At 41.5% G+C, this 71,334-nt stretch overlaps 3 protein-coding genes, 1 long non-coding RNA gene and 1 pseudogene across 7 annotated transcripts in view; 3 read left to right on the plus strand and 2 right to left on the minus strand.

Annotated features, from left to right (window-relative positions):
• The window catches only part of LOC112267134 (roundabout homolog 2), a 65,060-nt gene extending 39,118 nt beyond the window's left edge, over positions 1-25,942 (plus strand). For 2 of the 3 annotated variants that reach the window (XM_024445246.2, XM_024445247.2), the window contains exons 3-26: positions 2,924-3,081; positions 3,481-3,601; positions 3,705-3,843; positions 7,393-7,520; positions 9,315-9,439; positions 10,578-10,749; positions 10,975-11,180; positions 12,633-12,714; positions 12,990-13,164; positions 17,465-17,631; positions 17,883-18,004; positions 18,139-18,355; positions 18,637-18,755; positions 19,456-19,639; positions 19,907-20,125; positions 20,454-20,496; positions 20,755-20,897; positions 21,122-21,544; positions 21,764-21,902; positions 22,784-23,181; positions 23,563-23,679; positions 24,060-24,239; positions 24,552-24,691; positions 25,239-25,942. In XM_024445246.2, coding sequence (XP_024301014.2) covers positions 2,924-3,081; positions 3,481-3,601; positions 3,705-3,843; positions 7,393-7,520; positions 9,315-9,439; positions 10,578-10,749; positions 10,975-11,180; positions 12,633-12,714; positions 12,990-13,164; positions 17,465-17,631; positions 17,883-18,004; positions 18,139-18,355; positions 18,637-18,755; positions 19,456-19,639; positions 19,907-20,125; positions 20,454-20,496; positions 20,755-20,897; positions 21,122-21,544; positions 21,764-21,902; positions 22,784-23,181; positions 23,563-23,679; positions 24,060-24,239; positions 24,552-24,691; positions 25,239-25,250 — 3,929 coding nt within the window. In that variant the 3' untranslated portion in view covers positions 25,251-25,942. The remainder of the gene's footprint in view (positions 1-2,923; positions 3,082-3,480; positions 3,602-3,704; positions 3,844-7,392; positions 7,521-9,314; positions 9,440-10,577; positions 10,750-10,974; positions 11,181-12,632; positions 12,715-12,989; positions 13,165-17,464; positions 17,632-17,882; positions 18,005-18,138; positions 18,356-18,636; positions 18,756-19,455; positions 19,640-19,906; positions 20,126-20,453; positions 20,497-20,754; positions 20,898-21,121; positions 21,545-21,763; positions 21,903-22,783; positions 23,182-23,562; positions 23,680-24,059; positions 24,240-24,551; positions 24,692-25,238) is intronic. The other variant, XM_024445248.2, reaches the window with a different exon arrangement.
• Positions 25,943-40,549: 14,607 nt separating this feature from the next.
• Positions 40,550-42,794, plus strand: LOC112243183 (lens fiber membrane intrinsic protein-like). Its single transcript, XM_042297450.1, has 6 exons — positions 40,550-40,925; positions 41,010-41,070; positions 41,357-41,544; positions 41,904-42,053; positions 42,207-42,341; positions 42,616-42,794. Exons 2-6 carry the CDS (start codon positions 41,063-41,065, stop codon positions 42,675-42,677), a joined length of 543 nt encoding a protein of 180 aa, XP_042153384.1. The 5' UTR covers positions 40,550-40,925; positions 41,010-41,062; the 3' UTR covers positions 42,678-42,794.
• A 506-nt stretch (positions 42,795-43,300) lies between these two features.
• LOC121838692 lies at positions 43,301-48,744 on the minus strand (annotated as a pseudogene).
• Positions 48,745-49,930: 1,186 nt separating this feature from the next.
• LOC112267136 (heat shock cognate 70 kDa protein-like) lies at positions 49,931-58,843 on the minus strand. The gene is made up of 9 exons (XM_042297449.1): positions 58,689-58,843; positions 56,827-57,036; positions 56,526-56,731; positions 56,200-56,352; positions 55,500-56,055; positions 54,891-55,093; positions 54,464-54,662; positions 50,631-50,863; positions 49,931-50,459 (listed from the first exon to the last, which is right to left on the minus strand). The coding sequence occupies exons 2-9, from the start codon at positions 57,029-57,031 to the stop codon at positions 50,271-50,273; spliced, it is 1,944 nt and encodes a 647-aa protein (XP_042153383.1). The 5' UTR covers positions 57,032-57,036; positions 58,689-58,843; the 3' UTR covers positions 49,931-50,270.
• Positions 58,844-67,425: 8,582 nt separating this feature from the next.
• Positions 67,426-71,334, plus strand: part of LOC112267137 — a 4,909-nt gene continuing 1,000 nt past the window's right edge. The window contains exons 1-6 of one of the 2 annotated variants that reach the window (XR_002956056.2): positions 67,426-67,637; positions 67,759-67,856; positions 67,993-68,073; positions 68,220-68,379; positions 68,718-68,969; positions 69,094-69,203. This is a non-coding gene — a long non-coding RNA (uncharacterized LOC112267137). The remainder of the gene's footprint in view (positions 67,638-67,758; positions 67,857-67,992; positions 68,074-68,219; positions 68,380-68,717; positions 68,970-69,093; positions 69,204-71,334) is intronic. The other variant, XR_002956055.2, reaches the window with a different exon arrangement.

Consider the following 71,334-nt stretch of genomic DNA (forward strand, 5'->3'; position numbering starts at 1 on the left):
CATGTCTTCTCTTCAGTTCCCTCGACATGGCTGGGTAGTGATGGTGTCTGTGCTCCTGGTCTTGTCTCCACACCGGCCCTTTACAGACGGATCTCTAAAAAGAATTCACCACTTTCAATTAGCCCTCAGCTCTCTGAAGCTTTTCAAACAAGCAGCCAGCTGAGTGGGGACTACTGAACAGACTGTTGGGAGGGGAAGGGTGTGTGCTTTGTCAGGTAATAGCTCATCCATCAATTGTCTAAAGGGGGTTCTTTAATTGTGTTGGCGTCTCCTTTTGTTGGGTTTTGGGGGCGGGTGGGACGGGAGCTCAGGGGGTTCCGTTATACCCCTGAAGGGACAGATGTTCAGGCAGCGCGTGCCTGTAAATGTTCCCTTAAACCGCCCCCCTGCCTATGTACTTAACTCACCCCAGACTGTAGGGGTGCAACTGCTACTATTTGGATGAGCTGATAGGCCTTGTGTATCTTAGATTCAGATGAGGTGGATATATTACAATCTGAGACAGAAAAAACTCCAGTTGGATGTGATGAGGAATTCTGACAAGCTTTTTAATGTTCTGAACAAGCCTTTACTTTTGAAACAAATAGGAAACAGAAATCGACTTTTCTAAAAGTTTAAATGTCACGTCAATGACAAGTCCAGTCTCAGCTGAGGAATTAAATGTGCTTCATTATAATACAGAAAAAATGCCTCCAAATGATCAAAAGTAGAGATACTGCTGCATTTGAACAGGCAGCGACTTCAGGCAGCCAGAGAGTGTGAGACAGATTGTCTCATATTGGGGGGCTGGCGAGAGGGGGGAGGTTGAGCAGACAGATCGACAGATGACCACTTCAATCATGACAGCGGATCTGAAACGCAGCCGGCTCAGCGACGGCTCAGCCACCATTTGTCTGCTTCTCAGAGATTGGAATATTCATAGCAACACGTTTCCCAAGATAATTGCAGCCTTTACAACTCAAGATAGAGGAGAGAAAGTCTCTATGCTCTAGATGGCTGTGATAAACTAAATGAGATGGTAGTCAGTCAGTCACTGTAGTTGTGAATATAAATGCCATTTTAAAAGACACAGGTAGCTGCAGTGTTGATGAGGGATCTGTCAAACACATCAGGGGATAAGTGATGGGGGTAGTGTGGTTTAGCTGGAGAGACGTCCAGTTGACAGACAGGTGATGAGTTCACTAATGTGTTTAGTATAGATTAACTGATGTTTGAGATTGGTCTAATTCACAGCATATTTGCAGTCCTAATTTATTTGATTGGGTGTTGATGCATTACCGTGCTAACAGATGGATAATTTGACAGGCAGGTAGATGGTCTTGGTCTGATTGTTTACTTTGTAAAATGCCAACCTAAGATATTTATAAAGGTATAAGAAGATATGTTATTCTGGAGTAGTGTGTGTTGGTCAAGGAGGAAAGGGTACATAGGAAGGGTCACCTGCAGACCCTCAGATTGTGTGTGTGCATTTTCAACACTGGAATAGTAGTGCTGCACAGGTTTCTTGAGGCCTCGGCCAGGCATCAGAGCACATACAGTTTCTTTCCTCTGTCAATCATTGCTGGGATTTAATGACAAAGGTTGCTGCCAAGTCAAGCCTCTCATCCGGTCTTCCTTTGCAGAGAAAAGGCTGCTAAACTCACTGTGTGACAGTGACATAAAGATCATGTCCCCTTTTTTAGTTCTGTCGTCGTTGTGTCACTGTCAGATTTGTAGTGTGGAGATGTGAGTTAGCATAGTTTCCAGTGTGAGGCAGAAGCATTGCATTAATGTGTGATGCCATTTTTCTCTCTGACAGGTTAAATTATTAATGTGTTTGTATTTGTTTACTCTGTGTTGGACTGAGAGATGTGCATTATTCATCCACTCTGACAGTAGAGACTGCAGACTAGGATGCGGCACAGGAAACATCAAAACACTGCACAACAAGGAAGTTGCCAGGGATTTGAACAGTCATGTACAAGCACAAAACACAATGTACTGCTTTCACCCAATCAGCTTGTTTTCCTCTCGTCTAACCTTCAAACAGAAACTCTACGTATAAAATATGCTCAAATTGATTACAAGGACAATATTTGAGATTACTCTTGTGATGACATTGACCGAATACCGCATTGGAGATGGATGTGTACTCCAATTCTGATGTATATATCTCATATAGTTTGCATTTGAAAGACAACATATTCTCAATAACATACACTACCATTCAAAAGTTTAGGGTCACTTAGAAATGTCCTTGTTTTTGAAAGAAAAGCACATTTTTTTGTCCTGAAAGCTGTTGTTCTGATTAAAGAAGCAATACAACTGGCCTTCTTTAGACTTGTTGAGTATCTGGAGCATCAACATTTGTGGGTTTGATTACAGGCTCAAAATGGCCAGAAACTAAGAACTATCTTCTGAAACTCATCAGTATATTCTTGCTCTGAAAAATGAAGGCTATTCCATGTGAGAAATTGCCAAGAAACTGAAGATCTCATACAACACTGTGTACTACTTCACAGAACAGCGCAAACTGGCTTCTTTAATCAGAACAACACTTTTCAGCTGTGCTAACATAATTTCAAAAGGGTTTTCTAATGATCAATTAGCCTTTTAAAGTGATAAACTTGGATTAGCTAACGCAACGTGCCATTGGAACACAGGAGTGATTGGTTGCTGATAATGGGCCTCTGTACGCCTATGTAGATATTCCATTAAAAATCAGCCGTTTCCAGCTACAATAGTCATTTACAATATTAACAATGTCTACACTGTATTTCTGATCAATTTGATGTTATTTTAATGGACGTATAAAGGTACTAAATTAATAGATAAAAACAATCTGCCTCTGTATTTTTCCAAATGTGTTTACCTACCAGGTCAAATAAATGTACAGTAATATGAATAGATAGACTAAACCATGTCTATGCTCTCCTCTTCCCAGTCCTGAGGGATGACTTCCGCCAGGCCCCCAGTGATGTGGTGGTCGCAGCCGGTGAGCCAGCGGTCCTGGAGTGTGTTCCCCCCCGCGGTCACCCTGAGCCCACCGTCTCCTGGAAGAGGAACAATGCCCGCGTCAGCAGCAAGGATGACCGCATCTCTGTGAGTCTCACCTATACAGTTTTTCACGGCACTGTATGACCCCTGAACTATGACCCCTAGTTTCAGCATCAAGCTCATTAGAGTTAGAAGTAAAACCCTCTAGAGTTTGCATACACTAGAGTTCCAACCCACTCAAGTTCCAACCAAACCTCACTGAGCTCAGGGCAGTTAAATCCCAAGTCAACCCAAACTGTCTCAAAGGCCATTAATATAATTAATGATGCATGCTGATGATGGTGGAATCCTTAATGATACATGCTGATGAAGGTGGAATCATAAATTATACATCCATTTGAAGTGCTGATGTCAGATGGTGGAAGTACTGCCTCTCCTCTGAAAAGCCCAAAGGCTAATACATGGAGTGATATGATGACCTGTCATCACTGTCTTGTTTTTCAGATGCGTGGGGGCAAGCTGATGATCTCCTACACCAGGAAGAGTGATGCTGGCATGTATGTGTGTGTGGGCACCAACATGGTGGGAGAGAGGGACAGTGACCCTGCTGAGTTGGTGGTGTATGGTGAGTCTCTCACACCTGTGTGCATGTGTGCGTGTGCTTGTGTGTGTGTGTGTGTGTGCATTACGCTGTCTTCAGGTGTGTAACTCTGGGTCTCTCTATGTAGAGCGTCCTGTGCTGATACGGAGGCCGGTGAACCAGGTGGTGATGGAGGAAGAAACCGTTGATTTCCTGTGTGAGGTACATGGAGACCCCGCCCCCACGATACGCTGGCGTCGAGAGGAGGGGGAGCTCCCCCGCGGGAGGTGAGGACACATTGACGGACAGGTCCACTCACTAATAAAAAATAAACTGATTGATTGATTGACATCTGAAGAGATAGACAAAACACTCAGTGACACATTGATTGATGGAGTGCTGGAGGTACAGACTGACAGAATGAGGAAAGCCCATTCACCAGGAATGCACAGGCATGTACACAGATACCTGTGCAGAGCTCATGCCCTTTTCCTCTTCCAGTCTCCGAAGTGCCCTTTTTGGTGGTGGGATAATCTTCCGCAAAATGTATTTGTTGTATAAATATTGTGTCATTGTTGTTCGGAGCCCACTACCCACAATTCGTTGTGGCGTCATCAAGTTTGCCACCCCCCTAGTTTAAATTTCAACATTTGATTAACACTTGATAACACTTGATTTTGCCTCCATCAATAATATTCGCTCCGGTTGGCTGATACACATAGCAGAGAGAGGCAGAAAGATGTAGAGAGGAGAGGCTGCATCCACGACCCTCTGACCCAACTCCACCTGTTCTTCAGTCGGGAGTTGCACATGTATGTCAGGGCAGCAGCAACACAGGCAGTCCAGACTCTAGCTAACCACCATATACTAAAATATCAACACAAGCAACTGACAGCCAGCCATATATCATGAGTTAGAAGATTATTAATATTATATAATTAAGTTATTCTTATTATTTGATATGAGCTTTGAATATAAATCATAATCAGTAAAAGAAATCACTCTAGGTCACTAGCAGATTTCCATCAATCATCAATATCAATGATCAATTGATAGCCCATCCTCTTTTTCAATGTTGTCGTGACTTTACTTTCATTAATCTGATGACTGTTATTTATCGAATCAACTAACTATGTTTAATTGTTACCTGACTTAAATTAATCATGTAACAATGCACTCATTAGGAGTTTGGGGCATCATGTGAGCGGTTGTTTAAAGAGTTACCATCTCACGAATTAACTCTAAAGGTCTTTACCTATCACATCCATAAAACAGTCAATGTATTAAATCATAACCTCTTATCATATCATCATACTGAACAGTCGTAACCTCATGCATCTGCAAAAAACCCAGCCTTACTTACTATAAAAATTGGTTTAATTATTTATTTACTAGCTAACTAAATAATAACACAGAATAAACATACCCACTTAATGCATGAGGTAAAGGTCCCTAGTGGACTGACACAATATGGTGGCTTTTTACACAACAACAAGGAGAGAGAGAGAGAAGAAGAAAGAGACACTTATCGTTGTTACATTTTTGAAACTTTTCTCACAGTACTCATATACTTTGCACACAAACCTCCAATCATTTGAAGTAAGAAATCATGAATGTATTCACTGGCCTTTCAGCGGCACGCTTGTATGGCTCTGATTGTCCGAAAGTGGTCTTCCCTTTCCCGTCTTCTACTGTTGTTCACTCTGGAAGATGCCCTTTGGAAGGTGGCTAGCCAGCCATGTCGACGGTTCCCATTGGTGATGAGAGTAGTAGAATATGGTGATTTGAGAAGAGTAGTAGGGTGGTCCCACTTAAATGCACTTTTCTAGATATTTGACGTTGAACAGCTAATTAGCCGTACCAGTGATTGTCTGGAAGGTGAGCTTCTCGCCTCTTCGCCGTGTTGATATTCAAGGTTCAAACCACTCTGGACGTGAGCTGCAGCTCTACATGCCTCTCTGGTCTGGAGGTGAGTTTATTTTCTCCACCTCGTGCTGAGGTTCAATGTTCCAACCATTTCAAATGTGTAGCTACCGCTCCATGCATTTCTGGTCTAATGTTAATTTCTCCACCAATTATTTTATGCACTCTGGCCGAAAGGGATGGCCCCGTCAGGCTGACACGCTCTTTGACCTCACTCTGGGCGTAGCTACCTACCATGCACAGTTTATAGGGGAGAGATTATCCTATGGCTCCTAAAATCACATTCCTATCTTGACAAAAAAATAATGTTCCATATTTCATATAGAACGTTAAGGATGGAGACTTCATACCTGTAGTGTGTATACTTTTCAAGTTACAGTATTTCCTTGAAAACCTTTTTAACGTCATTACAAAATAACAACCCATATGACATGATTATTCCTGAGATCACCACTGACCATTCCCCACATTCTTATATTAGAAATATGTCCCAGTATTCACTTTTAGGACGTGTTAGAGAAATCAAATCGAGTTTCGGCGGGAAGACTGTCTGGTCGACAAAGCACAATCCTTGGTGGATTTTTGGAGAGGGACAATGTAAATCATGTGTTTAGGAAACACTGTAACTAGCTTGCATACAATTTGTGATGAGCAAGTGTGTTGCAGAAATAAATAGGGCTATGCTTATTTTTTTGCTACAGAGGCATTCGGTATAATTTCAAGATATGAATTATAAAAGTAATGTTTTTTTAAGCGGTGGGTCATTTTGAGCACATGTCCTCTGAAAGGTCTGTGCATGGCCCTGGGGATGCATATGGGTTTAAAGTATATGACATATTGATTGATGCAGTGCTGGAGGTACAGACAGACTGACAGAATTAGGGAAGCTCATTCACCAGGGATACATATGGGATTAAAGTATGTGACCAAGAAAGCACAGCTACAGTAATTACTCATTTATTCATGCCTTCCCTTCCCTCAGCCAATACAAATGCATGAATTGAAGGCCAGTGAGGATGCGTTAGTTAACATGTGACGCTACGACTTGACTATGCAGTTGAAAGATCATCTGGGGGACAAAATATAAATATTTATATTATTATGATTATGCTGTAACTATGGGGAGGGGCGGTGGGTGGGTAAGAAAATAAAAATACTTTAATTACTCTAAGGTGGTCTCATGGTGGCGGAAGTGACTCACTCTGCCCATTCTGATTGGCTATTTGACCCTAATACAGTTGACTTGTAAATCTCTCTCTGAGTCAACCCTAAGTTATAGGGTTGACTCATCCTTTCTGTATTTAATTGTTTTTTTTTTATCTACAGTTTCAGATTACTTCATACAGTTACATTTTGATGGGTCAGAGGGTCAGGTACATTCAAGGTCACTTTTACATAGTTCAAGGCAGTGCTTCTCACACCTGGTCCGTCTCCAAAATCTGTCTTGCCTACTACTTACTAAAACTACATACTGTGTACTAATCGTACTACATACCATTTAGAACATACAAATGCAGTAAGCAACAAATATCATCTTACTGGGCTCATCCTAATGAGAATGTGTCGTCTAATGCACAATTGCGATGATTCCCTCCATTCGTTCATTTGAGTACAGTGCGTTCCTTATCTCATTATTAACTGATTATAAACGTGAGTCTGGAATGACGATTCTCTTCTTTAAAAGTGTGCATTGAATTCTACTAGATGAAAACCCAAAATGAGTATAACGTCCTGGCATTCTAAAGCTTACTTGAGTCTCGAAATTTCACATACTATAAAACATTCTATTTTCGCATACCTAAAATTCCTACTATTTGGAACAGAAGTATGGGTATTCTGACATGGGCCTGGTCTTTCTGTCTCGATGGTTAAATTTGTGAAAAGCTTTTTGACTCTGTGTGTCTCTGTTCCAGGTTTGAGATCCACAGTGACAACAGCCTACGTCTGACTAGGGTGAGAGGAGAGGACGGGGGAACTTACACCTGTATGTCTGAGAACAGCGTGGGCAAGACAGAGGCTTCAGCCACGCTAGAGGTTCATGGTAAGAAACAAAGATTCTCTCTCTCACTCAATCACACACACTGATATGTGTTCTCACCCTTCTCATACTGTACAGTACGGTCACACACTTATGTCCACTTCATTTGACAGTGGTCATTTAGAGTTGTCAGAGCTCTGCCCATCCATCCGTGTGTGTTGGAATACGTGTTGTCATATCAATGTATTTGTGGTGGGCTTTCTTCTCTTCAACTCCACTGACAGAAGCTTATGCTAAACCGTATGGATTACTCCCTCTGACAGCTGTTTGGGAGATGGTGCAGTTTAACACACTGCCAAAAAGCAGGACCACTATTAATAAGAAGTGTGTGTGTGTGTGTGTGTTGGCTGAGTGGGCAGCAGGGTAGACTTCATCCTCCATTGCTTTTGTCAGTCCTGATGAAATCTAAACCCTACCTCTTCAAACAATGCCTTCCCTTCCTTCTGTTCTGTGTTTCATTGACTATGTAGTAGATGTCATGTTTACATTTTACTGTAGTCAGCCATCTCATTCCGTTGTATTTCCCCCACACCATTCTGACTTTGTAGATTTTTTTCAAATACATTTTTAAAGCTAGGGGGGTTATAATATTTAATGCATTCAGTATCATCAGCACCTAATGGTTTAAAAGAGCCTGTAAACATGACTTACTGCATGGTCAGGATTCTAGTCTACTGGCCTGTTGCAGCACTCAGGCAGTGTAGTAAGTAAGCCTGTACTCTGACACAGTGACTTAATGTGTGCCAGATTAAGGCTTGGTATCAAACAAACACATCTGCTGTACTCTTATTAAAGAAGTGTGTTGAGATATGAGGTCACAAAGTTCAGACATTCACTTTGTTTGTTACCACAGAAACCCATGATTGCTGAATGCAAAATTATTCCAATGGAAAAATACCACTATTCATTTATATTGTAAAAAAAAAAAAAAAAACGAAATATTAAAAGGTAACAGAACTGCCAATACATGATCACTCTGATCATGACTCTATTTGAAGTGAACATAAACCACATTAATGTTTAGTAACATGGTTTCTCTACACGGTTCCCTGTCATAGTTACATCCCCCCTGCTGGCTGGTTAGTGATGTTAGTGTAGTGAAGTCAGTCTCTCTCTGTGGCTGTGTGTGCGTGCTCCATCTCTGATGTGGGAAGATCTGCTGTGTTCTCCCTCAGAGTGAAAATCAAGACACGACACAGATGACTCAGTTCCCTTGAGGATTTAGCCTGATCCCGTGTGTGTGTGTTGTGTGTATGAAGACAGGGAAGAAGCCTGCTGAGGAGAGCAAACAGCAGGAGAGCTCAGAATCTATGGAATTGGAGTCAATGCTGTCATTGTGCAGTCGAAGTCTATAGGAAGACAGGATGTGGTGGGATCAGAAGCAAGCTGTGGCCACAACACAACCTGACTGCCAGTTCATTTCCAATGATATCACTCCAAAGTAAACCCACAAATACCATCACAATAGTTTAAGATTGGAATTAGATTATGACTCGTCTCAGTATAAAAGATGGGCATCAATGTCTTCACTCGATAATGTGAAAATGAGAAGGCAGATTAATCAGAAAGGGAAACCATATCAACTGGCAGAGGGTTAAAGAGAGTTAAAGACAGCCGTTAAATCATGGAGTAAAAAGGGTAGTTCTATATGCTAAATGTTGAATAAATACTGTTCTGGAATTACATAGTAGATATTGATTATGCAGAGGAGGCAGGAGAAAACTGTGAATTTAAACGCTATAATTTAAAGCCTAAAATCTGAATCTTCTAACCGAGTGTCTCTGCTCTACTCTCCAGTGCCCCCACAGATCACCATTAAACCCCAGGACCAGATCTCCGCTCAGGGTTGCAGTGTCACCTTCCGCTGTGGCACCAGAGGAAACCCCTCACCTGCCATCTTCTGGAAGAAAGAAGGAAGCCAGGTAAAAATGATGACACTTCCTGACAAACAGGAAGTGAATGGTCAAGAAAGACTTCCGAAATAAAACATTTTTAAAAATGACTAATAAAATTCCAACTATGTACTGCAGAAACTACAACATACATTGTCATAGATAAATGGCACTTTAAACTGATCAACAAAGTAATGATGTTATGTCACATTTAAGTAGGGTTTTGATTTGTTTTAGCCTTATTTTGATCAGCAGCATACAAATAGTTTTCTCACCATGTTTGTTTGGTGGGCACTCATTTGATTTCTCTCAGCTTGAAACAAGCCAGGGAATTGTTCGATTTAACAATGCTTTTCACACATTTTTTTTGATTGCCCATGCTCTTAAAGAGACGTTGGCCGAGGTGAAATGAGGGAGGGAGCTCGTTTGTATTTGGCTGTGAGAGGCAACAACCAATAGGTGTTGGAAGGAATCACAGGAAATGCGTTGGCGAGGAAGTCACTGTTACCTGCAGACAGATGAAGAGAGGGGGAGGAAGGGTAGATGAGGGGAGTGACTCAGATGAGCTACATCATCTGGGAGAGGAGCTGCCTCCTTGGGAAATAGGCACAGAAACACTGTTTAAAACCTTCTATCATTATAACTTACTATAAATACCTAATGATAACATTCTGATAACAGCGGGGGAACAATCAAGATCACTTAGTCTAGATGGTTCTAGTAGAGAACATAGAGGAGTTAACCCTCAGATCCGCCAGGCAGGGGGAAGATGGCATGAGGCTCTCTGAATAAGTTTAAATGTGTTCCAGTCTATTTGATAGTTGATGTGCCTGGTCCCCTGTTTGTGAAGCGGTTTGCTGTACTTTTGGGATTATCTTGTGACCTTATAGCCCTGGTCCTCTCACTCAGTCTAAGCCTCTTAGAGGAATGAAATGGAAGGCTGTCCCTTCCCCCTATTCATGCCCATCTCCCCCTCTCATCACTCTGGCCGTGTGTAAAGCATCTGTCAGCTCACATCAAGCCAACAGACCAAACCAAAATTCTGTAGTTCTCCTGCTATTCTGTATTGTGTTGGAAAAGTGATGGCCATATAATGACTGGATACACCATCTCTCTGATTCATCACTAGCTAAGATGCAAGTTTTTCTGTGTGTGTGTGTGTGTGTAGATGCTGTTGTTTCCTGGCCAGCCCCTCTCCCAGTCCGGTCGCTACTCTGTTTCCATGAGTGGTGAGCTGTCCATCACCGACGTGCACCTGGAGGATTCTGGGTATTATATCTGCCAGGCCATCAGTGTAGCAGGAAGTGTCCTGACCAAAGCCCTGCTGGAGGTGGAAGGGGGTGAGTTTGAGGGATGGAGGGGGTTACTTTGGGACGAGGAAGGGCATATGGTACTGGGAGAAGAGCCCAGGAAAAATATTGATATTACAACACACATACCTGTATATGGATGGGAAGATAGCCTTCGACAGCTCTACATAAACACTGTCAAATAAAGTGGACATTAGTGTGTGTGACAGGACCCACTGACATAATATCCTGTCTGTTCTTCCCTCTCACCCATAGGTCCTTCAGAACGTGTTCCACCAATCATTCGTCAAGGCCCAGCCAATCAGACGTTGGGTCTGGGGTCCATTGCCCAGTTGCAGTGTCATGCGATTGGTGGACCCTCACTAAGGATCATGTGGGAAAAGGACGGGGAGAGGATTGTGGGGGGTGACCCCCGCATGACCCTGATGGAGAACGGGACACTGCAGATCACTAATGTTGAGGTACGTGTATGATGTCATGGAATAAAAATATGGCTGTGATCTGGTTGTCTTTTGATCCTCATTAATAAATTAGTATCGCACGGCTGTACAGAAATGCCTGCCATCCATCATTGTTACATTTTCCAAAACCAGAGGGCAACCAACAAATGTTATGTTCTCCTCCATTATAAGTGCCACTCTGTACCACTCTGAAATCAAGGTGAAACTGAATTTCAAACCGACCTCTCTGGCGCGATTACCTGCCTATGCAGTGTGTAATTGTAATGTTAATGAAGGGGCTTGTTTGTAAATGTAAATGTGTTCTGCTTTGATGAAAGAGCAGTCCATGGCCCTTTTGTGCTGTGGCCTCACCTGGAGGTGAGCGTGCGGAGCGGGGAGAGCAGCCTGGTTTGTGCTAATTGACTGTGGTCACGCATGATTAACGATTTCAAAGCCTTTAATTACATCTCTGGCACAACTCTCTCTCTCAGCAGTGGTGCTCAGCAAACTTGGAGCATTAACACAAGGTCCAATGCATCATTGAGGCAGGGGAAATCTGCCATGTCACTGCGCTCAATGGAACAGAAGAGATGCATTAGCTTGGCATGGAGAGAGAGAGGGAGGGAGGGGAATGGAGAGGACGAGATGTAGCGGGAGAAAGAGGGGCTAAAAATATTTAGCCTAGCGATGCCCCCTCCTAGTCTTCAATATTTCAGCAGTGGTTAAACTCAGAGTTAATCTGTCCACATACTACCAATCCATAAACCAGAGGTTGATGCTGTGGTGAATGATCAAACATGAATTTATGTTGGTTACAGTAGACTGGCACTCTGCCAGCCCAGTGTTAGTAACACCATTAGGACAGTGGAGAACATATTGCTTCTTTGTTCACTGCATATATATAATGTATATAATACAGTACTGTGGAAAGGGAGAGCAGGTAGACCAGGGGTGTCAAACTCATTCCATGGAGGGCCTAGTGTCAGCTGTTTTTTCCTTTCAATTTAGACCTAGACAGTCAGGTAAGTGGAGTGACTTACTAATAAGTGAGCTTCATTCATTAATCAAGTACAAGGGAGGAGCGAAACCGGTAGACACTCGGCCCTCCGTGGAATGAGTTAGACACCTGTGAGGTTGACCATGCACATGGGGAGATGAATCACATTTCGACTGCTGTTCTCTCAGGAGTGTTCAGCACATATGACTCCTTCTACTACTGTGGCTGAGTGATGTCTGCTTTGTGGCAAAGTGGCATTTCATAAAATATTTTAACTTTACACTTCTAAAAGTGAGGCTCAGGACGGCGGCAAAGCAGTGAACAAGGAAGCAATTAATAAGTAAAAAGAGGAGATCCGCTGAGATTTGCTCCACTCGGATTAACAAACACAGAAAGTATCTAAAGCACTGTGGTTCCAATGTTTTGGGTCCCCTCTCCTCATGAAAGGGAGCTAAAATGCACCTTTCTGTTGCTAGGATAAGGATTCGGGAATGTACACTTGTGTGGTGTCCAGCGCCACGGGCGAGTCGAGCTGGAGCGGGACACTCACCATAAGAGGTAAACACACACACACACACACACACTCACCTTGGCACCTCACAAAACCATACAAACCCCATTGGTTTCAAATGATACAGTAAATGTACATTATACTTTATGGAAACCTACTTTCCTGCTTTAGCTACAGTATTCATCACTACTATGTGTAGATAAATAGAATTGAAAAATAAACAGTCAAACTCAGACTATATCCCGGTATTCCAAGTTACCATTATCACACACAACCACTGTGTCTCATGTTATCTAATGGCATATCCCTGTTTGTGTCCCAGAGGACGGAGCCCCTGGGTCATCAGTTCCCCGGGTGTCAGAGTCCATCCAGCTGCCAGGGCCACCCCAGAAGCCTGTGGTGACGGATGTGACCAGGAATACAGTCACCCTCACCTGGCAGTCCAACCCCCACGAGGGTGGGGCCGCTGTCACCTCCTACATCATCGAGGCCTTCAGGTACGGTATGACATGCAGAGACATATTTAGAAACCGCATTGTCCCACCTCTCTTAATACATGGCTCTGCAGGGTACTATATAAATAGGGGATTTCTATTTCAATGCTGGGTACTGGGGTCTTTCTAGGTCTGTTGCTATATCAGTTGTGTCCTTGATTTGTATTCACATACAGGGATTCTCCATTTGGTTTAACATGCATGTGCAACAGTGGCAGGAAATAATGATGTTATAGGAAAACGAGCCATGGCAGATTAAATCAAATCATAAAGCATTCTGGAGCAGAGAACATAGAATCAGTTGCATGAAGAAAAAAAGCATAATTTTCCCTGTGGTCCTGGACGGCACCGACCTGGGGCTATGGAAGGAGAGACTAGCCAGAGAGCTCTTATCACAGAGGCAGAGAGGGCAGAGGCTCTGGGCAGGCAGAGCCAGACACACATACAGGCCAATAAGCTGCCTGGCACTGAGACTGACAGCACAGTTTGAGACAAGACATTCCCATGGGTAGCTGTTAGATGAAGTTTGAGGAAAGTAGCTAACAGAGCACAGTCTTTAAATAGAGCTAGCTGCTGGATGGGGACGTCTCCTATTATTCCTCCACTAACCCTCCTAGGGCTAGAGAACAGGGCTTAATGGAAGAAGAGGGATGGTTGGAGGATAGCAGAGGGCAGATTGTTACTCAGGTCTTATTTTTACCTATGAACAAATTCTTATATTCAATGACGGGAACAGTGGGTTAACTGCAGAACGTTTTATTTACCTTGTCTGCTCGGGGGTTCGATCTTGCAAACTTTCGGTTACTAGTCCAACGCCTGCCGCTCCTTACCTGCCGCCCCTTATCTGACACCTACTGTAGTTAACTTCTTATGGCTGCAGGGGCAGTATTGAATAGCTTGGATGAAAGGTGCCCAGAGTAAACAGCCTGCTCCTCAGTCCCAGTTGCTAATATAGGCATATTATTATTGGATAGAAAACACTGAAGTTTCTAAAAACTGTTTGAATGATGTCTGAGTATAACAGAACTCATATGGCAGGCAAAAACCTGAGAAGAAATCCAAACAGGAAGTGGGAAATCTGAGGTTGGTCGATTTTCAACCCAGCTCCTATTGAATACACAGTGGGATATTGGTTGTTGCACTTCCTAAGGCTTCCACTAGATGTCAAGTGTCTTCAGAAACTTGAATGAGGCTTCTAACAAAAGTATCTACTTGGACATAAATAATGGACATTATCGAAGAAATCAAACATTTGTGGAACTAGGATTCCTCGGAGTGCATTCTGTTGAAGGTCAAAAGGTAAGGGAATATTTATAATGCGATTTCTGATTTGTTGACTCTATGGTGGATCATTTTTTAAATTTTCTTAGCGCCGTTATTGCATGGTTTTCCGTAAAGTTTTTTAAAAATCTGACACAGCGGTTGCATTAACCTTTCTACTCGACAACATTCCGCTGAAAAGGCAGCGCACAAAATATATATATATTTTTTTAAATATGTAACTTTCACACATTAACAAGTCCAATACAGCAAATGAAAGATAAACATCTTGTTAATCTACACATCGTGTCCAATTTTCAAAAATGCTTTACAGCTAAAGCACAACATATGATTATGTTAGATCACCGCCAAGTTGAAAAAAAGCCATTTTTCCAGCCAAAGATAGGAGTCACAAAAAGAAATATAGTTTAAATGGATCACTAATCTTTGATCTTCATCAGATGACACTCATAGGACATCATATTACACAACCGGAGAATTCCTTTGTCTTCAGAAAAAGCACTGAAACACGAGGTAACTCTGTCGGGAGCGCTCGTCATGAGACCAAGGCTCTCTGCCAGACCACTGACTCAGAGGTCTCATGAGCCCCTTCTTTATAGTAGAATCCTCATTCAAGTTTCAAAAGACGGTTGACATCTGTTACGAATCCCTTTTTGGCCCAGCAGTCTAGGGGGGGGATGGTAACGAGACCCATAACATAACTCATGCAAATTATAATTGTGACAAAGTACAAGTGCGAACGAAAAACCACAGACAACTTAATTACCGTCAAACACTCAGGGTTTATTTGAAAACACACGGTAAAGGGGGAGCAGGAAAAGGGGCTGAGCTGGACCCAAGGAAAGAAACAAATATCCAAAAACACCCCTAAGCTAGACTAGCCTACTACTATACAGCTAACTAACTAACCAAAAATACAGTGGGTGGTCCGCCCAGTTCTACCTAGTGTTCTTAGACAAAGTAGTCCTACGGGTAGTGTATGCCCATGGGCAACTTGTCTTGGTTCCCCATTTTCCACCATCAAACACCATAACAAACAATACTCACAGGTGGGGACAAAGTGATCTGGAGGTGCTAAAACAAACAAGAGAACTACCGAGAGATTGTATGACAGCGAGATTGACAGAGAGATTGAGCTTCAGAGGAAACAACTGAATGGGTTTTTAAACCAAGGGAAAGGGGATGTGATTGGGTAATGGAAACAGGAGGAGGTGTGTCTTCTGATTAGCGACTGATTGATGACTGATTGGGGAATGATGATTGCCACCTGTGAGGAGGGGAGAAGGAGAGAAAAGAAATACACACACACACACACACACACAGGATACACACACGGAATACCTGTATCCGTAACAACATCTAGTGGAAGCCGTAGGAAGTGCAACCTCATCCATATCTCAATGTGTATTCGGTAGGCCAAGCTTTGAAAAACTACAAATCTCAGATGTCCCACTTCCTAGTTGGATTTTCTCAGGTTTTCGCCTGCCATATGAGTTCTGTTATACTCACAGACATCATTCAAACAGTTTTAGAAACTTCAGAGTGTTTTCTATCTAATACTAATAATAATATGCATATATTAGCATCTGGGACAGAGTAGGAGGCAGTTCACTCTGGGCACGTTATTCATCCAAAAGTGAAAATGCTGCCCCCTATCCCAAAAAGGTTAAGGAGAGGTATATCTATATTTCCATGTCTAACAATTGTATTTTCATCGACATTTATAATGAGTATTTCTGTAAAATTATGTGGCTCTCTGCAATATCACCGGAGGTTTTTGGAACTAGTGACCGTAACGCGCCAATATATACTGAGATTTTTTTATATAGATATGAACTTTTATCAAACAAAACATACATGTATTGTGTAACATGAAGTCCTATGAGTGTCATCTGATGAAGATCATCAAAGGTTAGTGATTAATTTTATCTCTATTTCTGCTTTTTATGACTCCTCTCTTTTGCTGGAAAAATGGCTGTGTTTTTCTGTGAGTTGGTGGTAACCTAACATAATCGTTTGTGGTGCTTCGCTGTAAAGCCTATTTGAAAAATTGGACACTGTGGTGGGTTTAACAACAAGATTACCTTTAAAACAGTATAAGATACATGTATGTTTGAGAAATTTGAATTATGAGATTTCTGTTGTTTTGAATTTGGCGCCCTGCACTTTCACTGGCTGTTGTCATATGGATCCCGTTAACGGGATTGCAGCCCTAAGAAGTTTTAAGGAGCAGGTCAGAGTTCTAGTGCTACTTCCTTAAGGCGTCCACATGCTTTCCAGGCAAGACAGTTCGGAAGAATTTGTGCATATATTATGACAACATTTTGTGATGTGTTTTTGTTCGTTTTTTACTTTAGAAAGGTATTTTCGCCTGTTCGGGCACACTTTTTTTTCGGAGCAGAAGTTTTCATCCCTTCTTCAGTGATTGGTCAAAAGTAGGGATTCTTATTTTTTGTCATTCAACCAGAGACGACTCGCTTTCATGCACATTTTTTAATTGAGAAAGACTACAACAAACATCTTAGTAGTAAATTACGCAACTAAGAAATCCTCCACAAAAACGTAAAAATTAATGACAGATTTTGGGAGTTATTTTAGATTAATTCAGAGTATTTTGAGGAAGTGTTTACTGGCTACGGCATCTAAAAATGGTCAAACATTACTATTGACGCTTTTTCTTGTTTTTCAAGTGAAGTTCTTTTAAGGGAGTTTGCGAGCACACTCAGTTGGTTCCCGGCTAGGTGCCAGCCGAAATGGAGCATGCTAACGCGTTTTGACTGGTTGGTTATCACTCACTGGGTAATTGACTGGACAAATCATACCATAGACTAGGTAATATGTACTATAGGTCCTCACTGAACTGAGACGATAATAGCATTAATTTACCCAACATTCATCAATGCTAGAGGACCCAAATTGTCAAACCACACTCATTGTTGCGTTATTTATCATATCAGGATAAGGACAAGGCCAGACAATCCTCCCAGAATTCAACCTGTAATTGATTAATGTTATTTTCCAGCCAATCCGTTGGCAGTGTGTGGCAGACGGTAGCTGACCACGTGAAACAGGAGAAGCACACCGTCATCGGCCTGTACCCAAACACTGTCTACCTGTTCATCGTCCGAGCAGTGAACTCCTACGGTCTGAGTGACCCCAGCCCAATCTCTGAACCCATCAGGACACAGGGTCAGTATGGACACAGAACAGCATATAATATGTGTATAATCACTCAATCACTTGGACTTTTTCATAGTAAAGTGTTCTGTGCTGTTAGGCTGTTCTGAGTGCAGTGTGTTATGACATTAGGATGTTTTCAGTACAGTGTGGTATGACATCAAGCTTTTCTCAGTGCAGTGTGGTATGAAATCAGGCTGTTCTCAGTGCAGTGTGGTATGACATCAGGCTGTTCTGAGTGCAGTTATCTTGTGGTGTTGTAGATGGGAGTCCTACAGAGCAGGGGGTAGACCGCAGACAGGTGCAGAGAGAACTAGGGGAGGTGTCTCTCTACCTGCAGAAGCCTGTGGTCCTATCACCCAGCAGTGCCCAGGTCTCCTGGACTGTGAGTAAAACTGAGTGTCATAACCTGGAGAAACAATATGCAACTTTGTACTGTGCTCCATACTTTATAATATCTCGGGAAATATATAATTAACCACCTCTATGTCCCTCCCCCTGTGTTCTGTCATTGGTCAGGTGGCACGTCAGTCTCAGTACGTGCAGGGATTCAGGCTGCTGTACCGCTCCACTGGCAGCGCCTGGTTAGTCCAGAATGTGAAAGTGGGGCCTGAGCTCACCACTGTCCTATCAGACCTGCACACGGACACAGAGTACGAGGTGAAGGTCCGCCCCTACTTCAACGAGCTGCAGGGACTGGACAGCCCCCTGGTGCAGCTACGCACCCCTGAGGAGGGTAAGACACGCAGCAGGATGTTCCTTCTCTGTGAAGTCCGTAGGCATACAGCAGTTCACTACATTTTATTGTTGCTGCAAGGGCAGTAAGAATACATTTTCCTCAGACTTTCCCTTAGAATTTATAAAGATTTGTTTGCTTCTAAAATGACTCAATGCTGTGATGTGTTACTGTAGGACACCACAGCACATGCGTATAGGAACATGTATTTTATTGACCAAAGTCTCTTTGATTTCCTGGGTCTCATTAACCGACAGTTATCCATGTTCACATCCTTCCAGTGTTAAGTGCCCCCCCGCAGGCTGTGTCGGTGGTCCAGCTCAGCAACAGCTCTAGCATCAGTGTCTCCTGGGAACCTCCCCCCGCTGATGTTCAGAGTGGTACAGTCCTGGAGTACAAGGTAAGATTACAGAGTGGAGAATGTTGAAGCAGTACCTGGTTGGAGGAAAGTGCTACTCTAGACTACTGTCTGATGTTAATTTAGTGAAAAGTGGGCAGTTAATTAGTCACTACAGCTGGTCGTGGGAAAGAGAACATGTATTACTTGTTTGAATCATCAATGTGCTGATTTTAAGCAGTCGGTTTTATCCTTGTTGCCAAAAACATGCTGTACTGAACAGAAATGCTGTGCTAGTGGTTTTAATTAAACATTGCTTAGTATCAGTTAACAGCAACACTTCTGTAGGATACAAAAACACAATTTAACTAATTTAGTCCTCAGATTTAAATCACTTGTCCTCATCTTGTCGATTGGATCTAATCTTGGTTTGCTTTGCAGTCAACAAAAATAAACATTTTTTTCTCAGACTTTTCTGGGAAGGCGTTTTAAAGCCTATCGTATTCCCATGTCGTGCCGGCTAGCAACAAAATATCTCCACTTCTGGTTCAGTTTTCCTCTTGGCAACATGATCGACTTGATGTTTCTAGTGTTATTAAATGTTGTCTGTCGTTTCTGTCCCTCTGGAGTTTCTGTCCCATTTCTGTCCCTCCAGAGTTTCTGTTTCATTTCTGTCCCTACAGAGTTTCTGTCCCATTTCTGTTCCTCCCAGAGTTTCTGTCTCTCCACCACTCAGTATCAAGCTTGTTTCTCTGTCTGCCAGGTCTGGTGCCTGGGGAGTGACACTGAGTTGAAGACAGAGAGCCATATCAACAGGACAGTTGATGGAGCGGGGTTGTCCATCCTACTGACTGGGCTGCTGCCAGACCTCCAGTACAGTGTGATGGTGGCTGCAGTCACCAACTTGGGAGTGGGTGAACATAGCCCACCTATAGACCTGGTCCTTGGTGAGTCAGCTTTACCACTAGAAGAGACCCTTCCTTAGATGCAACATTAATAGCCAACATTAATAGCCAATTAATACCCTGGTCCTCAGTCAATATGGTAGATTACTAAAGATGAGGCTTGAGGTTTTTGAATTGTTTGTTACTGGTATACAGTATATCAACACTACTTGCTAGAAACCAATGGGGTAAGTTAGTTGTCTGTTTATTCAGGAAGCCATATTGGAAATGAATTTGCCGGACTGATAACCTGGACTCTCTATCATTCAGCCCTGTCACTGGACATGCCTTCAGACCCTCTGCAGAAAGACAACAGCCTCAGTCTATCAGAGCAGATCACGGGAGTGGTCAGCCAACCAGCGTTCATCGCTGGGTTGGGTGTGGCCTCATGGCTGGTGCTCATGGGGTTCAGTGGTTGGCTATACTGTCGCCACCGCAGGAGGAAAGAGCTGGGACACTACACCACCTCATTTGCCTACACACCTGCAGGTATACTGTAACATCCTTAACCTCAACCCCAACATTGTATTCACATAGCATACAAACAATACCATTAGCATTACACCACTAATCTGTTCCAATCCTGTCACCATCACGTTTGCCAAGTCTGGGTATCTGAGTGTCTTAAAATGTGACTTGTTGTAATCTGTGGGTTCAGAATCCTAGTGTTGCTGTGATCTATGCCTTTTAGTGTATCTAGGTCAAACTCAGCAGCATGGCTGCAATGTGTTTGATGCCATTCCCCTCAGCAGCCTCCACTGCTTTGAGTAAGATGTGTTTTTAATTGCAACCATTGCTTTTGTTGTTTTTCCTGCAGTTGGATTTGCTCACAGTGAAGGATCTGGTCTCAGTAACGGAAGGTAGAGATCTTGGTTTTACTCAGATTTTCAATGTAAACAAGAATCAAATCAAATTTTATTGGTAACATACAAGTGTTTAGCAGATGTTATTGCGAGTGTAGCGAAATGCTTGTGTTTCTAACTCCGACAGTGTAGTAATATCTAACATATACCCAACACACACACATCTAAGTAAAGGAATGAGTGGACTCTTTTTATTACAAACAGCATAGACTTACAGTAATATCTGACCTTTTAGTTCTCTCCATCTACCTACAGTAGACCAGGGATGCTGGATTCCAACATGGGGAACTACCCATGGCTAGCAGACTCCTGGCCAGCCCCTGGCCTTGCCCACAATGGAAAAGACTCAGTCAACTGTTGCTCTGGCAAACTGGACTCTACAGACAGATACTACAATGGTGAGAGCCCACAGTCACTTCTTGCAACTTAGGTTGGGATGAAATGCAGTAGTTTGAACAGAGGCAAAATTAATAGTAATAAGCCACCATTGCTGCTCAAATGATGGAACCTATTTGAGCTTTTGTGATTGACCAGGAAATTGCAGAGGGAAGATGAAGTGGTTCATTCAAGGAAATGGGTTCCACTTTACATTTTTTATTTACTTTCTATTTCTGTCCCGCAGTTGGCATCTCCAATTACCTGAGCCAGTCTGAGAAGTACAGCTCAGTGTCCACAGACAGTCCCATCTACAGCACCATCAATACAGCTGCTGCTGAGGACCTGCAGGGTTTAGCCTACTACAACAAATACTCCAACACCCCCTACACCCAGGGCTCCAACACCCCCTACACCCAGGGCTCCAACACCCCCTACACCCAGGGCTCCAACACCCCCTACACCCAGGGCTCCAACACCCCCTACACCCAGGGCTCCAACACCCCCTACACCCAGGACTCCAACACCCCCTACTCCCAGGGCCCTGACCCCTATGCCATTACCCCCGTCCTCTCCAACTCTGGCCTCTTCGGTCTGGAGCAGGACCTGGACCAGTTGACTGTCCAGTCTAGAGAGTACGCCAAGCTGCAGTACGCCAGGACAAGCAATGGTACAGGCAGCTATTACACTTCTCATGTACTGTAGTTAAGTGCTCATGGAATGTTCGTTAGTGAGGATATAGCTAACTCTGTTACATAGTTGATGTGGGTGTTTGTATGCTGTACACAAACGTATCGTACATACATATGTTTAACAGAGCTAATTTCTAATCTTCTCTTCAGCTTGATTTAAATAAGTGTGTGGGTTGTCTGCTGTCTCTCTACTGTAGCCAAGCTGGTGAAGCAGAGGTCCACGTGTCCTCCATCCAAGCCTGCACCACTCAACTGGGAAGATGTGCTATCTCTACCACTGCCTGCTAATAAAGAACGGAGTTACACAAAGAGAGACAGGGATGAGGGGAGGAACAGGTAACACCTAGCGCCATATCCCCTGTAGACACTCTCCCATGGGATAGCTTGTTAAGTACAGATGAGGGAACTAACGGTGTATGGAGGGAAATGTCAGTAGAGGGAAGGAAAGCCAAGAGTGCTGAAGTTGTTACATATTGAACCTTTTCTCCATAACTCATTGTGATTTTTCCTTTTTATCTATTCTCTGACGCCCTCATTTGACGGCTATGTTTAGTTTGAATTTATATGGCTTGCACTCTATTTGACCTGATAGTTCACCTGAACTATATAGCAAGAGTTTGTGATGTTAGGGCCAGAACCTGTCCTCCGATTCTAACCAGATTGTAAACTCTAATGATGTTTACTATGGTTAAAGTTGGAGTTAAAAACATTCTTGTCTGGAGGCTCAGGAGAGACTCTTATTGTGGCTGCATCAGGGGGAGTGTAGAGTGTCCTCTAACTGACTGTGACAGATGAGATCGTGGCCATAACTGGGGGGACCTAGCTGCTCTGACTGTACATCGTCTTTTGTAATGACATTAGCCACCGTCTGACAGTGTGGATTAGCACTTTCCTGTTTCAATAACATGTCCTCTATTAAATCTGCTCTGATGTCCTCTGACGTTGTCACGGCAACATAAATCATTTGAAGTCACTCTTGTGTTTTGTAACCCAATGCTGCTGGTTCCTCTTTTAAAATGTAACTCTGTCAACTACTGTTACTGTCTCTGGATATGGCTGATAATGTGCCTCGAAGACTTTTCTTGATGTACAAGCATTGTGTAAGATGGACCCCTTGATTTATACTGGGGTCTTACTGACAATGTTTTTCACTCAATGTGCCAGGTCCTCTTAGTTGTTAAACCAGGGGTCTTTTCTCCTCTTCCTCCTGCTCCCAGTAGCTCAGATGAGGATGAGGAGGACTGGTGTCCCCCGCTGCCAGCCAGGACCTACCTGATGGAAGGCTCCAGGGATGAGTTACCCAGCCTGCCCTCCTCCAGAAGAGAGGAGCTGACCCAGGGCTCCACCTCCAGCCTGCGGTCCACAGCCATACTTCCCCCCTCCCCTCAGGAGGAGACACACCCCCTCAACCCCAACGACAGCCCCCCGCTGCAGCACTTTGACCTGCTGGCCTGCTACGGGCCCAGTTCCCATGTCTCCCATTCCAACCACAACCTGTTTGCCAATAAGGATGATGCCAGCGGGCCATATGATGTCAGCGGGCCATACCACACCAACCAATGGGGAGACACCTCCATGGGGGAGAGCTATATTTCAGAGAGGAGTGGGGGAGGAGGTTAGTTGTATACACCTGTCCCCCTGTCTTTACAAACCTGTTCCCCTCTCATAGTTCTAATGCATAGGATAATTATTTATATGTGTAGCTAGCCTCTTGAAAATGACCAGCCTGGTCACAGAACTGTATGTGCCTTAGCCATGTACTTTGTCATGTATTGCCATGCCATGCATACAGTCTGTGTTTGGCATGATAATGAACTGGACAAGAGGAGTTGGCTAAAGCCCACACATATCTGCTACCAGGCTAATGCATAACTGCATACTTATCCTGAATTATTCAATGTTGTCATGTTACGTTAACACCATGTATTTCCATATGAAGATGGCGCTTCCCTCTGAATGTCTACTTGATGATGACATCACTGTTCTTTTCTGTCAGGACAATCTCCTCCTTTCCTGGCTGAGTCCACCCACGCTACTCAGGGGCATAGAACTAGGAGCAAGAAGAAAGTCCTCAGGGAGGGCCAGCACCGACGAGAGCTGCATGACCAAGCAGGTAAGACATATTGGACAGTGGGCTACATTTATGTTATCTTCATGTCTTCTCTTTGGAGAGGCTTTTATACAAGGCAACACACACAGCTTTTGGAATAACAAGTTACCCCAGCTTATTATTTGCAAGAATTTCGAAATGTCTCTTACTGGCTCTAACTTCTTGGTATTTAAATGCACATGAGTAACATTCCCACCTTGGGATTCAAGCCACATCCTTACAGTACAGTGTATTTACATTTTGGTAATTTAACAGGTGGTCTTGCGTATGGTTAAAGTCCTATAGTGTACATCCAACTGTGAATAGATAGACTGCAGTGCTTAAAAGAGGCAACCTGTTAGGTCAAATGAAGGCAGTTTTTTTCATCATGAGCTGTCAATCAGTCTGTGCAGACCTGCCCCCTCCGCCGGCCCCACCCCCTGCAGCAGACGACCCCCTGCAGCTCCTGGCTGATGTGCTGGGCTGCAGCCGGACACCGTCGGCGGACAACTCGCCGGCTCTGCAGAGGAGAGAAGACTACTCCTCACCCCATAAGAGAGGGCCTGCCATGTGGGGCTCACGGGGTATGCATCAAACCATCTAATTAATGCAAATGAATACAAATATGCAAATACACATACAGTACAGTATTATAAAAGCCACAACCACAGACACATATTGTGATTGAGGTCTAGTAATGCTCCGTCTACATTCATACGCATACAAATCCTCTGTGGACTTAAAATAATGCATTGGTTTAAGCACACATATCTAGCAGCAATCCCCTCTACTCAGGTGGACAGAGATGGTGGAAGGTCTAGTCTGGTTCAGCACTTAGAATCTGACCCATATCATTCCAGCTGCACTTTTGAGTGATTGCATATTGTCATCTGCAGATGAGGGTGTAATCCCGTACTGCCCATCCAGCTTTTTGCCCCGGGGCCAGATGTCAGACTACGGTTCCCTTGGTGGAGGGGCGTCCTCGCGGGCTTCAACAGGACAGAGAGGGCCTGGAGCTGTCCGGAGGAGGGACGAGGTGAGTCCAGTATGAAGGACAGCAGGACTACCTGGTCTGGCTCAGTAGAGACATGATCTTAGTCCTATAGTTGTTATCAGTGTTGTTGTCCTCCTAAAGTCTAGTACTGTAGTGGGTTAATGTAAGGCAAGGATTTGGTGATAATCCAAGACAAGTTTGGGTCTTCATAAGTGTTGATTGGTGTGGCACAGAGAGACAAGAGACCCAGTGTCCCAAGACACACCTGGCTCTCCGCTGCTTTAATTTCTCTACGAATCTGGTATGGTTTATCCAACCTGTTTAATACAAACAATATTAATTCCAAATCAAGACTGCAGTGTTTCCATCTATAGTATGTTGCACGGGGTAGATTATGGACATGTCAAACTAATGTTTTGACAATGGCATAGATGTCGGCAAATATGGGGGGTCAGTAGATTTATGAGAGCTCAACATAAATGCAAAACTCATATTTGTGTGGCTAAACCTTGGCTAAATTACAGTGTCAGGATTTGTTTTTGGCACCAGTCCCATGGGATGATTGTGTTGTGTGTTTGTTTACTTTCAGAACCTCATGTAGCTGGAAGCAGATTATGCGATGTGAAGTTCTCCGCCATGTGTTTTTTAAAAGGTTCTTTTGCTGCTTCCATTTTTGCTGAAATCCAGCCTGTTGCCATGGTGTCAAAGAAGAGCGGAAGACAAAAGTGAAAGCATTTAGGCCTGCCACCTGCTTTTTCAATATTAGTTCATATTTTCGTTTTTTATTTATTCATAATTTGTATGTGATTTTTTGTCCTGCCTCTGTATATAAACATCTTTGCAACTTTTTTTAAACATGACCTGGAATAAAGATAATATATTGTATTTTAAGAAAAGGGAAAGAAAGTCTTAAAATGACTATAGATATTATACATCGGATGTTTGAATGTACCTTATGTTTATTGTTTACCATGGTGATGTTTGTGTAATGAAATGATATGAGGCAGAAACTCTGTTAACAAGACCTGATAGTTGGGCATCTGTGAGGTTCTGTGAGTGTGTTGACAGTTTCTCTTTCTCTCTCGCGCGCGCGCTGTCATTGTGGAGTCAACCTCCTGCTTCTTCTAAACCGGCATATCGATCTTTTCAACAGCAGATGAAATAGCCTTGTCATTTTAGGTTGTGATGCTGAAAATGTGTGAACCTATACCCTTGTTAAACACCAATTGTTATGTTCTGTCATCAGTGGAATGATTTGTTAAAAAATACCAATAAAATATTTGTTACTCTAAAGACATGTTTCTCTAGACTGTTTCCTGGAATCGATCTAGTGTAGGTAATCCTATCCTAAAAACCTGCAATATTGATTCATATTTACAAGAAAAAAGTACCCTTTTCCCTGGGTTCTTTGTATTGTGTCACTGTGCACTGACTTTGATGTAATTGTTAACTGCTAAACCCAGACAGATTTCAGATTGGGTTTTCTACCAGACAGTAGAAAGTAGTTAACAGTAAGGTGGTGAGGGGGACAACACAAAATACAGTAGAGAACTGGATCAGGCAGGGATATTCTACAGTTAAAAGGTAGCCAGAGGAGGGAGAGGTGTTTATTTTGTGTGGAATATTGGACAGGATATGTGAGGTGTGTTAAATCAACTGACTGGCTGGGAGCGTGGTGGATGAGGTTGGGAGCAATGAGCTGTTTCTGAGAAATGAGGAGCATGTGAGCTGTTCCACCTGAGACACACTCTTCCCGGGTCTCTAAAAGCTCCTCTGTGTACAATATGAACCTCCTTTATTCTGTGTCTCTAGTGACTGTTACACTGGTATCAATCATAAATCCATGCCGTTATCTTTCAATACGGTCGGTCTCGAGCCATTCTGAAAACCTCCGCTTAAGATCCTGTTAGGTAAGTACATGTAGGGGTTTGTCTGTATAGAATGTTTTTCCTTCAGAAATAAACAAACATCCACGGAGATGTTTTTATATCCGTGGCAAGGTTGGGATCAATTTCATATCAATTAGTCAATTCAGGAGGTACACTAAAATTCAAATTCTCTTCAATGCTTTTCGATGAATTTTTTAAAGTAATGATGAGTTTAAAAATAAGAATTAATGACTGGAATTGACTACAACCCTGATCAGTTGTATATGATGAACTGATCTGTTGAGTAGAGATTCATATAGAAAAGGTCAACCATGAACCCATACACACAGTAAGAACATAAAATACCTAAATGTTTGATATCAATGGCAGATGATGGGATTATGAATGTAATGTAGATTATAAATCAAGCATGGTTGTCATCATGGAGAGAATTTGCAGAGATGAGACCCATGTACTGTTGACTAAATACTCCAGAGTCAGTTACCATGTGGAGGATGACCAGTTGGCCAGATGAGTCATAGAGGCCTGCTGATCTGGCTCCATATGTGAATGTATGACTTGATAGAAGGCACCATCTAGTGGCTGTTATATAGTGTACATAGGATGTGCAAATCATTTTTAATTTGATCTAACTAAGCAAGTCAGCTAAGAACAAATTATTATTTACAATGATGGCCTACCCTAACCCAGACGAAGCTGGGCCAATTGTGCGCAGCCCTATGGGACTCCCAATCACAGCCGGTATCAAACCAGAGTCTATAGTGACACCACTAGCACTAGAGATGCAGTGTCTTAGACCGCTGCCCCACTCGGAAGCTCACATTAGGCCACACAGACGCTGTCATAATGGAGCATTTTTTTGTCTCTTAACTTGCTCAAGCATGACTCAAAATTTGAGCAAAAGAACTAGTAAATTAATTCAATATGTGGAAAAATAATATGTATATATTTATGCACTCAAGTTGCTTTGGATAAAAGTGTATTTATTCTAAATGGCATTTATATTAAAAGAACTCTCAACAAATCACTGGCTGTTGACAGACATCTTCAGCCTAACGAAACACATACAAAAAAAAAATATATATATATATATAGAGTGGGGTCCGAAATTATTGACAGCCTTGATAAAGATGAGAAATAATGACTGTATACAGTGCATTTGGAAAGTATTCAGACCCCTTGCCTTTTCCTCATTTTGTTACATTATAGCCTTATTCTAAAATTGAGTGAATTCGTTTTTTTCCTCATCACTCTACACACAATACCCCATAATGACAAAGCGAAAAACAGGTTTTTTCGAAATTATTGCAAAAAAACCCAGAAATACCTTATTTACGTAAGTATTCAGACCCTTTACTTGTAACGTTAGACTTGTTTACGTGCTGCTGTGCGGTTTGTTGCTAACCTTACCTTGCTACCTGCCAACTTTACGTTTTTTTCTTTTTAATTTCCATTTTATATTTAAAAAATTTTCCCTCGCTCTACTTTTTTCATTCAACTTTTTCACCCCGGACGCTTTATCTGGACGTGATTCGTCAGGACCTCCACCAGCCGAAGCTAAGTAGTAACATTAACATTATGCCTTATAATTAGTGTCGCTGTACTCATAATATACAGAAAAACGATCTTATGGCGTGGATACCAGCTTTAGATGCAATCGTTAGGCACGGGTAATTTACGTGTAGGAAAGGATGAAACAGCGTCTGTGCCACCAATAAGTACAGATAACACAATTTTCTCATGGCTTCTGGAAGGAAATGCTGTAGGAATGCTCAACCGGTCGCTCATTCAGCTGACAGAAACTTTCAACCGGTTCTCCCCATTAAGCAACAGGTCGGAGTCAGAGGTCGAGCCTTCTCTGGTCTCTACTCCTCCCGTTACGGGGTCTGAGACGCCGAAGCCTCCCGCCATTAGCTCTGACAAATGGAAAACCCTAGTCATTGGCGACTCCATTACCCACAGTATTATGGCATAGATCCCTCTACCGGGATCGATATGACAACAGCCAGTGAAAGTGCAGGGCGCCAAATTCAAACAACAGAAATCTCATAATTGAAATTCCTCAAACATACAAGTATTATACACCATTTTAAAGATAAACTTGTTGTTAATCCCACCACAGTGTCCGATTCCAAAAAGGCTTTACGACGAAAGCACACCAAACGATTATGTTAGGTGAGTGCCTAGTCACAGAAAAACACAGCCATTTTTCCAGCTAAAGAGAGGAGTCAAAATAGCAGAAATAGAGATCAAATTAATCACTAACCTTTGATGATCTTCATCAGATGACACTCATAGGACTTCATGTTACACAATACATGTATGTTTTGTTCGATAAAGTTCATATTTATATCCGTTTACATTGGCGCGTTATGTTCAGTTATGTTCAGTATTTACAAAACATCCGGTGATTTTGCAGAGAACCACATCAATTTACAGAAATACTCATAATGAACATTGATAAAAGATACAAGTGTTATGCATGGAATTATAGATCCACTTCTCCTTAATGCAACCGCTGTGTCAGATTTCAAAAAAACTTTACGGAAAAAGCACACCATGCAATAATCTGAGTACAGCGCTCAGACACAAAAACAAGCCATACAGATATCTGCCATGTTGTGGAGTCAACAGAATTCAGAAATAGCATTATAAATATTCACTTACCTTTGATGATCTTCATCAGAATGCACTCCCAGGAATCCCAGTTCCACAATAAATGTTTGTTTTGTTGGATAAAGTCCATCATATTTGTCCAAATACCTCCTTGTTGTTCGCACATTTTGTTCACTAATCCAAATTCATGAGACGCGATCACTAGGTCCAGATGAAAAGTCAAAAGGTTCTGTTACAGTCCGTAGAAACATGTCAAACGATGTATAGAATCAATCTTTAGGGTGTTTTAAACATACATCTTTAATAGCATTCCAACCGGAGAATTCCTTTGTCTTTAGAAATGAAAAGGAACGCAGCTACCTCTCACGGGAGCACGCGTGATCAGCTCATGGCAGACACCTGATTGAAAGAGCTCTCATTCCCTCCTCCTTCACAGTAGAAACTTGAAACAAGTTTCTAAAGACTGTTGACTTCTAGTGAAAGCCTTAGGAAGTGCAATATGACCCCATAGACACTGTATATTCGATAGGAAATTAGTTGAAAAACTACAAACCTCAGATTTCCCACTTCCTGGTTGTATTTTCCTCAGGTTTTGCCTGCCATATGAGTTCTGTTATACTCACAGACATCATTCAAACAGTTTTAGAAACTTCCGAGTGTTTTCTATCCAAATCTACAAATAATATGCATATCTTCGCTTCTGGGCCTGAGTAGCAGGTAGTTTACTCTGGGCACCTTATTCATCCAAGCTACTCAATAAAGCCCCCCAGCCATAAGAAGTTAAAACTAATCATCCAGCAATCATACACTGTTTACCAGGGGGCAGGGCTACCGACGTTAAAACTAATCTGAAGATGGTGTTGGTTAAAGCTAAAACTGGCAAGTGTAGAGAGTATAGGGATATTGTTATCCACATCGGCACCAACGACTCCGTGGGTTTTGTTCAACATGTCATACTTTGGACGTAGTTTGGTCCCGTGGAATAAATGTTGTGGAATTTAATGTTTTTCCTCATAATCCTGGACTATTGGACCACCATTTTATTACAAATATTCTGCTCAGACCCCAACCAAGGATCATCAAAAGCCGTGCTATAAATTCTCGGACAACCAAAAGATTCCTAGATGCCCTTCCAGACTCCCTCCACCTACCCGAGGACGTCAGAGTACAAAAATCTGTTAACCACCTGACTGAGGAACTCAATTTAACCTTGTGTAATATCCTAGATGCGGTCGCACCCCTAAAAACAAAAAACACTTGTCATAAGAAACTAGCTCCCTTGTATACAGAAAATACCCGAGCCCTGAAGCAAGCTTCCAGAAAATTGGAATGGAAATGGAGCTACACCAGCCTGGAAGTCTTCCGACTAGTTTGGAAAGACCGTACCGTGCAGTATTGAAGAGGCCTCACTGCTGCTCGATCCTCCTATTTTTCCAACTTAATTGAGGAAAATAAAAACAATCCAAAATGTATTTTTAATACTGTCGCAAAGCTAACTAAAAAGCAGCATTCCCCAAGAGAGGATGGCTTTCACTTCAGCAGTGATAAATTCATGAACTACTTTGACGAAAAGATCATGATCATTAGAAAGCAAATTACGGACTCCTCTTTAAATCTGTGTATTCCTCCAAAGCTCAGTTGTCCTGAGTCTGCACAACTCTGCCAGGACCTATGATTCAAGTTTTTTAATACTATATCTCTTGACACATTTCAGAAAATAATCATGGCCTCTAAACCTTCAAGCTGCATACTGGACCCAATTCCAACTAAACTTCTGACAGAGCTGCTTCCTGTGCTTGGCCCTCCGATGTTGAACATAATAAACAGCTCTCTATCCACCGGATGTGTACCAAACCCACCAAAAGTGACAGTATAAAAGCCTCTCTTGAAAAGCCAAACCTTGACCCAGAAAATATAAAGAATTATCTGCCTATATTGAATCTTCCATTCCTCTAAAAAAATGTAAAAAGCTGTTGCACAGCAACTCACTGCCTTCCTGAAGACAAACAATGTATACAAAACGCATCAGTATGGTTTTAAACCCCATCATAGCATCATATGAGGCTGCACTTGTGAAGGTGGTAAATTACCTTTTAATGGCATCAGACCGAGGCTCTGCATCTGTCCTCGTGCTCCTAGACCTTAGTGCTGCTTTTAATACCATCGATCACCACATTCTTTTGGAGAGATTGGAAACCCAAATTGGTCTACATGGACAAGTTCTGGCCTGGTTTAGAGCTTATCTGTCGGAAAGATATCAGTTTGTCTCTGTAGATGGTTTGTCTTCTGACAAATCAACTGTAAATGTCGCTGTTCCTCAAGACTCCGTTTTAGGACCACTATTGTTTTCACTATATATTTTACCTCTTGGGGATGTCATTCGGAAACATAATGTTAACTTTCACTGCTATGCGGATGACACACAGCTGTACATTTCGATGAAGCTTGGTGAAGCCCCAACATTTCCCTCACTGGAAGCCTGTGTTTCAGACATAAGGAAGTGGATGGCGACCAATTTTCTACTTTTAAACTCGGACAAAACAGAGATCCTAGTGCTAGGTCCCAAGAAACAAAGAGATCTTCTTTTGAATCTGACAATTAATCTTGATGGTTGTTACAGTCGCCAAGCTTGTAGCGTCATACCCAAGAAGACTTCAGGTAGTAATCGCTGCCAAAGGTGCATCAACAAAGTACTGAGTAAAGGGTCTGAATACTTATGTAAATGTGATATTTCAGCATTTATTTTTTATACATTTGGAAAAATGGAAATTATAGGATGGGCAAATGGCGGCCTGCCCCCCTTCGTGGATCAATTCTCTCTACCCCATGGTAAAATGAGTAGAATTGCAGCAAAACTGCTCTACAACTGCAATGTTTTTCTCTACGCTGTCAAGAGGAGGGCCCAAAATGTTTTGCTGGTAAGGTGTGGAGGCCCCTGAACACAATGTTGCTTAGGGCCCCCAAAAGGCTACTTTAATTATTTTCTGACTGAATCTGTGGGTACGTATGTGGGTACGCAGACCCGCGAGTCACTGCGGCCCCTCATGATGAGTTCAGATTTTTTTGTGGCCCCACCCCCCATCACAGTTGCCCATTCGTATTTGAAGTAATACAATTGCACAGAGAAAGGCATTTTGTTTAAAAATGAATACTTTTTTATCTGTTTCCAATGCCATTCAAAACTCACCTTGCGAGGATAACGGCACTCTTTTATAGCAAATGTTTGATGAGTTGGAGAACACATTGGGAGGGATTTTAGACCACCAGTGGTGGGTTTGGTGTCAAAATGAGAATGCATGAGCAGAAAATGATCCCAAACCTACTGTAAAATATGGTGGTTTGAAGTTATTGGGCTATTTTGTTTCAACTCAATTGGTCATCATGAACTTTACCCAGTACATTTTAGCCAAAAACCTGATTGTCTCTGCCAGGAGGCTGAAACGTGGCCACAGCTGGATCTTACAGAAAGACAATAACCCCAAGCACACATCGAAATCCACAAAGAAATGGTTAATTGGCCACAAAATCAAGCAGATTTTAAAACAAAATGTAATATACTTAAATATATTTAAATATACTTAAATCATACTTCATTAATATATTTAAATATATTTAAGTATGCCCCTGATATACTAAAGCATATTTAAAATTATTAAAATTTGAACTATTTTTAATGCATTTAATGACAATTTTATTTGTGTCTTATTAGCATTTAAGTACAGTGCATTCGGGAAGTTTTAAAAGACCCCTTCACTTTTTCCATTATGTTACAGCCTAATTTTAAAATGGATTACATACATTTTCCCCTCACCAATCTACACACAATACCCCATAATTACGAAGTGAAGATAGTTTTTTAGTTTTCTTTGTTGCAAATGTCTAAAAAAAACAAAAAACAGAAATACCTCATTTACATACAGCACTTGTCAAAGTTTGGACACCTACTCATTCAAGGGTTTTTCTTTCTTTTTAGTATTTTCTAAATTGGAGAATAATAGTGAAGACATCAACACTATGAAATAACACATATGGAATCATGTAGTAACCAAAAAAGTGTTAAACAAATCTAAATATATTATATATTTGAGTTTCTTCAAAGTAGCCACCCTTTGCCTTGATGCCAGCTTTGCACACTCTTGGCATTCTCTCAACCAGCTTCAAGAGGAATGATTTTCCAACAGTCTTGAAGGACTTCCCACAGATGCTGAGCACTTTTTGGCTGCTTTTCTTTCAATCTGTGGTCCAACTCATCCCAAACCATCTCAATTGGGTTGAGGTCAGGTGATTGTGGAGGCCAGGTCATCTGATGCAGCAGTCCATCACTCTCCTTGGTCAAAAGCCCTTACACAGCCTGGAGGTGTGTTGGGTTATTGTCCTGTTGAAAAACAAATTATTGTCCCACTAAGCGCAAACCAGATGGGATGGCTTATCACTGCAGAATGCTGTGGTAGCCATGCTGGTTAAGTGTGACTTGAATTCTAAATAAATCATTGACAGTGTCACCAGCAAAGCACCCCTACACCATCACACCTCCTCCTCCATGCTTCACGGTGGGAACCACACATGCATAAATCATCCGTTCACCTACTCTGCGTCTAACAAAGACACGTCGGTTGGAACCGAAAATCTTGAATTTGGACTCCTCAGACCAAAGGACAGATTTCCACTGGTCTAATGTCCATTGCTCGTGTGTCTTGGCCCAAGCAAGTCTCTTCTTATTATTGGTGTAATTTAGTATTGGTTTCTTTGCAGCAATTTGACCATGAAGGCCTGATTCACGCAGTCTCCTCTGAACATTTGATGTTGAGATGTGTCTGTTACTTGAACTCTGTGAAGCATTTATTTGAGCTGCAATCTGAGGTGCAGTGCACCCCCCTCCGGTGTCACCCATCTTCCCCATTATCCCCTGTGTATGTATACCTGTGTTCGCTGTTTGTCTGTTGCCAGTTTGTTTGTTCATGAAACCTACCAGTGTTTGTTCCCCTGCTCCTGCCTGTTTCTTGCTCCTGTTTTCTAGTCCTTCCCGGTTTTGACCGTTCTGCCTGCCCCGACCCTGAGCCTGCCTGCTGTTCTGTACTTTACCCCACCTTACGTGATTATTGACCCCTGCCTGCTCTGACCCTGAGACTGCCTGCCGTTCTGGTCCCTTTGCACCCTCTTTGGATTATTGACCCCTGCCTGCCTTTGACCTGTCATTTGCCTGACCCTGTTTTAGAAATAAACTTTTGTTTCTTTGACAGTGTCTGCATCTGGGTCATACCTGAAACGTGATAGTACGAACTGACCATGACTGACCCAGCAGACATGGACCAGCTCCGCAACACCCTCTCCTCCTAAGATGCCACCAATGGAAGGCACGAAGAGTTGCTTCGTGGTCTTATGGAAAGATTTCAGACCTTGACCGAACGTCACAACCAAGCATTGAACACATTGCTAGAGCAATTCCATGGGTTGTCTACTATGCAGCCTACCACGACGGTAATCTCCCATTCAGATCGATGGGTGACTACGGGAACATAAGAAGGAGAGGAGATTTGATTTCACTTGTCTGTCTTTGGATTCCACCTCGCCTCCGAGGTATCACGGAAGTCCCCGACGGCTCTGTTGACGAGAGAACCCGAGGCTACCGGACTTTCCCCGAGAGTCTCTGAAGGCTGCCGATTCACCTATTCCCGAGCCCATGCAACTAGGCAGAGCTAAGCTGTCTCCAGATAAATGGCTATACAAATAAAATAAAATAAAATGTATTTATATAGGCCTTTGTACATCAGCTGATATCTCAACGTGCTGTACAACCCCAAACAGCAAGCAATGCAGGTGTAGAAGATCAGTGGCTAGGACTAACTCCCTAGAAAGGCCAAAACCCAGGAAGAAACCTAGAGAGGAACTAGGCTATGAGGGGTGGCCAGTCCTCTTATGGCTGTGCCGGGTGGAGATTATAACAGAGCATGGCCTAGATGTTCATAAATGACCAGCATGGTCAAATAATAATAATCACAGTAGTTGTCGAAGGTGCAGCAAGTCAGCACCTCAGGAGTAAATGTCAGTTGGCTTTTCATAACCGATCATTGAGAGTATCTCTACCACCCCTGCTGTCTCTAGAGAGTTTAAAACAGCAGGTCACTGGTCATTTTGTCTCCACCTGTCCACTAAAAGCCCAGGCTCTCCGGTAGGAGTGAGTACTCTGGTGGGCCATACGGATAACTTTTCCTCTCCCCTTACTCACATTCCTTTTCATGCCATGTTGCTGTGGGGGAACCAGTCGAAATCTCTCCGGGTCCTCATTGACTCTGGGGCTGATGAGAGCTTTATGGACACTACCGAGCTGGATATCCCCACTCAGCTCCTTTCCATTCCCATGGACGTTAGAGCACTGGACGGGCGCTCTATAGGTTGGGTCACCCACAATACCACCCCATCAATCTAGCTGTGTCAGGAAACCCCAGCGAGACGATCCAGTTCCTGCTCATTAATTAAGTATCCTCAGGTTGCCGTAGTATTGGGATTATCTTGGCTCCAGTGACACATTCCCCTCATTGACTGGTCTGCCGGTGCCATCATGGGCTGGAGCCTGTGAAGGCCTGAAGTCAGCGCAGCCTGGGGCCTCGGAAGTTGCCCCGGACTTCTCTGCCATTCCCGCAGAGTACCAGGACCTCCGGAAGGTGTTCAGTAAGGCCCGGGCCACTTCGCTGCCGTCGCACAGACCATATAACTGCGGGATTGATCTTCTCCCACGCACCACTCCGTCCCGGGAATGACTGTACTCTCTGTCAGGTCCGGAGACCAAGGCTATGGAGACCTACATTGAGGACTACCTAGCTGCTGGGTTCATCCACCCTTCTACCTCCCCCACCTGCACAGGGTTCTTCTTTGTGAAGAAGAAGGACAAAACCCTGCGCCTGTGCATTGTCTACCGAGGTCTCAACGATATCACGGTGAAGAACCACTACCCACTACCTCTCATCTCCTCTGCCTTCGAGCAGCTCCAGGGGGCCACCATGTTCTCCAAGCTGGACCTATGGAATGCCTTCCACCTGGTGCGTATACGGGAAGGGGACGAGTGGAAGTCTGCCTTCAACATGGCCATCAAATGCATTAAGATGGAAAGAAGTTCCAGAAATGAACTTTAACAAGACTTTTAACAAGGCTTTTCATTGAAATTCATTCCAGGTGACTACCTCATGAAGCTGGTTGAGAGAATGCCAAAAGTGTGCAAAGCTGTCATCAAGGCAAAGGGTGGCTACTTTGAAGAACACTTTTTTGGTTACTACATGATTCCATATGTGTTATTTCATAGTTTTGATGTCTTCACAACTATTCTACAATGTAGAAAATAGTAAAAAATAAAGAACAACCCTGGAATGAGTAGGTGTGTCCAAACTTTTGACTGGTACTGTATATTTCTCATAAATTAGAAGTATACTAAAATGGTATTTGAATTAGAATTCCTGTATAATTATTTTTACAAATAAAGTATATTTATAATGTGTTTCAAGTTTACTTTAGAAAATGCACTTCTACTCATTAACCACATTAGCTATTGTAATTAGCCAAGTATAGGTTACCTTTTTTTCAGTGAATGTAACATGCTATTTATAAGCAGTTGTGGCTGGAGCAACAATTTAAAAGTAACTTTTATGATACAGTACTTGTGCATCAGTGGCATTTCACACTTTAGTTGTTAACATTACAGTGATAAGTGATAAAGTTCCATTTCAATAAAATGTGTAATTTAAAGCGCAACATTATTCAGTTTTAAAATGAACATCAAAACATTTTAATAACCTAAAAAGTAGAACAATATAACATTATAATTTATTAAAAACTGCAGAAAGGATGCTATTATTATTATTATTAACTATTGTTTTTTAACATAAACTTTAAATATATTTTGTGAACATTTAAGTTAAATATACTTTTGTGAAAGTATTCTTCAGTATATTTTCTTGAGATATGAAAAGTATACTTTCAGGAAGCATGTTCCTCAGCTGTGCATGTTTCCTTAGTGGAATAAACAATTGATATCATTGTCAACTTTCTCTGCACTCTTCTGAACAGGAATTAAGAAAGTACTTAAAAATTCCTCATTGGCACTGAAACTACATTACCTCGCAAAAGTATTCATACCCCTTTGGATTCTTCACATTTTATTGTTACAAATGGGACTATGCATTAAATGTGATATAGATTAGATTATAAATCAAGCATGGTTGTCATCATGGAGAGAATTTGCAGAGATGATCACATGTTCTATTGACAAAATACTCTGGAGTCAGTTACCATGTGGAGGATGACAAGAAACACCCACATGCTTATTACCAGTTGGCCAGATACTGGTTACATGAGTAATAGAGGCCTACGGAACTGGCTCCATACTCCTTTGGACTTATTCACATTTTATTGTTACAAAGTGGGATTTAATTGTAATTTTTTTTGTCAACAATCTACACAAAATACTCTGTCAAAGTGGAAGATTTTTTTTTTAATTGTAAAGATTGATAAAAATGTAATAGCTAAAATGTAGTCATTGCATAAGTATTCAGCCAATACATGTTAGAAACACCTTTGGCAGTGATTACAGCGGTGAGTTTTCTTGGGTAATTCTCTAATTGTTTTACAAACCTGAATTGTGCAATATTATCCCATTATTCTTTTCATAATTGTTCAAGCTTTGTCAAGATGTTGGGGATTGTGAATTCCCCTCCCAGTGTCTGATGTAAAGCAGAATGAAGCAGGTTTTTCCCTACAATTTTGCCTGTGCTTAGCTCCGTCCTGTTTCTTTTTATCCTGAAAAACTCATCAGTATCTGCTGATGTCAAGCATAGCCATACCATGTTGCACTTACCACCATGCTTGAAAATAAGTAGGCAGTTACTCAGTGATGTGTTGTGTTGGATTTACCCCCAAACGTAAGGCTTTGCATTTAGGCAAAAAAGTGTATTCCTTTGTCGTGTTTTTTAGCAGTCTTACTTTAGTGTCTTGTTGCATACAAGATGCATGTTTTGAATTTGTATTCTGTATATTCGTATTCTTCTGTTCACTCTGTCATTTAAGTGATTGTGGACTCACTACAATGTTGTTGATTCATCCTCAGTTTTCTCCCATCACAAACATTGAACTCTAACTGTTTTAAAATCACCAAAACGGTTGAATACATACAGAGAATTTGAGTTAATTGTTGACAAATATAATTAAATGAAATACATTTTAATCTCACGTTGTAACACAATATAGAGTGAAGAATACAATTGCTGTATACTTAAGTTTCTGTATACATATAGTGTACTTGATCACTCATAAGCAGAGTTTGAATGAATATACTGAATTCCAATTAGTATTTGAAGTTGAAGTACAGTTTTAATGAGTCTGTACGTTTAATGATAGTGAGCATATAGTATACTTAAAGACTGAAAAACAATTAATTTAAAGTACACTTTTAATAAGCATATTGAAGGTTGATGCTGGTGTATTTATAGTATACTAAAAGACTGAAATAGCAATGAATATAAAGCACAATTTTAATAAGTGTGTTGAAGTGTAATTATAGTATAGAATATATATAGTATTATAATATATATATATATATATATATATATATATATATAGTATATAGTATAGAATAGTACATTTCATATTTTAAGTATATTATTAGAAATGTTTATATTTAAGTACACTTTACTATACTTGTAATTGATTAAATATATTTATTTTTGCTTTGGATTTCATTATCCGGACATGAAACCCACTGCAAACCTATGGTTTGACTTGAAGAGGGCAGTCTATAAGCGCAGACAAAGGATATCAAGGATCTGGAAGGATTCTTTCTGTATGGAGAAATGGTCTTAAGATCCCTCCCAATGTGTTCTCCAATGCAAAAAGACTTCATGCTGTTATTCTCGCAAGGTGTCAATCATTTTGACCCCTACCTTTTTGAGAGAAAAAAAGTATTACTTGTTAAACAAAATATTTTTCTCTGAGCAATTGTATGAGTTTAATAAATCCTGTTGCGACTCTAGGGGCAGTATTTTCATTTTTGGAAAAAAAAAACGTTCCCGTTTTAAAAGGGATATTTTGTCAGGACAAGATGCTAGAATATGCATATAATTGACAGCTTAGGATAGAAAACACTAAAGTTTCCAAAACTGTAAAGATATTGTCTGTGAGTATAACAGAACTGATGTTGCAAAATGCTGAAAAACTAATTGTCCCGACGGATATATTATTGAATAGATATTTGAAAAACACCTTGAGGATTGATTATAAACAACGTTTGCCATGTTTCTGTCGATATTATGGAGCTAATTTGGAATATTTTTTGCCGTTTTCGTGACTGCAATTTCCGGGTGATTTCTCAGCCAAACGTGAAGAACAAACGGAGCTATTTCACCTACAAAGATAATTTTGGGGGAAAAACTTAACTTTGGCTATCTACCTGGGAGTCTCGTGAGTGAAAACATCCGAAGTTCATCAAAAGTAAACGATTTAATTTGATTGCTTTTCTGATTTTGGTGACAAGGTTGCCTGCTGCTAGCAAGGCATAATGCTATGCTAGTCTATGATAAACTTACACAAATGTTTGTCTAGCTTTGGCTGTAAAGCATATTTTGAAAATCTGAGATGACAGGGTGATTAACAAAAGACTAAGCTGTGTTCCAATATATTTCACTTTTGATTTTCATGAATAGGAAGCTTTTCTAGGAAGATTTATGTCCGTTGTGTTATGCTAATTAGTGTCAGGCGATGATTACGCTCCCGGACCTGGGATGGGGAGTCACAAGAAGAGAGAAAAAAAGTATTACTTGTTAAACAAAATATTTTTCTCTGAGCAATTGTATGAGTTTAAAATAATATAATTTTCCCATTTATTTGAGCTTAGCTCAGTATTTTAAATATTTATTTCAAACAGTCATTTTTGCTCATCTTTATCAAAGCTGTCAATAATTTCAGACCCCACCGTGTATATACAAATTTAAAACACTCACTGATAAAATGTCTTCTGATTATGTTCCCGCCTCCCAAAAGACTTAACTCTCCACCAAAAAATGTTAAATACATCATTATTGATTGCTTTTACTGAAAATGTGTTAATTATGGAATAGCACTGAATAACTAGAATCACTGTTTTGTGACTATGAAATACATTTACCATCATTTGTCCAAGACACCTGCTACCCTAGCAGGGGAAAGTGTTACATAGTGACTCATATTCATCACAGTGTGTATTTAAAGCTGCTTTTTGGATCAAGGTCAAAGAATTACTGGCCAGTTGAAATTCAATTAATTGAATGCAGTTTTGGGAGTTCAATTGTAGTTTCGATAACATCTGATGTTGTGAGAGATAAGATTATCTAAATTTAGCTTACCCAACATGAGAGCCCCAACTATACTTTTTTTTAAAATTTTCTGTGTGAAATAACTATGTGAAATTAACTTTTACTGCATAGTGTGGGAGCCTATTGCCAAACCATGTCCACTGTGGATGGCAGTGCAGCATTTTGAATTGAAACCTCTGTGTCATCAGTATTACTGTGACTTACCCAGCGCTTTAATAGTTTCGTATTTTCAGCAGATTCTCTAAAACACAAAACTGATCCCTGTGATTGGTTGTGGCTCAGCATGCTCTATTGTGCCTCAGGGCCGTTTGTTCGCCTGGTTTCCGACACACAAACTAAACTTTCCTGCCAGGCTGGGCAATACCGGGCTCCGGAGTGTATTGACAACGCCCCTGTATTATTGGAATTTCTGACTTTTTTTCAAAAAGGATAATAAAGGTAGGTTATTACTTACCTAAAATCTGACGTCATGTGTGTGCTTTGACATAATGTAGGTGACTTAAAGTTAATATTTCTTCATAGAAAGGACAGAAGAGAGGACAGAAGAGAGAGGACAGAAGAGAGACAGATCAGTCATGTCAGGGTAAATACAGTGTATCAAAGCTAAAACTATGTGCCACATTTGAAAATACCTTGCTCTAACAAACTGTCTAAAAGCAGCAGGCCTATGGTAAAACAAGTGGAATATGAATGTGTACCTTGAAAGATTATTCTTTGGAAAATGTAATTGGTTCAGACCCTTTCAACTATTCAAAGCATGCAATGTTGTGTTACTCTATGCTGTATTCACCAGCCATGAGATGGTGGTGTGTAGAGATGCTTCAGTGTCCCAGCCAGTTGTGCTGTAGGCTAACTGTCACCTCTGTCAGTGTGCTTGGCAGGATGTACAGCTTCATGGGCGGTGGGTTGTTCTGCGCTGGAGTCGGGAACATACTCCTTATTATCTCCACAGCAACTGATTACTGGATGCAGTATCGTCAATCTAACAACTACATGCATCAGGGCCTGTGGCGCTACTGTATGCCAGGGAAATGCATGACACATACAGATAGCATTGGTAAGAGGAACATGTCTCCTTTGTCATCAAATGTACTGTAAGTTAAATAAAGGCCTTGATGAGGTCACATTCAGTCATTTGTTCCATGCTGTGAATATCTAGTGTAAAATAATTTCCACAATAAAGGAATCAGCTCCATTTATTTGAGCAGGTTAAGTTGTGAATAAATCACCACATTTCAATAGTTGGTGCAATATATTGAATATTGTGTAATAAGTCAATGTTAAGTGATGTCACATTTTAGTAAAATGTGAAATGTAATTCAGTAGTAGAAAGGAATAGTAGTAATGCTTGTTGGGTAAGTACCTGTACTGTACTGAGTATCAGCCTTGTCCTCTCTGTGCCCTCTCTGTCACCAGCGTACTGGGATGCCACTCGTGCCTTCATGATCCTCTCCCTGCTGGCCTGCTTCCTTGGCATCGTGATCGGCGTCATGGCTTTCATACGCTCCTCCTCCTTCAGTGGGTTTGACAAGACGTTTGCTGCCGGCATCCTCTTCTTCATCTCCTGTAAGTGTTTCCTTCCCCCTCCTACTGTCATTTCTCCCTGTCACTCTCTATATCAAGCATAGAAATAGAATGAATTCATTCCATGCTATCAAGTCCCTGTTGAGGGATGTGATAAAGGGAATAAAGCAGCGTTTGATTGACTACTCTCCACAGGTTTCTTTGTACTGCTAGCGATGGCTGTGTACACTGGGGTGACGGTGAACTACTACGGGAAACGATATGGGAACTGGCGTTTCTCCTGGTCCTACATCATGGGTTGGGTGGCCGTGGTTCTCACTTTCTTCTCAGGTAGGATGATGTGGTTCTGCCTATAGAGCTAAATGCAATAATTTACTATCAGTGTGTCCCAAATGGCCAACTATTGCCTTTAGTGTTCTACGTTTGACCAAGGCCCATAGGGCTCTGGTCAAATGTAGTGCACTATATAACCAGTAGGGTCCCATTTGAGATGGCTCAGTCCAACATGATTCATTTGAATATTTTTTTCATCTTCACATAAGTAAATAATCCAGTGGACATGTCCATGAACTGAATGGTAATGTCTTCCCATTTTCTTTTACAGGTATCTTCTACATGTGTGCCTATAGGATGCATGAATGCCCGAGAAACTCCAACTCCCGCTGATTTGAAAAAAAACTAAAACAAACACAGCTGACACCAGGGTTTACACACCAACAGTAGCTACGTCATTTCTTGTTTACCTGTCCACTATTGAATAAGCAATAAAAAGGGTAAATCCAATTATGTTTCTTCTTTCCATTGAGTGGTATTCATCGGTCTGATAAGAATATAAACCACAGTTAAGATTATGTTCAGGTATAAGTTAGAACATTTCTTTAAAGCTGCATTGTAACTTTTTGGGTGACCCGACAAATTCATAACAATGTGAGTAATAGATCAGTCATTCTGATTAATCCAAATCTATGTGGTAAATATGTTTTTATTTGCACCATTTCTATGCTTTCCTTTCTTAAGTTTTAGTTTTGTACACCAGCTTCAAACAGCTGAATATACAATATTTTTCATTATGGAAATATATTTCAGTGGTTTAAATGGTACAGTGATTCTCTCTACACACTATATGTGCTTTTTTTTGTCACAACTGAAATAAGGGAAACTATTATAATTTTAGCAACCAGGAAATGGAGTGATTTCTGCATAGCACAGCTTTAACATCTAAATGATAAACCCTGATGGTCATCAAGACTGTCATAGGTGTCAAAATTAAAGGAGGATCTGGAAGAGTGTGAATTCAAGAGATTATTTTTTAAATTGTTTTTTAAGCCAACAGTGCAGTACAAAGGCAAAAACATTTTGCAGTCACAGAATTCCACTTGTGAAAAACATGCTCTGTATACAGTAGTAACCATTCACTGGTTGAACTGAAAACGTTTAACAATTGTTAGAACAGTGTCCATGAAAAATATTCAAGTGATTGGTTGCTTTCAGCATAAAAAGATGAATGACCAAAACCAACATAAGTAGTCAATGCAGATTGTGAAAATAAAGGTTCAGCCCATTCCAAGCTATAGAATGTGGACCACTATTTAGCCATATCCAATCAGGAGTAAAAGTATACTCTGTATGGTTTAGTCGACTTCCTCAATGGTTGGTCCAGAGGATCCGCCTCCTCCGGGTGTGGCACCACCAGCCCCTGGCATCCCTCCTGGCATCCCCCCGGGCATGCCCCGTGCACCCTGGTACAGCTTGGTGATGATTGGGTTTACACACCTTCTCCAGCTCCTTCTGGTGGTGCTCAAACTCCTCCTTCTCTGCAGACTACAAGGAGAGAGAAAGAGAAAGGTAGATTAGTGCTCTAATTTCCTTGTTGAACCACCAGACATTTGTTTAATCAAATTACAATGAGGGACTCAGAGCGCTATAATTAATTATAAATATGAATGTTAACCCACACCATTCTGGTTGAAAGGTCCAGGGCCAGTACTGTACCTGGTTCTTATCCAGCCAGCTGATGACCTCGTTGCACTTGTCCATGATCTTCTGTTTGTCCTCGTCGCTGAGCTTGCCCTTGAGCTTCTCGCCCTCCACGGTGGACTTCATTTTAAAGGCTTACGACTCCAGGCCGTTTTTGGACGCCACCTTGTCCCTCTGGACATTGTCCACAGCTTTGTACTGCTCAGCCTCCTGGACCATGCGCTCTATGTCCTCCTTACTCAGACGACCTATGGAGAGAGGGACAGACAATGAGATGGAGGCTTTGTTAAAGCATTGTTGGAGAGGACATCCCTATTTCAAATGTTGTGCATACTTTACAATGGCATAGTATTTAAAGGTACATTCTGGGATTCAGATGTTCAAGATTCAAAGGGTAAATATCAATAAATTGAAATGAACATGAACAGATTCCCAGATCCCAGACTATAGACTAAAAACACAATCTGAGATTGGATCATCCATGTTTGGACAGATATATACTGTTGAAGTCAGAGGTTTACATACACCTTTGCAAAATACATTTAAACTCAGTTCTTCACAATTCCTGACATTTAATCCTTGTAAAAATTCCCCGTCTTAGGTCAGTTAGGATCGCCACTTTATTTTAAGAATGTGAAATGACAGAATAATAGTAGAGAGAATGATTTATTTAAGCTTTTATTTCTTTCATCACTTTCCCAGTGATGGTATTGAAACCAGGTGTGATGGAAGACAAGACAAAACCAATGGAAAATGAAAAATGGATCAGCGATGGCTAGAAGGTCGGTGACGTCGACCTCTGAACACTGCCCGATCAAGGAAAGGGACCAACTTCGGAGGAAGTCGTGACATTCTCTCTACTATTATTCTGACATTTCACATTCTTAGAATAAAGTGGTGATCCTAACTGACCTAAGACAGGGAATTTTTACTAGGATTCAATGTCAGGAATTGTGAAAAACTGTGTATATATATATATATACAGTGCCTTGCGAAAGTATTCGGCCCCCTTGAACTTCGCGACCGTTTGCCACATTTCAGGCTTCAAACATAAAGATATAAAACTGTATTTTTTTGTGAAGAATCAACAACAAGTGGGACACAATCATGAAGTGGAACGACATTTATTGGATATTTCAAACTTTTTTAACAAATCAAAAACTGAAAAATTGGGCGTGCAAAATTATTCAGCCCCTTTACTTTCAGTGCAGCAAACTCTCTCCAGAAGTTCAGTGAGGATCTCTGAATGATCCAATGTTGACCTAAATGACTAATGATGATAAATACAATCCACCTGTGTGTAATCAAGTCTCCGTATAAATGCACCTGCACTGTGATAGTCTCAGAGGTCCGTTAAAAGCGCAGAGAGCATCATGAAGAACAAGGAACACACCAGGCAGGTCCGAGATACTGTTGTAAAGAAGTTTAAAGCCGGATTTGGATACAAAAAGATTTCCCAAGCTTTAAACATCCCAAGGAGCACTGTGCAAGCGATACTATTGAAATGGAAGGAGTATTAGACCACTGCAAATCTACCAAGACCTGGCCGTCCCTCTAAACTTTCAGCTCATACAAGGAGAAGACTGATCAGAGATGCAGCCAAGAGGCCCATGATCACTCTGGATGAACTGCAGAGATCTACAGCTGAGGTGGGAGACTCTGTCCATAGGACAACAATCAGTCGTATATTGCACAAATCTGGCCTTTATGGAAGAGTGGCAAGAAGAAAGCCATTTCTTAAAGATATCCATAAAAAGTGTTGTTTAAAGTTTGCCACAAGCCACCTGGGAGACACACCAAACATGTGGAAGAAGGTGCTCTGGTCAGATGAAACCAAAATTGAACTTTTTGGCAACAATGCAAAACGTTATGTTTGGCGTAAAAGCAACGCAGCTCATCACCCTGAACACACCATCCCCACTGTCAAACATGGTGGTGGCAGCATAATGGTTTGGGCCTGCTTTTCTTCAGCAGGGACAGGGAAGATGGTTAAAATTGATGGGAAGATGGATGGAGCCAAATACAGGACCATTCTGGAAGAAAACCTGATGGAGTCTACAAAAGACCTGAGACTGGGACGGAGATTTGTCTTCCAACAAGACAATGATCCAAAACATAAAGCAAAATCTACAATGGAAAGGTTCAAAAATAAACATATTCAGGTGTTAGAATGGCCAAGTCAAAGTCCAGACCTGAATCCAATCGAGAATCTGTGGAAAGAACTGAAAACTGCTGTTCACAGATGCTCTCCATCCAACCTCACTGAGCTCGAGCTGTTTTGCAAGGAGGAATGGGAAAGAAGTTCAGTCTCTCGATGTGCAAAACTGATAGACATACCCCAAGCGACTTACAGCTGTAATCGCAGCAAAAGGTGGCGCTACAAAGTATTAATTTAAGGGGGCTGAATAATTTTGCACGCCCAATTTTTCAGTTTTTGATTTGTTAAAAAAGTTTGAAATATCCAATAAATGTCCTTCCACTTCATGATTGTGTCCCACTTGTTGTTGATTCTTCACAAAAAAAATACAGTTTTCTATCTTTATGTTTGAAGCCTGAAATGTGGCAAAAGGTCGCAAAGTTCAAGGGGCCCGAATACTTTCGCAAGGCACTGTATATATATGTCTACACTATGAGGTTGGAATAATACTGTGAAATGAATTAGGTGGGATGGAGTTTGACTGCTTAGCGACATCACCAAGGGTTAAATTAGTTGATAGACCAATAAGAAAGAGAGTTCCAAACTTGTCTGCCAATAACAGTTTGTTTTCAGTTTTCCCCTCCCCACTCAGATCATTCCCAGAGTCCGAGCTTAGTTCTTGCTTGAGAAATGTCTCTTTGCTAAGAATCTATTTTTGTTTATGTTTGTCCTTTTAAATTGAAAACAATCACAGTAAGGTACTAAATTGTTACCCAAAAATGATTTGATATTGAGATGAAAACAGAATTGTTTTGCTTGCATTCAACTAATTGCCCCTCCCCTACATTTTGGAGAGCAATTGTATGAGTTTAAAATCATAACATTTTCCCATTTATTTGAGCATAGCTCAGTATTTGAATTATTTATTTCATACAGTCATTTTTGCTCAACTTTATCAAGGTTGTCAAGAATTTCAGACCTCACCGTGTACAATGTTTTGATAAAATGTTTTCTGATTATGTTCCCGCCTCCCAAAAGACTTGACTCTCCACCAAAAATGTTTGAATACATAATTATTGATCGCTTTTACTCAAAATGTGTTAATTATGGAATAGCACTGAATAACTTGAATCACTGTTTTGTGATTATAAAATAAATGTACCATAATTTGTTCAAGACACCTGCTGAGGAGTGTTACATAGTGACTCATATTCATCACAGTGTGTGTTTGAAGCTGCTTTTTGGATCAAGGTCAGAGAATTACTGGTCAGTTTAAATTCAATTAATTGTAAGCAGTTTTAGGAGTTCAAATGTAGTTTCGATAAAGATTTGAATACTTTAACACCTGATGTTGTGAGGGATAAGATGATCTAAATTGAACTTTCCCAACATGAGAGCCCCAACTATACTTACAAAAAAATTCTGTGTGAAATAACTATGTGAAATGTACATTTACTGCATAGTGTTGGAGCCTATTGCCAACCCATGTCCACTGTGGATGGCAGTGCAGCATTTTGAATTATACCCCTGTGTTATCAGTATTACTGTGACTTACCCAGCACTTCAATAGTTTTGTATTTTCAGCAGATTCCCTAAAACACAAAACTCATTCCCTGTGATTGGTTGTGGCTCAGCATGCTCTATTGTGCCTCGGGGCCGTTTGTTCGCCTGGTTTCCAACACACAAACTAAACTTTCCTGCCAGGCTGGGCAATACCGGGCTCCGGAGTGTACTGACAACACCCCTGTATTATTGGAATTTCTGACTTTTATTCAAAAAGGATAATAAAGGTAGGTTAATACTTACCTAAAATCTGACGTCATGTGTGTGCTTTGACATAATGTAGGTGACTTAAAGTTAATATTTCTTCATAGAAAGGACAGAAGAGAGGACAGAAGAGAGAGGACAGAAGAGAGACAGATCAGTCATGTCAGGGTAAATAGTGTATCAAAGCTAAAACTATGTGCCACATTTGAAAATACCTTGCTCTAACAAACTGTCTAAAAGCAGCAGGCATATGGTAAAACAAGTGGAATATGAATGTGTACCTTGAAAGATTCTTTGGAAAATGTAATTGGTTCAGACCCTTTCAACTATTCAAAGCATGCAATGTTGTGTTACTCTATGCTGTATTCACCAGCCATGAGATGGTGTGTAGAGATGCTTCAGTGTCACAGCCAGTTGTGCTGTAGGCTAACTGTCTCCTCCTGTGCTTGGCAGGATGTACAGCTTCATGGGCAGAGGGTTGTACTGCGCTGGAGTTGGCTCAGCTCATTTTATTTGAGCAGGTTCAGTTGGGAATAAATCATAACATTTCAATATTTGGTGCAATATATTGAATATTGTGTATGTTAAGTGATGTCACATTTGAGTGAAGTGTGAAATGTAATTCAGTAGTAGACAGGAATAGTAGTAATGCTTATTGGGTAAGTACTTGTACTGTACTGAGTATCAGCCTTGTCCTCTCTGTGCCCTCTGTCACCAGCGTACTGGGATGCCACCCATGCCTTCATGATCCTCTCCCTGCTGGCCTGCTTCATTGGCATCGTGATCGGCGTCATGGCTTTCATACGCTCTTCCTCCTTCAGTGGGTTTGACAAGATGTTTGCTGGCCGGCATCCTCTTCATCTAACCACTAGGCAGGTAGCCAAGTGGTTAGTGTTGGATTTAGTGACTGGAAGGTTGCAAGATCGAATCCCTGAACTGACAGGGTAAAAATCTGTTGCTCTGCCCGAGCAAGGCAGTTAACAGACTCTTCCTAGGCCGAATTAGAATTTGTTCTTAACTGACATGAGATTTGAATATGTATGTTGGCAGCAGTCTCTTCGTTAGTGATGGTTGTTTAACAGTCTGATGGCCTTGAGATAGCTGTTTTTCCAGTCTCTCGCTCCCAGCTTTGATGCACCTGTATGGACCTCGCCTTCTGGATGATAGTGGGGTGAACAGGCAGTGGCTCGGGTGGTTGTTGTCCTTGATCTTTTTGGCCTTCCTGTGACATCGGGTGATGTAGGTGTCCTGTAGGGTGCCATTTGAGATGGCTCTGTCCAACATGATTCATTTGACTATTTTTTTTCTTCACATAAGTAAATAATCCAGTGGACAGTATGTCCATGAACTGAATGGTAATCTCTTCCCATTTTCTTTTACATGTGTGCCTATAGGATGCATGAATGCCAGAGAAACGCCAACTCCTGCTAATTTTACATAAAAATACAAAAAAAACAGCTGAGACCGGGGTTTAGGCACCTACGTCATTTCCTGTTTACCTGACCTCTATTGAATAAGAGTTAATGAAATTGTCTCTCAAGTGGTATTCATCGGTCTGATAAGAATATAAACCAGTTAAGATTATGTTCAGTTATAAGTTAGAACATTTCTTTAAAGCTGCATTCTAACTTTTTGGGTGACCAGACCAAATTCACATAGAAATGTAAGTAATAGATCAGTCACTCAATAAAAGCAAATCTAAGCGGTAAATGTTCTATTTGCACCCTTTCTATGCTTCCCATTCTTAAGTTTAATTTTAGCATCTTTTACATTTCAGTTTTGTACACCAGCTTTAAACAGCTGAGTATACATATTTTTGGTTATGTACATATTTCAGCTGTTTAGATGGTACAATGATTCTCTCTAAACACTGTGCTTTTTTGTGTAAAAACTGAAATAAGGCAAACTACTATAATTTTAGCAACCAGGAAATGTCAAGTGATTTCTGCATAGCACAGCTTTAACATCTAAATGATAAACCCTGATGGTCATCAAGACTGTCATAGGTGTCAAAATTAAAGGAGGATCTGGAAGAGTGTGAATTCAAGAGATTATTTTTTAAATTGTTTTAAGCCAACAGTGCAGTACAAAGGCAAAAACATTTTGCAGTCACAGAATTCCACTTGTGAAAAACATGCTCTGTATACAGTAGTAAACATTCACTGGTTGAACTGAAAACGTTTAACAATAGGTAGAACAGTGCCCATGAAAAATATTCAATTGATTGGTTGCTTTCAGCATAAAAAGGTGAATGACTAAAACAAACAAAAGTAGTCTATGCAGATTGTGAAAATAAAGGTTCAGCCCATTCCAAGCTATAGAATGTGGACCACTATTTAGCCATATCCAATCAGGAGTAAAAGTATACTCTGTATGGTTTAGTCGACTTCCTCAATGGTTGGTCCAGAGGATCCGCCTCCTCCGGGTGTGGCACCACCAGCCCCTGGCATCCCTCCTGGCATCCCCCCAGGCATGCCCCCTGCACCCTGGTACAGCTTGGTGATGATTGGGTTACACACCTTCTCCAGCTCCTTCTGGTGGTGCTCAAACTCCTCCTTCTCTGCAGACTACAAGGAGAGAGAAAGAGAAAGGTAGATTAGTGCTCTAATCTCCTTGTTGAGCCACCAGACATTTGTTTAATCAAATTACAATGAGGGACTCAGAGCGCTATAATTGATTTTAAATATGAATGTTAACCCACTCCATTCTGGTTGAAAGGCCCAGGGCCAGTACTGTACCTGGTTCTTATCCAGCCAGCTGATGACCTCGTTGCACTTGTCCATGATCTTCTGTTTGTCCTCGTCGCTGAGCTTGCCCTTGAGCTTCTCGTCCTCCACGGTGGACTTCATGTTAAAGGCATACGACTCCAGGCCGTTTTTGGACGCCACCTTGTCCCTCTGGACATCGTCCGCAGCTTTGTACTGCTCAGCCTCCTGGACCATGCGCTCTATGTCCTCCTTACTCAGACGACCTATGGAGAGAGGGACAGAAAATGAGATGGAGGCTTTGTTAAAGCATGGTTGGAGAGAACATCCCCATTTAAAATGGTGTGCATACCTTACAATGGCATAGTGTTTAAAGCTACATTCTGGGATTTGGATGTTTAAGAATCAAAGGGTAAATATCAAAAATTGAATTGCCATGAACAGATACCCAGATCCCAAACTATAGATTTACATGTCAATCTGTGATTGGTTCATCCATGTTTGGACTTTTGAACACACACGCCATTCAAGGGTTTTTCTTTATTTTGACTTTTCTACATTGTAGAGTAACAGTGAAGACATCAAAACTATGAAATAACACATATGGAATCATGTAGTAACCAAAAATATTAAACAAAATCAAGATATGTTTTATATTTTAGATTCTTCAAAGTAGCTTCAAAATGCCTCATAAGCCTAGTCCAACAGTAGCACCCTGTCGGAACCAAAAATAATATTCAGATATTACACGTTTCTAATTTTGTTAGAAAGTAATTTTCATTTAAGTTGAAGTGTACTGTTAGCGAGCTAGCTAATGTTAGCTGGCTCGCTAGCGAACTTTACGTGCATGATCTTTGTAGTAATATTATTCGTACCGCAGAGCAATTTCCTTGCTAGTTATAGCCTAATGTTAGCTAGCTAGCGTCATGAGCTGGGATTATGTATCATTGTTTAGCTAGCTACATGTCTTGAAAGTTAATGATGTCACTGAGACAACTGTTGATAGACGTTGTTGGTAAATTCAGAGCGCAGAATAACTGACAAATTTACAAACGCTCAACAGCCATTGAATATGGCCAATGTCAGTAAACGTTGGGAAAAAAGCGCAATTAAATTGTTGCCAGCAGCACAGTTGCAGTCACTTGCGATCTGGATCAAATATAAAACAGCCTAACCAGCTCTGCTAGGACGAGTAAAATGGTCAGAGTGAGCTGTTCTCTCATTTGTGTCTGGAAGTCGCAAGCTAGCCAACGTTAGCCAGTTTGCTTGGGTGCTTGACTGCTGTTAGGACAGAATGCTTGGCTCAACCCTACTCCGGCCTCACATGCAAAATCTTAAAGAGATGGGTGGGGCTAAAGCTTAAGAGGGTGTGAACTAGAGGTCGACCGATTATGATTTTTCAACGCCAATACCGATTATTGGAGGACCCCAAAAAAAAAAGCCGATACCGATTAATCGGACGATTTTTTTGAAATGTATTTGCATTAATGACAATTACAACAATACTGAATGAATACTTATTTTAACTTAATATAATACATCAATAAAATCAATTTAGCCTCAAATAAATAATGAAACATGTTCAATTTGGTTTAAATAATGCAAAAACACAGTGTTGGAGAAGAAACTAGAAGTGCAATATTTGCCATGTAAGAAAGCTAACGTTTAAGTTCCTTGCTCAGAACATGAGAACATATGAAAGCTGGTGGTTCCTTTCAAGATGAGTCTTCAATATTCCCAGGTAAGAAGTTTTAGGTTGTAGTTATTATAGGAATTATAGGACTATTTCTCTATACGATTTGTATTTCATATACCTTTGACTATTGGATGTTCTTATAGGCACTTTAGTATTGCCAGTGTAACAGTATAGCTTCCGCCCCACTCCTCACTCCTACCTGGGCTCAAACCAGGAACACATTGACAACAGCCACCCTCGAAGCAGCGCTACCCATGCAGAGCAAGGGGAACAACTACTCCAAGTTGCAGAGCGAGTGACGTTTGAAACGCTATTTGCGCGCACCCCGCTAACTAGCTAGCCATTTCACATTGGTTACACCAGCCTAATCTCGGGAGTTGATAGGCTTGAAGTCATAAACAGCGCAATGCTTGAAGCATTGCGAAGAGCTGCTGGCAAAACGCACAAAAGTGCTGTTTGAATGAATGCTTATGAGCCTGCTGGTGCCTACCATTGCTCAGTCAGACTACTCTATCAAATCATAGACTTAATTATAACATAACATACAGAAATACAAGCCTTAGGTCATTAATATGGTCAAATCCAGAAACTATCATCTCGAAAACAAAACATTTATTCTTTCAGTGAAATACGGAACCGTTCCGTATTTTATCTAACAGGTGGCATCCATAAGTCGAAATATTCCTGTTACATTGCACAACCTTCAATGTTATGTCATAATTACGTAGAAGTCTGGCAAATTAGTTCGCAACGAGCCAGGCGGCCCAAACTGTTGCATATACCCTGACTCTACACGCAATGAAAGCAAGACAAGTGACAATTTCACCTGGTTAATATTGCCTGCTAACCTGGATTTATTTTAGCTAAATATGCAGGTTTAAAAGTATATACTTGTGTATTGATTTTAAGAAAGGCATTAATGTTTATGGTTAGATACAGTCGTGTAACGATTGTGCTTTTTTCACAAATGCGCTTTTGTTAAATCATCCCCCGTTTGGCGAAGTTGGCTGTCTTTGTTAGGAAGAAATAGTCTTCACACAGTGAACAACGCGCCAGGCGGCCCAAACTGCTGCATATACCCTGACTCTGTTACAAGAGAAGTGACACAAAGAAATTCATGTTAGCAGGCAATATTAACTAAATATGCAGGTTTAAAAATATATACTTGTGTATTGATATTAAGAAAGACATTAATGTTTATGGTTAGGTACACGTTGGAGCAACAGTCCTTTTTCGCAAATGCGCACCACATCGATTATATGCAACGCAACACACGCTAGATAAACTAGTAATATCATCAACCATGTGTAGTTAACTAGTGATTATGATTGTTTTTTATAAGATAAGTTTAATGCTAGCTAGCAACTTACCTTCTTACTGCATTTGCGTAACAGGCAGGCTCCTTGTGGAGTGCAATGAGAGGCAGGTGGTTAGAGCGTTGGACTAGTTAACCGTAAGGTTGCAAGATTGAATCCCCGAGCTGACAAGGTAAAAATCTGTCGTTCTGCCCCTGAAGAAGGCAGTTAACCCACCGGCCTAGGAACGGTGGGTTAATATTAAAAACATCTGCAAAAAAAGGTGTCCAAAAATACCGATTTCCGATTGTTATGAAAACTTGAAATCGGCCCTAATTAATCGGCCATTCCGATTAATCGATCGACCTCTAGTGTTTTCGATGCTGAATAGGTGTAGACAAAGAGGGGCTCTACAGTTGATGCGCCAAAACATTCCAAGGCCATTTTCTCAAAAGTGAGGTTCTAAAGTTTATCAAACTTTCAAAGCAGAATTACTTTCCCATTGTTCCTCAGCTGTAGCGTATGATACCATTTTCTAGCTCAGTCTCCACTTTGATCCAAAGTAAAAAAATGATTTAAAATTTTGCTACATAAGACCGGATCGAGTCAGTCAGCTAGTTTAATTAACTACTTTGTTTGTAAACAATATAATTGTAAACAAACACTGTTCAGTCTCAAAATATGGTTAAAACTAGAATTTTGATATCATGGATGATCAGTCCTTGCATCCATAGCTAGGTCTATACATTTGAGAGTGGGTACACATTTCTCCAGTCGCATCCCTCAACTTTTCCCCCAAAACAGTGGCGGGTGGGTGAGTTTTTATTGTTTGAAAATCAGATTTGTCCTTTAACTGTAACTACTACTAAGTCTACCTTTGTCATTGGTGATGGTGATCTTATTCTCCTTGCCAGTGCTCTTGTCAGAGGCGGACACGTTCATGATGCCGTTGGCATCAATGTCAAAGGTGACCTCTATCTGAGGCACACCCCGGGGGGCTGGTGGGATCCCACACAGCTCAAACTTCCCCAGTAGGTTGTTGTCTTTGGTCATCGCTCTTTCCCCCTCATACACCTGACAGGACAGACACACACTCAGGTCAACACTCATGTGGATACATTCTGATTCAAATCTCAAGTTTTAATGTAAACACTAACAAATAAATTAGTGTGTGGGTCAATATTGACTCCGATCCAAATTCAACTTAAATATCAACTAGAGTATATGCTAACATTTTGACACTGATGGACACAATCCACCATTGAGATACCTAGGAATGAGTCATAAGTACGTTCCGCTCACCTGAATGAGCACCCCAGGCTGGTTGTCTGAGTATGTGGTGAAGGTTTGCGTCTGCTTGGTGGGGATGGTGGTGTTCCTCTTGATGAGCACAGTCATGACCCCTCCGGCCGTCTCAATGCCCAGGGACAGAGGTGTGACGTCCAGCAGCAGCAGGTCCTGCACGTTCTCAGACTTGTCTCCGGACAAGATAGCCGCCTGGACAGCTGTCAACAGACACTGGGTCATCACTCATTCTTAAACAAACCATCAAAGAATTTACAATGTCAATGTCAATATTAGTCTCCACCCAGCACAGCCAAAAGAGGACTGGCCACCCCTCAGACTGGTTCCACTCTAGGTTTCTTCCTAGGTTTTGGCCTTTCTAGGCAGTTTTTCCTAGCCACCGTGCTTCTAAACCTGCATTGCTTGCTGTTTGGGGTTTTAGGCTGGGTTTCTGTACAGCACTTTGATATATCAGTTGATGTAAGGGCTATATAAATACATTTGATTTGATTAGGGCTTCTCTGGATGAAGGTTAGAAATGGTAGAACAGGAAAAGACAGTTGACAAGAAGGCTTACTGGGCAAAGCTTTAGATAAAAGAGGGAGCTAGAAAAATAAAGAGCCTCACCTGCACCATAGGCGACAGCCTCGTCAGGGTTGATGCTCTTGTTGAGCTCTTTCCCGTTGAAGAAGTCCTGCAGCAACTTCTGAATCTTGGGGATGCGCGTGGAGCCTCCCACCAGGACAATGTCGTGGACCTGGGCTTTGTCCATCTTGGCGTCCCTAAGAGACTTCTCAACGGGGTCCAGGGTGCCTCTGAACAGGTCAGCGTTCAGCTCCTCAAAGCGAGCCCTGGTGATGGAGGTGTAGAAGTCGACACCCTCATACAGAGAGTCGATTTCGATGCTGGCCTGGGTGCTGGAGGAGAGGGTGCGCTTGGCACGCTCACAGGCAGTGCGCAGACGACGCACGGCCCTCTTGTTGTCGCTGATGTCCTTCTTGTATTTGCGCTTGAATTCTGAGATGAAGTGGTTGACCATGCGGTTGTCAAAGTCCTCTCCTCCAAGATGGGTGTCTCCGGCAGTGGACTTCACCTCAAAGATCCCATCTTCGATGGTCAGGATGGACACATCAAACGTACCACCACCCAGGTCAAAGATTAGGACGTTTCTCTCCATTCCCACCTAAAAACATTTTCTTTTGTGAGTTAAATTATTTTTAGGGTGAAATTTGTCTCTCAAAACACATGGTCAATGGGCCTCAGGTATGCATTACAGTTCTGAGTTCTAAGTACTGTTGTTAGTGTTGATAAATATATATAAATGAACCTTCTTGTCCAGGCCATAGGCGATAGCAGCAGCGGTTGGCTCATTGATGATGCGGAGTACGTTGAGACCTGAGATGGTCCCTGCGTCTTTGGTGGCCTGGCGCTGAGAGTCGTTGAAGTAAGCTGGCACAGTGACCACTGCATTGGTTATAGTCTGCAGGAGGAAATATTTACAACTAAGTGAACAGACAAGACAGCTCCTTTTTGAAAGTCACCTCTACAGTGTGAGAAATGCATTTATATTTTGTTAAACCATTCAGTAACACCCAAAAGACCATAACATGCATTGCTATGAAGACAGAGTGATAGGACTGTTGTGATGCTCACTTTGCCCAGGTAGGCCTCTGCAATCTCCTTCATCTTGACCAGCACCATGGAGGAGATCTCCTCTGGGTAGAAGGCCTTGGTCTCTCCCTTGTACTCCACTTGGACCTTGGGCCGTGTCGAGTCGTTGATCACTGTAAACGGCCAGTGTTTCATGTCTGCCTGGACGACATTGTCGTCAAACTTACGCCCAATCAGCCGCTTTGCATCTGGGAAAAGGGGGTAAACAAGAGTTAATGCCACACAAGTACATCTTATATACCGTACATGGTATTCAATCAATTTCTCCAAGTGAATTTCTTACCAAACACTGTGTTTGTGGGGTTCATGGCCACTTGGTTCTTGGCAGCATCCCCAATCAGCCTTTCTGTGTCTGTGAAGGCGACGTAGCTGGGTGTGGTTCTATTGCCCTGGTCATTGGCAATGATCTCCACTTTGCCATGCTGGAACACACCCACACATGAGTAGGTGGTGCCCAGGTCAATGCCAACTGCTGGTCCCTTTGACATGGTGTCTGAAAATGAAGAGCGATATCATTAAAACAAACCGTGTGGTGGCAAAGTAGAGATTTTTTAAGAGATCTAGGTATGAACTCATTGACCCAGGCCTGAGGGTAGACTCTGGGACAACTCTGTACAACTGGTCAAGTTGGGTCTATTTTGGTATAGGCCTGTGACACATGCTATTTTCAGAAAAGTTCATACTTTTTGTCATAGCCTATTGTGTCATTGAAAGACCCGGGGACCACCTGTTCAAAAAGGAGTATTGCATTATTGGATACTCACACTGCTCTCAAGGCAGGTCTGCCGGTTTTTACTAGCGGAAGCGACTTTTTATAGCAAGTTTATGAGAACTTAATAAACAGGTTAGGATAATTAATGTGGCATGTTAGGATAATTAGATTAAGGTTAGGAAAAGGGTTAGAAAGTTCTTAAAATTGTCCCAACCCCACAAATCTAGATACAAACAGGTCTGCCCTGAGAACAGTCTTAGTTTCCACTAATGCGATTCTGCATTCAAAAACTCATCCTTGTCTTGACCTTCAGTGCAACAGCGGTCTTTCAACCAGACATTCTTCAAAGCATTTCGTCTTGATACAGACAGTTATTTTAGTAGCAGGTTAGAAGAGCCATTTCGCTAACCTTAGTCTCATAACCTGCTACGACAAAGTCACTTTGGTATCGAAGCAGCGTGAAGTGTGTTTCCCTAGTTACAGGTTGGGAGTAGGCAGGGGGGTAAAGAAGACGTGCTTTATTACAGCATTTTACATTTTAGTAATTAACAGACACTCTTAACCAGAGCGATTTACAGATAGTGCATTCATTTTAAGGTGGCCCAACCACATAACACAGGCATAGAAAGTACATTTGTCCTCAAAGTAGCTATCCGCAGTCAGTTAGGAGGGGGGAGGGGGTTAAGTGCAAGTCACGTTACTGTTTACGTTTTTTTTTTATGTCCGCCTGTTTTAACTGAATAGCTAAAGTAACTCCATACTTAACATTTTAACCAAATTAACATGGTAGAACAAATCCTGGAAGCGATTCCTCACCATCACCTACTCAAATACAAAACAAACATTTTGCTGGGAGTTGTGTCACTGAGGGCTCTGCCCTGCCGCGGGTGGGTTGGGAAATTGCTGGAACATTCAGTTCAGTTTCATCACCATCCAACTCACGTAGGCTAGACTTGATAGGCTTGCCATTAAAATAAGTTTCACACGCAATTATTTAAACTCGAACATATGTTACCAGCACATTAGGCTACATCGACAGAGTAAACCAATTGTTCAACTGAATTGGTTAATGTTGGAAGGCAAGCCTTCTTCACAGTTAGCCTAACAAGAGAGCGTCCCTTTAAACTGCAAGCAAACTGAAACTGCCATATCCGATGACGCAATCGTTGAAACTATTTTTGCGTTCAAAAATGATGTAGCCATTTTCAATTAGAATTTGGGTTTACAGGAGACGTTGAATATGGCGATTCTACAGGAGACTTGAATATGAAACCCAACCGTAGGTAACGTTTCCTGTGAATCCAGATTATGCCTAATATAGACATTTATGCTTACCGTTTCAGTATTGCTTCAAGCTTGTTAGCCTAACTTACTGTTTTTCCATCTCCAACAAATGTAATGCTGATATTCAACCTCAATTTAAAAATGCTTACCTTATTAAAGATAAGAAATCAGACAGAAAATGTAGCTTCACCCTGAACAGTACCGAAGGTTTCCGCATCTACAATATTCTCGCAGAAACTGGGCGGGCTGGTGATTTCTGAGGTATATAAAGATTTTCGCAGAACAGTCTAGAACTGAGCGATGTAGCCAATCAAGTCAAGCTTCTTGTGTGCCACAGGGAGGGGCAGTTAATTGAATGCAAGTGTCACAAAAAAAAGTGATGGTGATGTCCGAGGCAGGCCAAAACTCCATCCCACCTTAACAATTTCACAGTATTATTACAACCTATTATTTTATTTATTTTTACCTTTATTTAACTAGGCAAGTCAGTTAAAAACAAATTATTATTTTCAATGATGGCCTACCAAAGCATCAGCATCCTGGGGTCCAGCAAAATTAAAGCAGTTATAAACAATTGAAAACATTACATTACATTTCACAACAGATTTCACAACACATTAAGGGTGCGTTCATAAATTCACTCTGGCTGTCTACTCCGATTTCAGAGCACTCTTGTCTGAGAGTAATTCAATTGTTGCGAGAAGCACAGTTACAGTCACCAACGCTCTGGAAAAATGGAAACAGCCTAACCAGCTTTTCTAGGGCAAGTAAAATGGTCAGAGTGAGATGTTCTCTCATTTGTGTCTGGAAGTACTGTAGCTAGCCAGCTAGCCAACGTTAGCCAGTTAGCTTGGGTTCATGACTGCCGTTGGGAGGTCAGAACTCTCGGATCAACCCTACTCCTCCGCCGGAGCATCCAGTATGCGGTCTGAACGCTCCGATAGAAACGCACGGAGTACACTCTGGCACTCCAGAGTGAATTTACGAACACATGCCCTCCGGCCACTCCTCTATTTTTACATATCTACAACACACAATCCATGTGTGTATGTGTGTATAGTGCGTATGTTATCATGTGTGTGTATGCGTGTGGCTGTGCCTGTGTGTGTCTCTTCACAGTCACCACTGTTCCATAAGATGTATTTGTATCTCTTTTTTAAATCTGAATTTACTGCTTGCATGATTTACTTGATGTGGCATAGTTGAATGTAGTCATGGCTCAAGGTAGTTCTGTGAGCCTCCCATAGTCTGTTCTGTACTTGGGGACTGTGAAAAGACCTCTGTTGGCATGTCTTGTGGTATGGATGGGTGTCTGAGCTGTGTGCTAGTAGTTTAAACAGACCGCTCAGGTGCATTCAACCTCTCCACTTACTTTGAGCCAGGAGAGATCGACATGCATATTATTGTTAGCTCTTCGTGTACATTTAAAGGCCAGCCGGGCTGCCCTGTTCTGTGCCAATTGTAATTGTCCTAAGTCCCTTTTTGCGCCCACATGACTGGACAGTAGTCCAGGTGCGACAAAACTTGGACCTGTAGGGCCTGCCTTGTTGATGGAGATGTTAAGCAGAGCAGCGCTTTATTATGGACAGACCTCTCCCCATTTTAGCAACTGTTGTATATGTTTAGACCATAATAGTTTAAAATCCAGGGTTACTTCAAGCAGTTTAGTCTCCTCAACTTGTTCAATTTCCACATTATTCATTACAAGATTTAGTTGAGGTTTAGTGAATGATTTTTCCCATATACAATGCTTTTAGTTTTGAAATATTTAGGACTAACCTATTTATTGGAAGTTACACTACCGGTCAAATGTTTTAGAACACCTACTCATTCAGGAGTTTTTATTTTCTACATTCTAGAATAATAGTGAAGACATCAAAACTATGAAATAACACGAATAATATGAAATCATGTAGTAACCCCCCAAAAAAGTGTTTAACAAATCAAAATATACATTTATATTTGAGATTCTTCAAATAGCCACCCTTTACCTTGATGACAGCTTTGCACACTCTTGGCATTCTCTCAACCAGCTTCATGAGATAGTCACCTGGAATGCACAATAATAAATGGAAAGCAGAATGTTCAGGGCCATACAATTTGTCCATTGTACAGTATACAGCCTACAATGCACTGTACTACAGTATACAATACTAAAAGGGACAGAAAAATCTAATGAGTAAACATGTGATCAATGTGCTTCTTCTTGGCTTTGGGCTGGGTCAGGCCAGAGCACTTTGTCGACATCACACGCTATATTGTCCCTCCTGAGGCAACGGGGGAAGAAGCCTCTTGTGTGCCGTGTCCAGCCCTGACATGATTCCTCACCTATATCACCACAGGCTAAATCCATGGCTTTGCAGCAGATTTACTCTGGTGTAGGGTTGTCTATCATACACTTTCCATCTCCAAGAGGAGAAAAACTCCTCAATCGGATTCAGGAAAGGCGAGTATGGAGGGAGGTACAAGTTCATAAACTGCCCATTGATGTTAAACCATTCCCTTACCTGAGCAGCTCGGTGGAAACTGACATTGTCCCACACTATCACATAGGTGGGAATGGGATTCTCATTTAGCTCTTGACCCTGCTGCTCTTGAACCTGCTGCTCAAATAAAATATCTATTAGATTGGCAATAAATCTTAGAAGGTGCTGGGTGTTATATGGCCTGAGTGTAACATGGTGATGTAGAACACCATAGTTATAGTTAAATAGCCTCCAATACCCTACTCAACAAATTCGATGCGGTCTATCACAGTGCAATCCGTTTTATCACCAAAGCCTCATATACTACCCACCATTGCGACCTGTACGCTCTCGTTGGCTGGCCCTCGCTTCATACTCGTCGCCAAACCCACTGGCTCCATGTCATCTACAAGACCCTGCTAGGTAAAGTCCCCCCTTATCTCAGCTCGCTGGTCACCATAGCATCTCCCACCTGTAGCACACGCTCCAGCAGGTATATCTCTCTAGTCACCCCCAAAACCAATTCTTTCTTTGGCCGCCTCTCCTTCCAGTTCTCTGCTGCCAATGACTGGAACGAACTACAAAAATCTCTGAAACTGGAAACACTTATCTCCCTCACTAGCTTTAAGCACCAACTGTCAGAGCAGCTCACAGATTACTGCACCTGTACATAGCCCACCGATAATTTAGCCCAAACAACTACCTCTTTCCCAACTGTATTTAATTTTAATTTATTTATTTATTTTGCTCCTTTGCACCCCATTATTTTTATTTCTACTTTGCACATTCTTCCATTGCAAAACTACCATTCCAGTGTTTTACTTGCTATATTGTATTTACTTTGCCACCATGGCCTTTTTTGCCTTTACCTCCCTTCTCACCTCATTTGCTCACATTGTATATAGACTTGTTTATACTGTATTATTGACTGTATGTTTGTTTTACTCCATGTGTAACTCTGTGTCGTTGTATCTGTCGAACTGCTTTGCTTTATCTTGGCCAGGTCGCAATTGTAAATGAGAACTTGTTCTCAACTTGCCTACCTGGTTAAATAAAGGTAAAATAAAAAAAAATAAAAAAAATAGTTGCTGATAGCAGCACAGATTGTGACATTGCCACCTCATTGACCAGGGACTGCAACAATGGCCCGCTGTCCAATCATGTATCGGCCTCTCCTTCTCCTCTTTGTTAGATTGAAGCCTGCTTCATCAACAAAGATGAACTCATGGGGTCTGTCCAAGGATTCCAAGTCAAATATTGTCTGTGTAGAAATACAATATACTGTATGTAGGATTTTGTAGGTCGTACAGAGACAGTGCTATACTGTAGAGTACAATTAGGCTTCTGATTCACATACATTGTATGTACTGAAGAGTAATGTCATTCACATAGTATGTGTTAGTACTGTAGACAATCTGGATTACAGTAAATGTTTCTGAATGTACACTTACTTGCACATACTGAGCTCGCAGTTCTTTCACCCTTGGTGAGTTGCACTCAAAAGGTACTCTGTATACTTGTTTCATTCGCATCCTGTTACAATGGAGGACACGGTCAATTGTGGAAATGCTCACACTGTCGATTCCCTGGAAGTGTGTGTTGTCTTGTATCACTCGTTCCTGGATTTCTCTGAGTCGTATTGCATTATCTTGAAGGACCATGCCAACTATAACGGCCTCTTGCTCCCGAGTGAATATAGCTGTCCTTCCACCTGCACGTGGCAGCCTTGCAATTCTACAAAAAGTAGTTGTGCAGTTACAAAACATATTCATGCAGTACAATACATACAGTGATTAACTTTACACATGTCTATTGAAACAGCTGCATATAGTGTAGTACAGTAAATCTGCAATTACAAAAATACAGTAGTATCCTGTACCTGTTCTCTTCTCTGAAGGTCCTTACTATGGTGAACACAGAAAATCGGCTCAAATTGGGTTGCACTCTAAGTCCTGCTTCCCTCATTGTCAGTCCATGGACAAGAATATAATTCAGTATTTATGCTGCAGTAGTTTATGTGTCAGGGGGCTAGGGTCAGTTTGTTATATCTGGAGTACTTCTCCTGTCTTATCCGGTGTCCTGTGTGCATTTAAGTATGCTCTCTCTAATTCTCTCTTTCTCTCTTTCTTTCTCTCTCTCGGAGGACCTGAGCCCTAGGACCATGCCTCAGGACTACCTGGCATGATGACTCCTTGCTGTCCCCAGTCCACCTGGCCGTGCTGCTGCTCCAGTTTCAACTGTTCTGCCTGTGATTATTATTATTTGACCATGCTGGTCATTTATGAACATTTGAACATCTTGGCCATGTTCTGTTATAATCTCCACCCGGCACAGCCAGAAGAGGACTGGCCACCCCTCATAGCCTGGTTCCGCTCTAGGTTTCTTCCTAGGTTTTGGCCTTTCTAGGGACTTTTTCCTAGCCACCGTGCTTTGCTTCTACACTGCATTGCTTGCTGTTTGGGGTTTTAGGCTGGGTTTCTGTACAGCACTTTGAGATATCAGCTGATGTACGAAGGGCTCTATAAATAAATTTGATTTGAACATGGTCTATAACTGTTGCTCGAATTTCATCAGATATTTCCACTCTTTTGTATTCCTCTTCCTCTTCGTCCTCCTCCTCTTCCTCCTCGTCACCCACCTCGCATACGCACTCGTCCTCTCACATTGTTTCTTCTATCCATTCTCAGACTTTCTCCTTCCCACCTTCAACAGCCTGTTTGCTCTCTGAACTGGCTTATATTGGTTGTGTCGCATCATTTGAAACAGGTTAAATCAATTTTGAGTGGTTGTGTTCAATCAATGACATATGTTCTCTATTTGTATTTGATTGTGGCCACTTGTGTTTGCCAGTATGGATGACATGTGGATTAAAGTGCAGAATGTGTTTTGAGAATGAGAATGTGTTTAGAGTTTTGCTGAAAAGTCTAACTGAGATCTGCAAATAGTGTTTTACCATGTGAAATGGTTTAAGGTATTGACAACAGACTGCATAATTAGATAAATGAGTCCAGGCAACTGAGAACTTTGTGGGTTTTAGTGTTTTAGCAATTGAGAAAAACTGTAATGACACTAAACTGAAGAAATTATAGTTATCGTTATTTTACTGTTCGAAAGGTCAGGTGTCATAACATGAAAAAGGAACCGAAGCAAGTCAAAACATGTAAACAGTCCCCTGTTGCTATGTGTGGTTTGTTTGTCCATTGCTCATGTTGTTTGTGCTTGGATGGAATGGAACAGGGAAACTAGAGTACACGAGATGAGAGCAGAGAACACTTTTGTCTCCTCTCCTGCCATCTGACTCACACCCCAGGGGGGGAGGGAGGGAGGGAGGGGGGGAGGGAGGGAGGGAGGGAGGGAGGGAGGGAGAGAGAGAGAAAATAAGTTTGGGATTTAGCTAAAGAGAATAGACTGCCGAGTTTCAGAAGAAAGTTATTTGTTTCTGGCCATTTTGAGCCTGTAATCGAACCCACAAATGCTGATTCTCCAGATACTCAACTAGTCTAGAGAAGGCCAGTTTTATTGCTTCTTTAATCAGAACAACAGTTTTCAGCTGTGCTAACAGAATTGCAAAAGGATTTTCTAATGTCCATTAGCCCTTTGAAATGATAAACTTGGATTAGCTAACATAACATGCCATTGGAACACAGGAGTGATGGTTGCTGATAATGAGCCTCCTTTCGCCAGCTACAATAGTCATTTACAACATTAACAATGTCTACACTGTATTTCTGATCAATTTGATGTTATTTTAATGGACAATTTTTTTTCTTCAAAAACAAGGATATTTCTAAGTGACCCCAAACTTTTGAATGGTAGTGTACTTGATTTGAATGTGCTTGTTACATTATGCCCGAGACTATTCATTATGTAGTCTTTACATAACACCATTAATGGCTATTAACACATTTATATTAACACCTTCCATCCAACCTACCATCACGGCTCTCTTTCCCATGGACAGTATGTGCCTGGTGTGGACTTGATTGTAACTCAATTGAGACAGACATAAAATGACATGAATTATGTCATCAAGTTCTTCCTCGAGCACTGAGCTCATCCTGTGGCTCTATATCAGATCCACAACTCTGTTGAAGTCAATTGGCTTTAATCAGCACAACAATCATACAATTACTCTCAGAGGATATGTAATGAAATTGTCTGTACATTCGTGTACTTCTTTTCACCATGTTAATACAGTAAATCACTTTTAGTCTTGCATTCTAAAGCGTCATTGTAGGTATGTCTACTGACAGAGATCCTTGCCAAAATATGAAACATTTATTTAAAAAATACTTAATAATTAAGTACCTAGACATGTTGAAAATACAACAACATACAGTGCCTTCGGAAACTATTCAGACCCCTTGACTTTTTCCACATTTTGTTACGTTACAGCCTTATTCTATAATGTATTAAATAGTTTTCCCCCCTTCATCACTCTACACACAATACCCCAGAATGACACAGCAAAAACAGCTTTTTAGAAATTGTTGCTAATTTATTAAAACTAAAAACCAGAAATATTACAACATAAGTATTCAGACCCTTTACTCAGTACTTTGTTGAAGCACCTTTGGTAGCAATTACAGCATCGAGTCTTCTTGGGTATGACGCTACAAGCTTGGAACACCTTTATTTGGGGAGTCTCCCATTCTTCTCTGCAGATCCTCTCAAGCTCTGTCAGGTAGGATGGGAGCGTCTCTCCAGAGATGTTTGATTGGATTCAAGTCTGGTCTCTGGCTTGGCCACTCAAGGACAATCAGAGACTTGTCCCGAAGCCACTCCTGCGTTGTCTTGGCTGTGTGCTTAGGGTTGTTCAATCTTGGTTTCATCAGACCAGAGACTCTTGTTTCACATGGCCTGAGAGTCTTTAGGTGCCTTGTGGCAAACTCCAAGTGGGCTGTCATGTGCCTTTTACTGAGGAGTGGTTTCCGTCTGGCCACTCTACCATAAATACCTGATTGGTGGAGCGCTGCAGAGATGGTTGTCCTTCTGGAAGGTTCTCCCATCTCCACAGAGGAACTCTGGAGCTCTGTCAGAGTGACCATCAGGTTCTTGGTCACCTCCGTGACCAAGGCCCTTCTCACCCGATTGCTCAGTTTGGCCGGGCGGCCAGCTCTAGGAAGAGTCTTGGTGGTTACAAATATTTTCCATTTAAGAATGTGTCCAAAGAAGGGCCAGATGTATATAGAATGGTGTCGTCTGCGTAGAGGTGGATCAGGGAATCGCCCGCAGCAAGAGAGACATCATTGATATATACAGAGAAAAGATTCGGCCCAAGGATTGAACCCTGTGGTACCCCCATAGAGACTGCCAGAGGTCCTGACAACATGCCCTCCGGTTTGGCACACTGAACTCTGTCTGCAAAGTAGTTGGTGAACCAGGCAAGGCAGTCATTAGAAAAACCAAGGCTATTGAGTCTGCCGATAAGAATACGGTGATTGACAGAGTCAAAAGCCTTGGCCAGGTTGATGAAGACGGCTGCACAGTACTGTCTTTTATCGATGGCGGTTATGATATCGTTTAGTACCTTGAGCGTGGCTGAGGTGCACCCATGACCGGCTCGGAAGCCGGATTGCACAGCGGAGAAGGTACGGTGGGATTCGAAATGGTCAGTGATCTGTTTATTAACTTGGCTTTTGAAGACTTTAGATAGGCAGGGCAGGATGGATATAGGTCTGTAACAGTTTGGGTCTAGGGTGTCACCCCCTTTGAAGAGGGGGATGACTGCGGCAGCGGGGGGAGGGGGGGGCATGGCCAGCCGTTGAGAAATGCTTATTGAAATTTTCGATTATCATGGATTTATCAGTGGTGATTGTGTTACCTAGCCTCAGTGCAGTGGGCAGCTGGGAGGAGGTGCTCTTGTTCTCCATGGACTTTACAGTGTCCCAAAACCTTTGGGAGTTGGAGCTAAAGGATGCAAATTTCTGCTTGAAAAGCTAACCATTGCTTTCCTGACTGACTGCGTGTGTTGGTTTCTGACTTCCCTGAACCGTTGCATATCGTGGGGACTATTCGATGCTATTGCAGTCCGCCACAGGATGTTTTTGTGCTGGTCAAGGGCAGTCATGTCTGGAGTAAACCAAGGGCTATATGTGTTCTTAGTTCTGCATTTTTTGAACGGGGCATGCTTATCTAAGATGATGAGGAAATTACTTTTAAAGAATGACCAGGCATCCTCAACTGACAGGATGAGGTCAATATCCTTCCAGGATACCCGGGCCAGGTCGATTAGAAAGGCCTGCTCGCAGAAGTGTTTTAGGGAGCGTTTGACAGTGTTGAGGGGTGGTCGTTTGACCGCGGACCCATAGCTGATACAGGCAATGAGGCAGTGATCACTGAGATCCTGATTGAAAACAGCGGAGGTGTATTTGGAGGGCAAGTTGGTCAGGATAATGTCTATGAGGGTGCCCATGTTTACGGATTTAGGGTTGTATCTGGTGGGTTCCTTGATTCGATTTGATATATACAGAGAAAAGAGTCATTATTAAGAGTGTTCATTATTGAGTGTAAACCATGTATGTGTGTCTGTAACATTCCCCCCACTTGATTGTCCACAGATCGGGTGTGAGTCTTGCAGTGAGGGAGAACAGTGGCAGCTTCATCAGTACTCTGAGTATGTGGCTCTACAGTGTAAGTGGTCTGTCTTTGTGTGTACCTTGAGCACATGGCTGCCAGAAGTACACAGTGCACTTCTACAGGATATGAAGCAATTGTTGTGCTTATAATAGACTAGTGTTTTGCTGTGAAACAGGACACTGACTACACTCAGAAACTCATTGTTCCAGAGAATGGAATAAATCTGAAGACCCGAATCTTTGTGGGGGTGAAAGCCACCAATCTAACAGAGAGGTAGGACTACAATACGCAGATAAAATCTACCTCAATAAAAACTTTTGTAAAGTACCATACTGCAAAATGTACAATGTATCACAAAAAAAAAAAATATCTTGCATTCTAGAATCAGTCCCTCTCTTCCTCTCCAAAGGTTCCACGTTCTGCTTGACCGATGCTACAAAACAACAAGTCCCGTTCCCAACAACAGCACCTACTATGACCTCTTTGTTGGGTGAGTCAATATTATTCACCCAGTTTAATTTCTATAGATTTATGATAACTCTGCAAATGAAACTGAAGCCTTTTTTGTTTCCGGTCACGCCTAAATCGTGTATGAGTACAGTATGTGTATGACTCATATCTCTTGTCTCATTGAAGGTGTACATACACATGATGGACAAACCAGGGTCGAGTTGAATGGAGCGTCTCAGCATGCACACCTTCCGCTTCATTGAACACAACAACATGACCGTCGTCACTTTCTACCTGCACTGTCACCCGACTCTGTGAGGTGTCCTCCTGTTCGTCCTTACTGCCTGTAAGTATCAACAATTCGAAAATAACACACAGGTCACTGCCTTCACTCAGAGAAACAAAACTAAACATTTTGCGACAGTACATTGTGGCGGTCACGATCACGTTCACCATATTGCTTTTGACTCTCTAGACATCTGGGATGCCTACAACAACGTTCTAATGTTCCGGCTTAAAACCTGTTGCCTAGAGTCTGGGTTTCACAGACATTATTACCCTCTGAAGAACTCTAATTTCTTAGACAACCCTATGCTATTCTAAGCTTACTTACTTGACAAATGTTTCAAACCGATAGGAACAGAAAACTGACTTCCTGTCTGAACTCTGTCTCTTTGATCTCAGAATTGTTCAGATTTCTCCAGGAGAAAGAGAGGACAACGGTGCAGCCATACTATACCACTGGACCAGTGGTGTGATATGATATCAGACATGAATGATATATCAGACATGAATTAATGACACTTGATGAGAGTGAAATGGATTAGTCACCTCATCGCTCATACAGTATGAGTAATTAAATGGATGTAAGTCACTTCATTCTTCACCACCTTATTCTGTTTCCCTCTGCTACAGGTCTTCCTACAGCTTCACAACGTAAGAAATTCTTCCAAGTTGCCCTTGATTATCACAGTCATCAAAGCCTATGGCTTTCATTAAAATAAAAAAAATAGTGCCCATTGGTTACAGTGTTGATATATCCCTCCTGTCCTTCCAACAGTCTCCTCCCAGTCCCAGAGAAGCCCAATGGGCCATATGGCCGTCACAACTTCGGTGCTGGCTGTGATCTGTCTCTCCGTGGCCCTGTTCATTGGTCTGTTCCTGAGGAGGGTAAGGTTATCCATCCTCCAATTAAATATGGTCTGGGACTAGGGACACCGTCTCTCTTGACATGGCTGAAGACTGGGACCAGTCTCCTAGCTAACAGTCAGTGGAGTATTTTACATTCCCAGAACACGTAGACAGCTGTTGTGAATGCATGATACAGTGGCAGGTTATGGGTAAAATTAGTAAAGGATGCTAGTTCTGAATTCATAAGTCAAAGGATGGGTAGTTCTCAATCCATGAGTCAAGGATGATTAGTTCTCAGTTCATAAGTAAAGTATGGTTAGTTATAAATTCATAAGTAAAGGATGGTTAGTTCTCAATCCATGAGTAAAGGATGGTTAGTTCTCAATCCATAAGTCAAATGATGGGTAGTTCTCAATCCATGAGTCAAGGATGATTAGTTCTCAGTTCATAAGTAAAGTATGGTTAGTTATAAATTCATAAGTAAAGGATGGTTAGTTCTCAATCCATAAGTCAAAGGATGGTTATTTCTTAGTTCATAAGTAAAGCATGGTTAGTTCTTGGTAACATGAGTAAATAATGGTTAGTTATCAGTTCATGAGTAAAGGGTGGTTAGTTCTTAGTAACATGGGGAAAGGATAGTTAGTTACCAGTTCATGAGTAAAGGATGGTTAGTTCTTGGTAACATGAGTAAAGGATGGTTAGTTCTCAGTTCATGGGTAAAGGATAGTTAGTTCTTGTTAACATAAGTAAAAAATGGTTAGTATCCAGTTCATGAGTAAAGGATAGTTAGTTCTTGTTAACATAAGTAAAAAATGGTTAGTTCTCAGTTCATGAGTAAAGGATTGTTAGTTACCAGTTCATGAGTAAAGGATGGTTAGTTCTTGGTAACATGAGTAAAGGATGGTTAGTTCTTAGTAACATGAGTAAAGGATGGTTAGTTACCAGTTCATGAGTAAAGGATGGTTCGTTCTCAGTTCATGAGTAAAGGATGGTTAGTTACCAGTTCATGAGTAAAGGATGGTTAGTTCTCAGTTCATGAGTAAAGGATGGTTAGTTCTTAGTAACATGAATAAAGGATGGTTAGTTACCAGTTCATGAGTAAAGGATGGTTAGTTACCAGTTCATGAGTAAAGGATGGTTAGTTCTCAGTTCATGAGTAAAGGATGGTTAGTTCTCAGTTCATGAGTAAAGGATGGTTAGTTCTTGGTAACATGAGTAAAGGATGGTTAGTTACCAGTTCATGAGTAAAGGATGGTTAGTTACCAGTTCATGAGTAAAAGGTTAGTTCTTGGTTAGTTCTCAGTTCATGAGTAAAGGATGGTTAGTTCTCAGTTCATGAGTAAAGGATGGTAAAGGATAGTTAGTTCTTGTTAACTCCAGTTCATGAGTAAAGGATGAGTAAATTAAAAAATGGTTAGTTCTCAGTTCATGAGTAAAGGATGTTAGTTACCAGTTCATGAGTAAAGGATGGTTAGTTCATGAGTAAAGGATGGTTAGTTCTCTGTTCATGAGTAAAGGATGGTTAGTTCTCTGTTCATGAGTAAATGATGGTTAGTTCTCAGTTCATGAGTAAAGGATGGTTAGTTCTCAGTTCATGAGTAAAGGATGGTTAGTTCTCTGTTCATGAGTAAAGGATGGTTAGTTCTCAGTTCATGAGTAAAGGATGGTTAGTTCTCAGTTCATGAGTAAAGGATGGTTAGTTCTCAGTTCATGAGTAAAGGATGGTTAGTTCTCAGTTCATGAGTAAAGGATGGTTAGTTCTCTGTTCATGAGTAAAGGATGGTTAGTTCTCTGTTCATGAGTAAATGATGGTTAGTTCTCAGTTCATGAGTAAAGGATGGTTACAACGTTATACATGTTAGGTGAGAAATAATTAAGCAACATTTCATGCATAATGTTACAGAAATATAGCATTTTATAATTGAAGTAGCACAGGGTACTAGAGGTAAACTTCTACACACCTAAATGTATAGTTCCTATATGGCATGTACAGATTTTTGTAAGAATCATTTGTATGGTAGCTGACTGCCAGTCAGAGTAAATGTTTGATAGCTAAAGGCCAGAGCAAATGTTGTATGCACTTGCTTGACAGATTCATATTTAAGAAATTTCACCTGGCACCTATCTTTTGGTTTCTGTATATTCAGTAGCCTAAATACAATATTAGTTC

The sequence above is a fragment of the Oncorhynchus tshawytscha genome, linkage group LG14, assembly GCF_018296145.1.
Source record: "Oncorhynchus tshawytscha isolate Ot180627B linkage group LG14, Otsh_v2.0, whole genome shotgun sequence".
Lineage (NCBI taxonomy): Eukaryota > Metazoa > Chordata > Actinopteri > Salmoniformes > Salmonidae > Oncorhynchus > Oncorhynchus tshawytscha.

What these genes read in the sequence shown, in the direction of transcription:
- LOC112267136 (XM_042297449.1), bottom strand. Translation starts at nt 57,031, where the DNA reads ATGTCAAAGGGACCAGCAGTTGGCATTGACCTGGGCACCACCTACTCA. An exon ending in CAGAGGCCTACCTGGGCAAA is followed by an intron (nt 56,353 to 56,525) that starts GTGAGCATCACA and finishes TTCCTCCTGCAG; the next exon opens with ACTATAACCAATGCAGTGGT. An exon ending in AGCCTGGGGTGCTCATTCAG is followed by an intron (nt 54,663 to 54,890) that starts GTGAGCGGAACG and finishes CTGTCCTGTCAG; the next exon opens with GTGTATGAGGGGGAAAGAGC.
- LOC112243183 (XM_042297450.1), top strand. An exon ending in GACACATACAGATAGCATTG is followed by an intron (nt 41,545 to 41,903) that starts GTAAGAGGAACA and finishes CTCTGTCACCAG; the next exon opens with CGTACTGGGATGCCACTCGT. An exon ending in GGTTCTCACTTTCTTCTCAG is followed by an intron (nt 42,342 to 42,615) that starts GTAGGATGATGT and finishes TTTCTTTTACAG; the next exon opens with GTATCTTCTACATGTGTGCC.